Raw genomic sequence first — 72,089 nt, 5'->3', positions numbered from 1 at the left:
AATACCAAGATTAAAGAAACCATCTTTGGCATATAAAATCAACTCATGCTAGTATGTACTTAATCTCAAAAGACCTTGCCATTGGCTTACTTAGATTATCTTCTGAAAGGTCAAAGTTTGCTATGCATGCTAACTAAGGAAACAAACAAAAATCAATTTCTAAATTGTTGTTTCCATCACTAAGTTTTCAAAAGCTTACATTGGATTTGTTCTTGGCAAATAAAATTAAAATATTTTCTGTATTTGCTAAATCATGTAAAAATGTTTCAAATGATAAAGGTTTCCAAACTGTGAAGATAAAGAGTATCATGGCACAATGTTGAAAACCAAAATCCTGATAAAGTTTATACAGAAATTAATTATTTCAGCACCAAGGACACCTTAAGTAAAATAGGGTTAATAGAATTCTTGAAGAAATGAAAAAGACAATTGTGTATGATAGTCATCTACTTAAATAATTTTTAAAAAAAGCTATCATCACTGCTTGTCATACATATGATTTCTATTAGATCTATTTTTTGATGAAAACTCCTTTTGATCTTCTGAAAAAATGGAAAATGAACCATTGCATATCTTTCACATTTTTCAGTCGTACATGTTATGCTTAATATGCTCTTATGAAAATAATGCCAAATCTGATAGAGATATGTCTACCCTTGGATATCATTCATCAAGCAATGCATATAGAGTATTCAATGAAAAGTTTTTAGGTGCAAAAATATCAAGGTATCTTATTCTTTATGAGACTACTGATTTATTATCAAAATACTAAAATTAAATTATATATGTATATGGTTAATCTTTTACATATAACAATCTAAAAACTTGTTAATAATTATAACCAAATTGAGTTTTTCAGAAATACATTTAATGAAGAAAAATTGTTTGCTTAGAAGATGAAATAGATCTTGATTCTTGCATGATTAGAAGTAAAGATCACCATTATTATTTGCTTGCTTTATGAGCTTTATATTCTATCAAATGAGTGTGTAGAATGGACTCCTATATGCTTACTTTATTAAAGAAGATATATGTTAAATAACCACCATATTTGAAAACACTCATTATAAATATGATAAAGCAATATATAATTTGGAACAAGCATCAAAAGCATAATATAAAAGCTTAAGTAACCTTTTTGATAGAAAGTAATAGTGATAAATCTACACATCAAAAAGAAGAATTTGTGATATCTTATTTGCCCAAAATATGCATTGATGACATCATTTTTGGTTCTACTAATGAAGAGTTATATGAAGATTTTACTGAGCTCATGTAAGGTGAGTTTGAAATACGTATGATGAATGAATTAACATCTTCTCTCAAACTCCAAATTAAGACAAACAAGAAAGGGGATCTTCATTGACCAAAGTTAGTCCACAAGAAAACTCTTATAGAAGATTGGCATGAAGAAGGTATGTCTATAACCCCATCTTGTAGAATTTGAAAAGGATGAGCAAAGTAGATCTATTATTTTAAAGCTGTAGTGAAGCATGATAGAATAATTATTTTATCATACAGCTAGTAGACCAGATTGTATGCTCATTATGTGCACTTGTGCAAGCCTTCAATCTAAGTTTAATGAATCATATTTTATTGATAACAAATAAATCATAATCTGAATTTTGATAGAAACAACTGTTTAAGATAAGCTGATTAAAACTTAGCTAGCATGTCTTATTAATAATTATCTTAAGCAAATAAAATCTAAACTAAATCGTTTTTGAGAAATTGATTTGACCTTGATAAAACTTCCTATTGCCTCACATACTTGTCCTTGAACCATCTTGGTTAATGAAACTATCTCTTTAGTTCAAGTGATATGTGCTTGCTTATATTTAGGCAATCTCTGGCGTAAAGTGACTCAATATTCAACTATTGCCATATCTTATATTGAGTCATCTAGTTAAAAAAAAATATGTTGGATGAATGTTTTGTATCTTGAAGAAACCAATGACTTTCTTTCAAGAAAGAAAAGGAGTTTGTTAATAATGCAGGATCCTTGAGCAAGAAAATGAGAGATCTCAACTTGAAAGATATCTCCATGTAAGATACAATAAACATTCACTTGCAAACAAGAGAGAGGACCTTCTTCAGCCAAAGGTTCATACATAAGAAATCTAGTAGGTATTTGACTGAAGAATGCAGAATGGATTGGTAATTCTAGATACTTCTTGAGCAAAGTCAACAACTTAAGTCTTATTATGGCATGATTAAGTTCTTTAATTATTAACTTTTGATATCATGGCTCTATACATATTGATTGACTTATGCTCTTAGAAATTATTTCATGGTTTGCCTAAACTAAATGATTTCTTTGCCTATATCATAACCATGAAATACACAAGTATATGCTTAAAAGTTTGATGTAAAATAACTTGTGAGAAGTTATGAATCCATGAGCATAATAAAAATGTTGTTTGCATGATATACATATATATGATACACAAGATTAATTCTTTATTCTGCTCTTTCATGTAAATTACTTGAGAATAACAAAAAGAGAGAGAGATAAAGAAAAGAAAATGAATATTATTCAAGAGGTGTAGAATCTAAGCAAAGGCAAATACTCCAATCTTAAGGAAAAGTAAAACAAGCATAATATATTTGGCACATTTGGAAGGGATAAAATCCATAATTAATTACACTTAAACAGAGAGAATTCGAAGCAAACATTTTAATCCTTCTATATTGCTCATCATAGGGATGGTGCCAATGGGGAGGCTAGTGGTAGTACCCGGCACTATTTGACCCAACTATTCGGTGTAGGGCATATTAGGGACGGCACAAGAGGGAGGCTAGTGGTAGTACCTCGTGCCCCTTCCCAACTCCACCGGATAGGGAGCAAATAGAATATAAAGCATAAGAAAGTTGAAAATGAAAGACAAAGTAAATGAAAATATATAAGAAGAATCAAGTCTAATTATTAGTCACTTGGAAACACACCATAAGGATGAAGTCAATGCAAGATGATATTTAAATAGGGGGAGTGTATTTGAAAAGAATTGACTTTGATCCTTGACATGCTTGTTATTATTATTTTAATGCATGACTTAACACTTAATATATTTTGCATATAGTATGATGTCTTGATTTATGGGTTCTCAATATTTTGTAATGTTTCATACTTGGACAATTTGATTGAATGCATGAATTGCTACATAACATCTTTTGTTTAGTTTTATTGAAAAGAAATTTCAGATTTGTCATTCACAATCATTGTTAAAATCTGAAAGCTAAATAAAATTGTAGAAAGGAGAAGAGAAGAATATCTCTATTTAGGAAAAATAAATTGATTTTGATCTATCTTTCTACTCGCCTAACTTTGATACATAATGTCCTAATACTTGTTAAAATATCCTTTATTTTGTATCGAAACTCAAAATTAAACACAAAGATTCTGAAAGTGCTTTAATGGTATTGAAATATGTATTTTTCAATCATAATAATTTAAGATGAGCCACAATGTGAAAGATACATATCTCAAATTATGACTTAAAAGGCCTCTATTGAAAATCTTTATGAAATTCAGAATTTGATTTTGTATAAAAGCTTAAACTCCATATGATTACTAAATAAAATGTTAATGTAAGAAAAACAGAATTTATTTTGATTGCTCCGATACGCATCCGAAACATATCTTTTCTTATCATTAAAATGTACCAATATTGGTCTAAATGATGTGTCTTTCAATGATCTTGATTGCAAGTAAATATTTTTAAAATATATGACTTTATTTTAATATTTAAAAATTTATTGAGTTTCATGTATACATTGCTGAAAAATTGTGATTAAGAAATTGAGTTCTATAAATACATATACTTCCATGATCATCTATATGTTTTTTCTCTCCTATATCATTAAAGACTTTCATCAATAGAGTGAATGATCTAAAAGAAAGAAAATGTAAATGCTTTTGAAAGAAACTAAGCTTCAAATGAATTACTTTTGATTAATATTTTCATACATTTTCTCTAAGATTAGGAGAAAGCATAACTTGTTCTTAAAAGATTAAAAAGAGTGATTACTATAAATTGTGAATATTTCTAGATCACTCTACATTCTTGATATCATAAAGTTTCAGCTCTATTCACGTTTATCATTAAAATCTGAAATTCGACAAAAGAAAAGAAAGATTAAAGAAGAATGCATCTTTTAAGGGGGAGCTTTAGATATTCAGTATCTTATCCTAAAGTCACTTCAATTTGATGCATACCTTGCACTTTATGGATTGATTTTGATGAACCTCCTTATATTGCAAGACATGCTTTAATTACCTTGAGATGAGTTCTATAAAGGTTGTCTTATCTCAAACCTTGAGTCTTGTGAAAATAAGCTGAAACTTATAGAAAATATATTTTTGAGATTGACGATTTTATTGAACATTATCTTCAAATTTTAAAACTCTTAGATGGAATGATCAATTGAGGGGGAGAAAGAAAATTTCAGAAGGAGAGGTCTGATGGAACTTAATTGCATAAATTTATAAAGGAGAGAGAAAGAATACTAAATGAAAAGTGATCCTAATACTCTCCAATATGTATCATCTGAAATTTAAATCTGAAAACCTTTATGATACACCTTGAGGCGTGTTATTTGGTTAGTATATCTTATGCATAAATCATGAACCAAATTGCAAGTTGATCTTAAGAGCCTTTAACTTACTGACAAAGGGGGAGAATAACGTGTTGAATGGTCTTGAGTATCTCTTAGAAAATTTATTTTGAAATTCACTAATAAGTCTTAATTAGCTTGCTCTTTAGAACGTCAATTCTGTGCCAATTCATATTTTTATATATGTATCAAATTGTGCTTATTTTCTAAAGGAATAAAAGAACTTTGAAGACATTAAAAATTAATGATCCAACATGATAATATGTCTCTCAAATATATAAGTTTTGATCTTTTACTCTGAAAATTAACTAAAATTGCTCTCATGTTTGATAAAATACTTAATAGATTGGGCAAAAGGTCTTAAATGAACAAGCTTTCATACTTATTATTGAAGAGAGGTTAGATTTCCACTCGTGTTTTCTTTGAATATCATTTGTAGTACTTCTTGGATTAACCTAAGGAAGATTCCACCTACACTTGAATAGAAAACTATCTGTGGTATCAAATTAGAAAACTTCTTGAAATCACATTTAATGTGTTCTGTTCTGAAATTATCTTAATTGGCTCTGATCTGTGCTCATTAATCTGATTCCAATATTATTGCCTTGAGTTATATGATTCATATCCTTGCAATAATTTAACATTCAAATCAGAGTACAATAAGGAAAAGAAATATATGAGTATTCTGATCTTTGTGCTTAATGTTTCCCTATCTTTTTGATGTTGTCAAAAAGGGGGAGAAATATCTAAGTATATGCTCATAATGCTTTATGTTTTGAATTGAATACAAATCAGCTGGAATTGACATATATTGATTATCTTAAGTGAGCATAATGCTTTATGTTTTGAATTGAATACAAATCAGCTGGAATTGACATATATTGATTATCTTAAGTTGATTAAATCTAAAGCATTATCATGAAGTATGTTTTTTAAATATATATGTTTTCTACTTCATGCAACTTTGCTATGTATTACTTCTAGAAAATAATATCTTTTATATTGCATATACTCCAAGTTTTGTCATCATCAAAAAGGGGGAGACTGATGACCCAAAGATTGATTCAAAGATTGATTTTGATGATCACAAAACCTTGAAGTATAAATACTAATGTTTGTGTTGCAAGGAGAAAGATATTTATTTTGCAAGGAACATAGCAAGTTGGAAGAATACAAGAAGGCCTCCAAAGTTCTCAAGAAAAGTTGGAAGAAAGCTACAATTCATTGGCCCAAGCTTCAAGTTCAAAGAATTCAAGTTGAAGGAGCAAATTCAAAGAAAAATTCAAAAGAATAGTCCTCGAGTCGACTCCTGGAAGTTTCGAGTCGACTCTGGCACTCTAGAGTTTCAAGGAACAGTGCTCGAGTCGACTCCGGGACTCTACGAGTCGACTCCGACTGAGAACAAACAAAAAGACAGAGAGTTGATTTTCTGCGCTACAGTGATCTCGAGTCGACTCCCAACTTCAGGAGTCGACTCCCAACTTCAGGAGTCGACTCCCAGCTACAGTGCCGGCAGACTACTATTCACAGATCGAACCTGTTTCAGCCGAGTCGACTCCTACTTCAGCCGAGTCGACTCGAGCACGCTGGGAGGCATAACGGCTAGTTTTTTCTTGATTCCAACGGCTCTATTTTTGTCTCTAACGGCTAGATTTTTGTTGGGACTCCCTCTAAAGCTATAAAATCAAGAGAAGAGCTAGGGGAGAAGGTATGGAAGTGGGAGAAAACATTTAGGGAAGAGATTTGAAAGAGATTACAAGAAAAATCTTCCATAAGCACAAAAGGGCCATTCAAAGTAAAATAGAGAGAAGAAGAGCATCCAAGTGAATCCCAAAGCTTCCTCTCCATCCGTGTGCTGCCTCGGAGATCCTCTACTTCGTGCAAAATCAGAAGAGGGGGCAAGTGAAGAAGAAGCCGAGTTCCTCCATCTACAAATTAGTTTGAGGGCTTCTTCTCTTTTCTTTACTTATTTACATTTGCTATATTTGCTTATTTGAGAAGCTTGTATTTGATTTAAACTCTTGTTCTAATATCTTGTAACTTGATTCAATCAAGGGATTGAATCAAGGGGCTAAGGTTTGTTGGTGAGCCAAAGGGAAAAACCAACGTTGTAAGGTTGTGGTTGGTGAGCCTTTGGGGAAAACCAACCGGGTTGATTGTGAACCCGGAAAACAATCATTGTAAGGTTGTGGTTGGTGAGCCTTTGGGAAAACCAACTGGGTTGGATTGTGAGCCCGTGAAAACAATCGGTTGGTTCTAGTCGGTGAGCCTGTGAAAACCGACCGAGTTCGTTGTGATCTCGCAAAACAACAAGTTGGGTTGTGAGCTTGTAAAACAACCGACTGTAATTTAAGGGATTATAGTGAAATTCCCAAGAGGTCTTGGGGAGTGGATGTAGGTGCTGGGGTGCACCGAACCACTATACATCTTTGTGTTTGTGATGCTTTATCTCTTGTATTTCATGCCTTCCATTCATGCTTGATTGTGTAATATCTCTAGATTTGTTTCTATAGAGTTATAAGTGATTTGCTTAGCTTCCACTCCATTCTTACCATACACATAGATTAAAATTGATCATACAACTATAAGTTAATGTTAGATCAATTGCACCCTAAAGCCATAGTATAATTGCTCTAGCTTAATCTTCCACTGCTTTACTTGTAATTGCCTAGAGCTTAAGTAAATAACATCTTATTATTCCGCTGCATTCTATTCAAAGTAAAAATTAGGGAACATAATTTTTAGAAAACCCAATTCACCCCCCCTCTTGGGTTGTCACCTTGGGCAACAGTGAGTCTAGGTCCTATCCAAAATACTAGTCTAATGTGTTCCTTGCGCCAATCTATACAAGTCGATCCCTCTACTAAGGGTCTGATATTTACTTGCTCAAGAAGACTAAGCTTGAGTTTGGCAAGATATGAAGAGAGACCGACAAGGTCAAGGAAGGTGGACAAGTTTGGGACTCCGAGGTTAACTTTATTCACTAATATGCAATATCTCATATTATTGGATGAATGTGCACATCACAATAATGCAAGGTGGAGCAACCTCCATTTGCATAAAGAAATATATTATAGTAGAGTATGCCCTAAAAGCCATTTGGATGTAATTGTGAATATTTATTGGATTAATGCTGGATTTTTTTTCTTTACATGATCACAAGGTATGTGTCACACACAAACCATAGAACTAGCAAAGGGCCTAAAATACTATAGAGGTTTATTGAAGTGGATAGAATCCATGAGGAGGATTGGATAGATCCAGGTACTCAAAATTTGCTTAAATTTTTTGGTGAGGCTGGGATTACATCTATAAAGCTGCTGCAATGGATAGTGATAGCATAATTTTTCTCCTTCACTAAGATCATACCAGGCACTGACACTCGGTCTGCTATCACACCGAGAAGTTAACCTACTTCATAGAGCACTGCTAGGGATAGAGGAGCAAACCACGTACATGACCTCACAAGTGGTCTCTTGACTGGAAGGGTAGGATACTTGTTGTAATCCAGTTATTAGTAATTTTATGGCCAAAACTATGTTGACCATGACACCCTAGACTTTATCATTGATAGGGAACACTTTGTTTTACTGAATTCAAATATAAGTGAAGGTCAGGATATCAAACATGGAAACCATCATACAAGCTTAGAGCCTAGGCAATAACTAGAAAATTTTTTGAAAATACTAATTTTACAAATTAGAATAGAGGCATGGTCAGACATATAAGTTTATAGCCCAAGCAAAAACTTAAAAGGATTTTGAAAATACTTATTTTACAAATTATTATTATTTTTAAAAGAAGTTTCTCATCAAGAATTTTTATAAAAAGATGTCTAAGGTGATTCAAGGTTTAATGTGCATGATATAGTATGTTGAAAGTCCTAACAGTGCCATACTCAGTGGTCATATGAGGACACTGGAATGATTGAAATTGAAGTGTAGGACATGGCTTGGGCAAGAATAGATAGACCAACTAGTTTCATCTTACTCATTAAGAGGTCCAATAATATGCTATTGACTGCATATCTCCATGCTAGACCACATTGCTAATGTGTGACAAAAATGGACTTCAAGAAGTTGGTCTTTAGTGAGTGTCAACCTAATTTAATTTATCTTAGTAATGCATCTAGCATGTGCCATTTATCTTCAGATTAGTTAGAATAAGATTTCAGTTGAGGATTCCCTTACTAATTGGTTAAAAATATTCTAAAATGGATCGAAGAAAAGGTTGGGCTAGGAAATTAGCTTAGGTACTAGGATTGGGCTAGGGTAGGTCAAACAAGACCTGTCCCATGCTAATCAACACCATTTGGGTAGGACCCAAGTAGGAATTAGTCAACTAGGACTAACACCCTGCTTAATTAAGCATCCCTAGAGGTGCCTTTCTTTTAGGAGGCTTCTTCTAGAGAGGGGATGACCCATCGTAAACGGGTGGACACCTCCTTTTTCTTTCATAACTGGAAGTCTAGATATGACTCAGGAGTTGGGACAGACAAAATAAGGATGCCATCCCCTCATCCTTATCCTTCTCTTTATTAAGTCTGAGTAGGACTTTAAGAGGAGGACATTTCGCTCCTCTAATAATGGAGAGGGTGTCATTTTTTCCTTGGTTTGCACATCCCGCTCAGAAAGAGAGCCCATGCTAGTGAGAATAGAAAGAGAGTGGCATAGAAGCTGGGGATTCATTTCCAATGAGAAGAGAGAGATAGAGATAAAGATAGAGGAGGAAAGCTCGAGAGATAAGTTTTTTCTAGAAGTGCATCCTCTTGGCTATTGTTCTTGAAGACAAAGTCTAATAGAGCTCTGGAGGATAGGCATGTCAACTAAAGTGGTTATGCATGACAATTCTTAGAGTGTCATGTACTTTACCAGCCATATCATCTTCTAGGACCACAAAGATCAACTTGTAAATCACCATCATGGGAAAGCATAATTTGTTTTAACCCTTATGGATGCTTCTTTATGCGATAATATCTTGAATAACGGCTCTAATTTTTCACTACAAGTACTTTGATGTTCCTTAAGATTCCATCACTTTGGGAACCACACAAAGTATACCCACCTAGCAAACCATCCAAGAATTGTTTGGTAGTCTCCATCTTATCTAAATTATCCTCTTTTTTTGTGTCTCCCTATCTCTCTCTTTTTCTAGGAGGCACACTAGGATTACTATGCCTCTACTAGAGCTAGCTATGACTCTTTTTTCTCCACCCTGTTGACATCAAAAACCTTATGGGCACCTAGGGTTTTTAGAAGTAGTTGACCACCCTAGGTTTCCGGCCACCCAAGGGTTTCAAGAAGTAGTCGGCCACCTAGAGTTGCCACTAGGAGTCGGTTAGACTAGTACACCCTAATATAGGGTGAAAATCGAGGTCCTGGTCCAAAATACTAGCCCAATGTGCTTTTTATGCCAACATGTATGGACTAATCCATATTCTAAGGATTTAATTTTCACCTGCTCAATAAGACTAAGCCTAAGTTTATTAAGAATTCAATAGAGATCCAAGAAGGTCAAGGATGATGGACAAGTTTTGGACTTTGAGGTCAACTTGGCTTTCTAAACTATCATATCTCGGATAGGTATATCATAATCACAATAAAACAAGGTGGACCAACCTTCTTTTTACACCATATCTAGATTGATCGTGATTTATAGACCGATTATAGAAGGCCTCAGAAGGTCACCTACTATTGTAAATGGCATAATAGATGGATTTAGAATATGAATACTTGTTATTCTCTGCAATGCCATATAGAAAGCGATTATGGATGGGAGGCTCCAATTCTCAGAGAATGATAAAGGAGTAATGTTGGTCTATGGTGGTTCATTTCTTGAGATACACATCAACATGACTTCAATTGAATTGTCCAAAATTTCTCTGTTAGACCAAAAAGATGATTGGGAAGGTCCGCATGAGCAAGCTGATAAAAGAAAAGTTTTGGTGATGCTCATGCTAGGTTTGAGGCCTAGAGAGAAATTTAAGTTTGAAGATCTAAGAAACTAAAATCTTCTCCATGTCAAGACCACTTGTAACATTTGCCGGAAGATTGCATGGTTTGGTTTTGTTTACACCACATCATGATAATCTAGCTGGAGGCTAGATGTGTCACATGGACCAAGTTCAATAGAATCAAAGTAGGTAAGGATTACGGGACTCTTGCTGATATTGGGTATGTAGAAATCAGTTGTGAAGTCACACTAAGGGTGGAGACTCAAGATGAATAGATAGAATTCATCCATGATGTGGATAAGTAAACTAAAAGATTAAGTGTTGGTTGTGAAAGGCAGTAGAACATCGAGACAATTATATATAATATAGATTGAATGAGGGAAGACGACCAACACAAGCTACATTAGGATAAGTGAAAGGCCAATAAGGCATGCCTATCGATCTAGTAGTTACAAAATGATCATGCTTGCATACATAGTGGGGAAACGGTTGACAACAGTTACTAGGACCACTAAAAGTGGAGATCAAATGTGGAATCAACCATCGAAGTGGCTAGTTATAGTGTTTATTATGAACAATTGTTATATACTAGTATAAATAGTGAAATTATACTCTATATAAGGATCCTTCGATAATCTTCCAATCAATTTATCTTTATCTTTATATTTACCTTAGTCTTTTATTCTAGGAGTAGCCGTAACATACATTATCTATCGTAACTCAATGTTACACTCTTATAGTAACCTAGTGCTTTATCCCTCTATTATAGCCCAGCGCTACACTCTTCTATCGTAGCCTAGCGTAACACCCCTCTATCGTAGCCTAACGTAACACCCCTCTATCATAGCCTAGTGCTACATCCTTCTATCATAGCCTATTTCTACACCCCTATCCATATTTATCTCCATCGAATGATAGTATGATGGTGGCAAAAGCCTTCAAAGATTAAGGCATTTGGACTCATACTACTCTCTATCGTCCCTTTGACCCAGAATTTTCTGACTAGCCGTATGCTAGTGGCATGCCCACATCCAGGCCTCACCTAAGCAATATTAGTGGTGCACCCTTTGCCCTAACCAATTGAGACATCAAGGATCCCAAGTTTTCTGACTCACCTAGAACGGAATGGAAAGGGCAGCAACAGGTTTCACCATTGATAACCTAATTGAGTTCCAGGAATATTTTTAGAGAGAGTCTAGCAAGTGTTATTTTCAAGATGAGCCAAAGGAGGAAATTAATTTTCCCAAATTGATCTACTTGCGTAGATTGGGAGACCTATAAAATGTAGGAGAATGCAAGATGATAAATGCTGGCAAACAAGAGACAAGTTCTAGAGGTTGAGGATGATCTTTACTCTAGCAACTAAGAAAATGTTTTCGCCATCTTATGGTCATCATCCACCATCATCCTATTTCCTTTATCGTGCAATCTGAGATGTTCTCAAACGGCGAAGCCTTACATATAAATAAAGTCCTCCCAATCTCTTCCTTTGTTTCGATAATTATGGGAACAATAAATTGGAATCTTAGTTCTCTTTTCATTGACTAATCAATTGATTAAGTCACCTACATTATTCTTACAGATCTTAGGTATCTAATATCGAATACACGTCATATTCTATTAAAAACTACACATAAACATACATGAATAAAATAGAAGAATTTTATCAATACCTCAAAGGGATTGATAAGAGGGATTTCTTTTTCTTGATAAGAGGGGTAAACAATGGGTTGTGATTTTGGTAGTTATTTGCTTTTCAAAACCTAATTTCTTTGTTGCCTCTGCCTTAGCAGTGCATCATAGTTTAATAAGCCCTAAAATTCTAAACTCCTAATGATGCATTTAGTTGAAATTTAATGTACCTCGCATATGTTTCTCAAAAAAATTAAGAATAGGATGGAATAATCCCCAATTGATAATCTATACCCACCCCACCTGTTGAGGAATGATGCCAACCCCAGTGGAACCCAGTCTCCCTGCCGCTGGGACAAGTAGTGATGCCATCTGAGCAAGCTCTTGCATAGTTTTTTTTTTTCAATTCCCCAACAAAAGGAACTCATAGTTCAGCCTTCATGATAGAAACCTGAATTCTAGCTAGAATAAGGCCACAATAAGTGTTATTCCAGTCAAAAGTGCATGGTTCTGAGCTAATAATTTGAATATGGTTGAAGTGGCATTATACCAAGGATTCTCAATTTGGGGAAGAGTTCGATTTGAAATGACAGAAGGTGAAAACTTCCTCTTCTCCTTTTCTCTAAAAAGAGATCGAGGAAAATAAGATTACTAATTAGATCTAAAGATTAGAAGATAAAGTTAATGTACATAGTGCAGATAAAATTGCAAATATAGTGGATTATAAATAAAACCACTTTGAATGCACTCATAGTCATAGATAAAATTACTAGCAAATAAAAAGAAAGCCCTCTATACTGTCATTCAGTCCTAATGGGAAGAAATATGTTATGGATGCCTAACCAAAAGAATGATGAACCCATCAAGCCTTCATCTCATTGGACTATCTGTACTATGTTGAACAAGTGGTGGTCAACTATTGTTTTAATTTTTTTTTATATGGAATATTAATTGGTGTATGTATGGACAAATTGTAATTTTCTTTGGAATCTGGTGCTCCCTGTATCCCACTTTCCTTGGTTGTCTTTGGTGAGGACCACACTAGAAACTAGAGAGAATAATGTGAGAAAGATTAGGGGAGGATCTACACAATTGCTTACCTTTGCAGAACAATTGATTAACTAAGATTAACTAATGGGACAAGGCACTGATACCAACAAATTGAAGTTTTGGGAAGAGAACCGGCCTTGTGATTACCAGTCCATGGTCCAAAAGAATGGATGGTGTGCATGATTTACTATTCTTTTTGTTTTGTTGGAATGGCAGCCATCTCTTTGGCATTTGTACTTGTTAAAATGCTGACTAGAATCTAAGATAGACCGAGTAACCTAGGAAAAGTAGGCATTTTTATACTTTACACTCCTCCCTTGCCCACTCTGGCCTTTTTAAAATGCTCTCTTTGATTCTCCCTCAGAAAAAAAGAAAAAAAAAGTTCTCTTTGGTGGTTGTGGAAAGTATCCTTGTAAGCAGATGTGCATTATCTGAGCCAAGTGACGAGTTGAAAGATGCTGATCTTTGGACAGTTTATTGAGAGAAAGATTGCCATGTTGCAGTAATTTAGATGAACTATAGTGGGCACTTTAGCTCTTAATGAAGTTGGCAGAGCTAGACTCTTCATAAGGAACGGGAGAAAAAAAAGATGGACACTTCAATTCAGATAGGAAACTTCAAGGATTGTTTTGAAATATTATGGCTCATTTATTTCATCCTGGATGTTCTAATTGACCATAAAAATAAAAAAAAACAGTATAAAATTTTCGGATCGAGAAAACGACCACCATTTTATTGAACCAATAGTATGTGCTCTTGGCTTTCTACGTTTCCTTGGGAATATGTTGAGATAATCATCAAATATAGAAGATCAGCGAATATGTTAAACTGAAAACAAAGAAATTCCTTCAAACAATCTAATGGAAAAAAAATTGATTGGATAAACATCTCATCTTAGGCATTTTTAGCCATGTGCTTAAAACCTAGTTTCAAATAGGTTTGAAAAGCCTTGGAGAAAGGGTCCTCACTTAACTATGAGCAATGGTAACAAGTGGGCGACTCTCCAAACAGCCTAAAGAGATAAGGGTCTAGCCACCCTTGCCAAGGTCTAGCCTAAACAACCTAAACAAAACAAGAGTTTTGTTTCCAAAAATCCAAGATGAAAAGTGAAGTACACTGAACAAGATATATAATGAAACCTTTTTGTTTTCTAAACTGTATGTGAAATCCTTAGAGCTTTTGATATCAAAACTTTATTATTTTTTGAAAAAGAGTGAAAAAAAAGCAAGGAATAGTAGAAGTTCCAGGCAAATCCTATCTTTAGTCCAACCACCATGTGCTATTTCCCAAATTTGTAGAGAAACAAAAGCATAGATTAACGGTGCCAAACAAGCCCTTAATTTTTTCAGTATTATTCTTTTACCATTGGTTTGTTTGCCTCTCATAATCACCTCCATTCTCTAAGTGAATAAGGGGAGAGAGAGAGGGAGAGAATAATTTTGATGGGGGAGTTGTAGCTAGTTTACATATACACTCTGTAACAATCTAGGACCTCACATACTCTCCTCGTTCAAGCCCTGACGTTCTCATCAGGTTAAGGGTTCAAATCCATTTAAATTTAATCACAAATACCACGATCGGCCTCTGGTCAGTCCCAATGGATTCGTGCTGCAGTGTCCCATAATCCACATAGCTTATAGGCTGAATTTACTCTAATACCATTTGTAACAACCCAGGATCTTACCCAAAATGGCTAGCCAGAAGGTATTATTTGAGTTATTTGATCCTGTATAAGTACCCAAGATCTATCCAGCAAATAACTGATGTGGGACTAAACATACATCCGCACGGGTCCTCACACACTCATAGGCAAATAGATTGTCCTAAGGACTACAACGTCTATAACACTGCTTTTGCAAGCCACATGTGATGTATTTTAGGACACAAAGGAGTGTGACGCAGAACATTACTAATTGGATGTCTGAGGCCAATTCAAAGTACTTGAATTTCCAAGGGCCTGCGGGATGCTTGACTAAATACCCATGGGATACTTCTTCACAGGGTTAAAGGGATATAAGTTTTCTGAAAAAGAAGTTCTGAGAGAGTACAAAAGGTTTCCAATCAGCTTCATTCTAAAATATGAACATAATAAAAACCAAATGAGAGATGATGTAACTTATCCCTGAAGAATAGGATCCGCATCTCCACCGATTTATTATTTATTTATTTTTTACTATCATGATTTCTAAATGCCCTCACCATGCCACCATATATTATTTCTAAATTATGTGTTCAAGCATCCAAGAAGGCCCTTAATGTGATTGTCCTTCGTCATGCCCACTTCTAGCCTCTCATAGTATGTCTAGTTAAGAGAATGAACAATGCATCTGATTCAACGGTCAGAATCTAGCTTAATTAACTATTTCCCCCGATTTTTGTTACCAACACTTCCATAACATGAAGGTGATATAATAGGCCCCATTTACCTTTGTTCCATTACTTGTGGTTATATAACAAATAAAAGCTTGTTGTTTGTCTGATTCAACCTTTAACTATATTTTTCATATATCCATTGACAATTATAAGATACACAATGATGGAAAATAGTTGTAATTCAAACATATTTGACCATGTTCCTATTCATAGAATGTATTATTTATTAAATTGATATTAAGTTTATCATGCACCGAACCCAACATTTGGGTCAGACACATGACACGACCGTACACTCCTTAAGGCAAGGCCCTAGAGAATATGCTTGGCCTGAAAAATTCATCACAACCTCAAAATTTCTGAACAATAATAATCTAAATTCATAATGAACAACAAAACTAGTCGAATTACAAAATTTAATCATCCCACTAGTATGAGTGATGCCTATCTATTCATCCCTTTTCCATATGATCTCAACCATAGCCAAGCAACCATATCCAAATATTAAGCCACTTGCAACTTTGAAAAGAAAAAGAGAAAGGGAGCTGTGAGCTTTACAACCTAGTAAAAATATCAAACCGTTATACTATTAGTAATAAAAAATAATTAATTAGTAATACCAGATAAAAGGAATATCGGATCAATATTCGGAAAGCTCATACAAATAACATATATATATATATATATATATATATATATATATATATATATATATATATATATATATATATATATCAGATGTAACCAATTGTTCAACAATAATTTCTTATATCATTTCATCCGTTTCTCATTTACTTAATTTTCATATTTTTTATTGATTAACTTCCGGCTTTGGACTAACCTTGTCATGGGATAGTGCCCATGAGTTAACACATGGGGATAGCCTTCAACGGCTTAAGCATTGTATAGACCATGGGTTAACGCATGAGGATAGCTTCTACATGCTTATGCATAGGATAGCCTCCACGGGTTTAAACATGGCACAATGCCCATGGGCTAACGCATGGGATAACCTCCACAGGCTTACACGTAAAATTTTGTCAATCCCGAACCATGCATCATAAGTAATAAGAAAATAATTAATTAGCAATACTAGAAAAAATAAATATTATATCAATACTCGAAAAGCTCATACAAACAACATGTGCATAACTTCTCATTATCATCTTTTCAAATAAGCATATATATATATATATATATATATATATATATATATATATATATTGTATGAGTTTTCTGAGTATTGATATGATATTCATTTTGTTTTGTATTGCTAATTGATTTTTTTTATTACTTATGGTGTAGTGGTTCGAAATTCTTACTAAGCTGTAAAGCTCACAATCCTCTTTTTCTTTTTCTTTTTAGAGTTGCAGATTGTAAGTAGCTTAATACCTGGCTATGGTTGTTTGGCTATGATTAAGATCATATGGGAAAGGAATGAATAGATAGAGCATCACTAATACTGGTTGGATGATTTACTTTTGTAATTAGACTAGCTTTGTTATTTGGTATAAATATAATTGAGATCATCATTGTTTAGTGATATTGAGGTTGTGATAAATTTTCAAGCTTTGCATATTCTCTAGGGTTTTGCCCTAGGGAGTGTGCGGCTGTGCCACGTGGCCGACCCGAGTGATAGGTTTGGGGCATGACAAAATTTCTTTTTGATAACCAGTGAAAAGGTTCAATAACTGTCATAATATTGTTAAATAACAGCCAAACTATAGAATAACAACTGAACAAGAGTTCTCCAAACCATTAAAGACTATATTGCATTAAGAATACTGAATACCATTAATGTTTTGAACCCGCGCCCTCCCGGACCAGAGTAAAACTAGCATCTTAGATCACTAGGAACAAAAAAAAAAAAGAGTGCCAGATCTAATTGGTAGGTATATAGAAGAACGCAAAACTCATGCATTCCAACTAAACTTTCAGTGGGATCCAGTTGACAAGGTCTCATGCAGCACCTAACTCGCAGCTGAGGTGTCATGTCATCAATCTTCTACGTGCTCACATCCCTTAATTCACATCTCAATCACTACCTAACGAATCTTATTATAGATCTGGAATGGAATGGAAGATATGTATGAAATAAAAACTAACAATTATTTTGGTAGATGGATAGTCAATTCCATGGAGATTGATTGGCCGACAAACATAAATTTAGATCAATTCTTTGACTTTGTACAAGGAATTGTTCGGCAATAATGATGCAATTGAAGTTGAAGATTATCCCACCGTCATTTAGACTACATAGCCATTGGAAAGTCTAGTGGTAGGAAACTTATCCCACCAACGGTAGCTTTGTTTTTAAAATTCCACACACGGGTAAGCTTGTAAAGAAGGAAGCATTGGGCGTTGCGTTCGGCCAAACACATTTTCTCCGTTATTTGCCAGGTCTCAGGAGGGGAAGCTGACCTACTTTGTCCCACTTTGGCTAAGAAGCGTACGACGAGAGGCATGGTCCAGGTGTTCACCTATCTATGCAGCTAAAAATCTGGCTTAGGGACAGTGTGGCCGAGTTGGAGGCAGGCAAAGCCAGTTTGGCACGGACGGATGCAATTTTGTTATGGTCCAGGAGTTGTCCCACGGGAAACGAGGGAATTATCAGGGTGCTTAATTACTAAATTGGTCTCTAAGGTTTGGGCTAAAAGTTATTTGGGTCCTTGAACTTTCAAAAGTCGCAATGTGATCCCTGATGTTACAAGAATGATTCGTTGTTCATCAAATGAAACTGCACAGGTGGATTGTTTTTTATGATGTGGCAAGAAGTGGTGCCAGAGGGTTGTCGGGCAGAAGCCTGAGGAATTTAGGATTTTTAGGGTTCGTATGTATACATGGGCATCAGGCCGGGTTAGGATTTTTAGGGTTCGTATGTATACATGGGCATCGGGTCGTGCCGGGCCGGCCCGGCCCAGGTCCACCGGGCCACAGAATAAACGGGCCGTGCCTGGCCCGGCCCGCTTAGCCTAAAACCTAAGCCCGGCCCGGCCCTAGGCCCGTGGGGTGGCGGGCCGTGCCCGGCACGGCACGAGATGGGCCGTGCCAGGCACGGCCCATCACGGGCTGCCAGACGGGACGTGCCAGGCACGGCCCGTAACGGGTCCAAACGGGCCGTGCCTGGCACGGCCCGTCTGGCAGAAAAAATCTGCCCGTTACGGGCCGTGCCTGGCACGAGACGGGCTGTGCCTGGCATGGCCCGTTTGGACCTGTTACGGGCCGTGCCTGGCACGACCCGTCTGGCAGGGGGAAGAAAATAGCCGTTTCCAAATGGCTATTTTTTGGTTTTTTCCCAAAATACCCCTCCCAACAGTCCAAAAACGGCTAATTTGAGGGGTATTTTGGAAAAAAAAATATTTGGAGTCCTATAAATACCCCTTTCCTCCCTCATTCTCACCACACCAAACCAACTATTCTCTCCTTCTCTACTACTACTATTTCTCTCTTCTAAAGTGCTCTTCTAGCAATTTAATTTTTAGTTTGCATTTAGCAAGTGTTCAAGTGCTACACAAGAGGAGGTTCTTGTTGAGAATAGAATGTCACTCCTGTTGAGAGCACAAGAGGAAGCTCAGAAATCTCGGCTCTACCTCTGCCCTCTGACCCTCTACTCAATTCCTCCTTGTGGTTAGTTTTTATTTTTTGCATTCATCAATTTAGATATGTCATCCTTTGAGGAAAGTCATTTTGGCATTCCTCCTGTTTCTGAGGGAGAAGAAACTAATCCTCAACCCCATGTTCCTAGTTCCTCTAGAACTAGTGAACCGAGTGAAGATCAAACCTCTTCTCGTAAGAGGATTAGTGCTGTATGGAATGAATTTGATAGAATTATGGTTGATGGAGTCTGGAAAGCAAAATGTAAAAAATGTGCCAAACTTTATAGTTGTAGTAGTAGTGGAGGAACAGGCCATTTAAAAAGACATCAAGAGAGTCATAGGATACATGATTCTCATGCTCAAAGTACCCTTAATATACAAGGGGGATCACTTGTAGGTAATTTTGCATATAATCATGAAAATCAAAGAAAAGCACTTGTAAAATGGATAGTTAAGGATGAATTACCTTTTAGTTTATGTGAATCTTTTAATTTTGAAGAATATGTTCAATTAAACCTACAACCTGCTTACAAAAGAACTAGTAGGCGTACATTTAGAAGAGTAGCTATGACTAACTTTTTAGCAATGAGACAAAGTTTAATTGAAACACTCTCTACTTTAAATGTAAAAATTTCATTAACTTCTGATATTTGGTCAGCATCTGTAGGTAGTAATTATTTTATTGCCATTACTGCTCATTATATTGATAATGATTGGCAATTAAATAAACGTATTCTTGCTTTTCGTGCTTTTGATTTTCCACATTCTGGGCAACAAATTTCAAATGCCATTTATCAAACTGCATGTTCATATAATATTAATGATAAAATTATGTCTATTACTATTGATAATGCATCTAATAATAATTCTGCTGTTACATTATTAAAGGACTCATTGCATCCCATGTTAAATGAAAATTTATTGCATATTAGATGTGCATGTCATATCTTAAATCTTTCTGTTCAAGCTGGCATGGGCATGATTCAAGATGTGATTTCAAAAATTAGAAATGCAGTTTCTTTTATTCATGCTTCAAGATCAAGACTTCAAGAATTTAAGAAACTATGTATAAATCATGGTAAACGTTTTAAAAATTTTAAACTTGATGTAATTACTCGTTGGAACTCAACATATAGCATGATACATGATGCATACCCATATAAAAACTTATTAAGTGCATATATTAATGATCGTGGATTAGGCTTTACATTGACTGAAACTGATTGGAATAAAGGAAAAATTTTGGAAGATTTTTTGCTTAGTTTTTATAATGCTACTAATGTTCTTTCTGGTATTTATTATCCAACTTCATGTTCATTTTTACAACAAGCATATATAATTAGTCAAAAATTTGCAGAACATAGATTTGATGATGTTTTAATGCCTATTATTGAACAAATGAAATCTAAATGGAATGAGTATTGGGACAAGATATGTCCTATGCATAACTTAGCTGCTGTATTTGATTCAAGAGTTAAATTGAATGGCGTGCTAATTTTACTTGATGCATACTGTGAAAATATGATTCAAGATCCTGAACCTGCTAAAATTGAGGTAAAACAACTTCTTTATGATATTTATGCTATATATGATGAAAAAATTCGTGGATCTAGATTCTCCGTACAAAGCTCTATTTCTTCTTCTAGTAGTTCTCGTTCGTCATCTATTTTTTCATTCATTGCACAGAAAACACACATACATACTTCAAGTTCATCTTCATCTTCTTCATCTTTAAGTAGTGAACTAGAATTTTATTTACGAAATGATCTTCAGTCCGCATATGATGAAAATCAAATAGAGAGTCTCGATGTATTATCTTGGTGGAAGAGTGTTAAAAATCAATATCCTGTTATGTCTGCAATTGCACGCGATATTTTAGCTGTGCCGATGTCCACAGTAGCATCGAAATCCGCTTTTAGTGCAGATCGGCGTGTTCTTGACAAAAAGAGAAGTAGGATGACTGGCGAAACGGTTGAGATGCTTCTCTGCTTCAAAGATGGGTTGGATACTGAGGCGAGACTTCAAGATAAAGGTGGACATAATACAACATCCTCTGATGATGATGATACAAATACTACTGAATAGTGAATACTGAATCACTGATGATTAGTAAGATTTCTTAATTTTTTATAATTGTACATTTTTATTTTTTTAATTGTTAAAGTGAGTCATCTCTATTTTTTCTCCTTTCTTATTGTATTCTGGAGGTCAGACCAAGGTCCAAAGTCCAAACCTCCCTTCATGTACCATTTTGATTTAAATTAATAAACTGGTAGGGGTCTATGCCAAACCCCCCACCATTAAGGTGGCTTTATATTAATAAATCCTTAGTTTTCAATATATATTAATTTATTAAAAAATTTTATTTTTATTTATTTTAAGGGGGACGGGCCGTGCCTGGCCCGGCCCAGGCCCGGTTCAGGCCCTTATGGGCCGTTCCGGGCTGGCTCGCGTGCCGTGCCGGGCCCAGGCCTTTATGGGCCGTGCCGGGCTGGCCCGCGGGCCGTGCCGTGCTTGGCCCACGGGCCGTGCCAGCCCAGCCCCTTATGGGCCGTGCCGGGCTCGGCCCGCGGGCCAGAAAGTGGTAACCCAGCTCGGCCCCCTTTTATGGGCCGTGCTAGGCACGGCCCGTTACTGTAGCACTGGCATGACCCGCTTCGTGCCGGGCCATGGGCGGCCCGGCCCAGTGCCCATCTTTATTCGTATGTCAGCAAAAACAAAAGGAGAAATCGAAAGAAAAAGAGATTTGACCTTCAATTCCTCGTTCAATCCCTATAATTAAACATCAATTCAACCCTAGATTTATCGTTTCATTACTAATCGAGGAGCTGCGAAGGACTGGTATTTCATTAGGGTTCACGATGGAGTGTCGACAGTAGATTGTCTGGCTAGGACTCGAGATGTGGCCGAAAAGTAAACAAAGGAAGGGATGAGAGAAAGGAGGTTGTATTGCACGATTTCACATCCATGTTGTCAACCATATAGTAAGAGTGATGACTATATTTTATCTAGGGTTAATGCATTTGTGCATAGATTTTTTTTTATTTCTTTTGTTGTTACAATATATATGAAGATGATTACTTTAAACATGTTGATAATTCATACCTGCTTGTTATATTTACCATGTTGAAGATATTTATATTAAAACAAGTGCCCTATTTTATTTGATTCGTCCATCTAAAATGAGCTGGCCATGATTTTGTCATGTTTGCGTGTGGGGACATGTTTGTATTTAGGGACTCACCACAAGAATTATTGCCAATTTTAGTTTTAGAAAGAACAGACAAGTGAATCCATTTTCACTAAATAAAGCTGCTTTTGAGCTCCTCCGTCTATCCTTTATCTATCTTCCATCTGTTCTCTATATGACTTTATCGGCCTTGACCCATCGTTCATCTTTCTTCGGCCTATCCTAACATAGCTTATATGGACTATTTTTGATCGTATTGTAGTATAGTCATTGCATCTTGAAACACCTTTGAGACTGATTCATCTACCTTACATTGTGTTCAGTCATGGCTATCTTGGTCTTTCAGCTTGCTTATCAACATCATTGTGAAATCTCCTCCTTTAGCTTATCCTTCCATACTTGGTAGAATTTATCCCGGCCAAATTCCATCAAGCTAGGCAAGGATCATATGACTTTCACTTGTTCGACTTCATCCAACTTGGTCTAGGGGGGCCTGCTTATTGCTGCTTTTTAGGTTTTTGAATTATGATGTTAACACTTACAGCTCGTTGTCGGTATCCAAACATACCCTTAGAGATACACCACCCAAATTTTAAATCAGAACCTCTAATTTCCGGATAAAGGGAAGATGCCCACTAGGACAAATATCAATTCATTTATAGCATTGTAATGATTTTAGAGAGCCATATTCTTTTTTCATAGAGAGATCCACATAAATTTTAAAACAAATGAAATTCTAAAATCTTCTTAGATCCAAAAAAGGTTTTTTTAAAAAAAAGAAAAGGCAATATTTTGTATAATGCGCAGGCTTGGGATTATCTCCACTCACAGGCAACTCTATTATTTTTCACCAGTGAAAATCAGAAAAATATAAAATTAAGAAAGGCAGAGAATTAAAAACAAGAGCTAATAAATATCAGATTAGACAGGCAATGTCAGCTTAGATTATTTCTAATATAAGGATGACAAGTTGTTTACAGTCTTTATATGAAACTACAAAAAGTTTATCAGTGACTATATTCAATTTGTTTTGCTAACAGACTACATGCAATTAATTGTGTATATTTCTTACTTAAATGTATCACATGTTCGGTTTATATCTTGAATAAGTACTTTGATTACACATCAACGGCTAAATTAAGTTGGCTAGAAATACTTCTGAGTAATCAAAATGCGAATGAAAACAGTAGCTACATAATTTTTTGCCCCTAATAATAGATGGAAATATTGATCCCAATCAAAACCCTCACTTTGCCCCTAAGCTATTCTCTCCATTCTACCAGAGATGGGGTAACTCAGGTCAAGCAATTTCATAAAGTAGAATCTATTAGCCTGCTTGGTGTGGACTGTATGTAAGTTGATCTGGACTTTGGAGTACAAAGAACAACTCTTTGGATGGAAAGGGAGATTCCATTATGGAGTGCAGCTACAGCTCAAAGAGAGAACAAAAAGCATCCACTTAAAACCACCACTTTGATGTACCAAAAAAAAAAAAAAACACCACTTTTAAAAGCAAAAGGGAATTCCACCAATGGTTCCCTCTCAACCGTTATTGAAAAGCCAATATAGAATATCACTCTCAAATGCTAACGTCTGCTTTAACAAAGGCAGCCTCCACTCCTACAGGCCCCAGCAGCGAAGGCATCCTCTATAAAGTGTCAGATCCCCTCAAGCTTTGCCTTCGGCGCCTTTACAATGTGATAGGAGGTACCCTTCTCCTTTCTTGATAGGAACGACTTCTGGACGTAGTGAAATTTGAGGAATCCAGAAAAGAAGTGATCACGTCTCTTGCTCAGTGCTCGAGATGCCATCTTCAGTCCATGAGGGGCTTTTGAAAGCACAGATGCAAAGAGCTCAGCGAGTGAGCAAGTGAGCTTAGAGCAGCATGGAGTCATGGCCTCTTCATCTCCGCTATCATAGCAGGGTAGGGCCCGAGAGAGGACCCAAACCATCTTGTCTAGATGAGAAGTTGAAGCTAAATTTAGGATACATCAGTCATCTATCCATGGGACTTTCCAATAAAAAAATCTTGACACTATTTTCTGTGTCGCTTACCTGATTTTTTTTTCTATTTATTTATTGAATTTGCATGTATAACTATAATTTGAGGATCCATTTTTTTCCAGCTTATCTCTTTTGTATGCTTTTCTCTAAAAGTTAAGCTCCATGTTTGTCAAGAACATTCATGCGTTTGACTTTCACTACCACACAGACGAGACATTCATGCATTACACCGTCCATTCAGCCAGCTGGTGGAGTCACGCATCTATACGGGTGTTAGTGGGAATGGTTCTCAGGAATCAGGGTTGGGTTTCACACTTGTTTTTATGTTTCCTTTTTACCTTTCTCGTCTATTCTCTTGGGCTTCACACCTCTTTCTGCCTCTATGGGAGCTTGACATTGGTTGTTAGCCTCCTCAGAAGTACACTGCGATTTAGTTTGCAGTTTTACCACACATGAGCAAACCATTGGAACAGCTAAGGACCATGGCAATATGGGTAATCGGCTATGTTACAGTTATTTTGTTTCTCATAATAAATATTGGATTTGTATTCTATACGAGGGATCCTTCAACAATCCAAATCTATGAATCATATTTTATCTTAGATTTAACCTACTAATAGTTTCTACATTTAGAAGTAGTTGTAACTTAGACTTCTATAGTTAGGGCTACACCCCCACTATAATATAGTGCTACATCCCTTATCCTTATTCATATCTATCTCCTTTGAATGATGGTGTGATGGTAGTAAAAGTTCTTGAAGGTCAAGGCACCTAAACCCATGCTACTTTCTATCCTCTCTTCGATTCTTATCGTTCTTTTTTTAGTTGATCTAACACTGGTTGCATGCCTGCGCACATCTGACCCTTGAGTCAATTGGCTTGTCACCACTCTTTTTTGGTAATAACCTAGACGAGACTCTGCCAATATATTTCCCAACATGTCCAAATGGGATAGAAAGAGTGCCAACAAGCTTTGTGGCACTCCAGTGGACCTTACATAGTCATCATCACACTACAATCATATCATCCAAAAGGAGATCAAGGAAGTAGCTGCAAAGAAAGTAGCCATTGTGTTAAGGCAACCATTGGGGCAATATTTAGCATCCTCGATTTTGATGCTGGAATAAGTTAGTTGACTTGCTTCTTCCGTTGAAAGTCGATATTGTACACCACAATACATTCTGGTACATACTATGGTGAGATCAACTATCCCACCACTTTGTTTGGTGAAACAACTTATCAAGTTTCAAGGTATAAGGATACTAAGATCCTCAAGAGGCTTGACTCCCATTTTTTGGCCCTTTCGAAGGTTAAGGTTGAAGTTTGCTTTGTGGAGTTCTCGGAATCTACTGATCGAGGTCACGAGGAAGAGATCTTATGGGCAGACACGAGAGTATATAAGGCTAAATAGATGCTTAATGATGCTTTGGTTATTGGGCTGATATTCGAGCTCAATACGAGCCTCGGAGCTTCAAGCAACCGGATTACCTTTCCTTAATGAAGGCAGTGAGCTCAGTAGATTGTTGTTGGGAGAAATTTTGAAGAAATCATACTAACATATGGCCCTATTATTGAAGCTAGCAGTCAAACTGCCCGTAGTACTAACTGATCCTTACTTCTAGAACTATGGGGCAACCACCTTAGTGTATGCTACTACTCCTTTGTCCTCTTCATCAGCAGCTGCCATCTATGCCCGGTTCATGTGCCAGGGAGCATTATGACAACACAAGAGTCAATTCGGCTTGGTACTTCGCAGTACATTTAGTTGGAGACCCATATGTGGATTATGGATATGACAATTTATCGCTAGGCCAAATGGAAGTAGGATGAGTATTGGAGAGAAAAGTGCAAGGCTTATTTATAAAGAAGATGCGTGACTTACAAGTAGATAAAACAAATTCCCATTAATGTAGAAGATAAAGCAAGATTATTGAAGATCCATTGAGCAGTGCGCGAGCCAATCCAGAAGTCAATGAGGAAAGATATATGGCAGAAGTAAGTGACTTAAAAGGAGTCGAAAAGGATATAGCACATCACTAAGAATGGTAGAAACATTTTGGAAAAGGGTCGGCAATTGGCTAGTGAATCAAAACTGTGTGGAATTTTGACTTCACAGATATTAAGGGATGACATCAGACATCTCATCAAACTCTTGATTATTGGCAAACAAGAAGAGGGGGGTTTTGTTACATCCCATCTCAACGATCCAATGGGTGGCCAAGAGCAAGCGCCATGTGGATTAGGTTTGACAGAAATAGAGTAGGTGAGAGTCATGTGTCCTTATTGGACTAGGCAAAGTCCAGCCATAAAGAACCACACCAAGTGTAGAGGTGTAAGCCAAAGACATAGGATTCAGCTACATCATAGATAGGCAGGCTGAAAAAGTTGAAAGTTGATCGTGATTAACCATGATGCACTAGTATAAGTCACAGGCTGAAGGAAATCATGATCTGATTCATAGTTGCACTACACATGAGCAAACCATTGGGACCATTGAGGATCGTGGTGACATGGGTAGTTACAACGATCAATGATTATGCTATAGTTATTTTATTTCTTAGTATAAGTATTGGATTTGTATTCCGTATGAGGTGCTCTTCGACAATCCAAATCAATGCATGTTGTTTTATCTTAGACTTAATCTACAGGTAGTTTTTACTTTAAGAGTAGTTGTAACTAGATTTCTGTTATCATAGTCTAGGACTACATCCCTATGTAACCTAGTGCCACACCCTTTATCTTTATTCAGATCTATCACCTTTGAATGGTGGTGTGATTATGGTGAAAGTCTTTGAAGGTCAAAACACCTAGACCCATACTAATCTCTATCTTTCCTTCGATCCACATCATCATTTTTCTAACTGATTTAATGCTGGAGACATGCCGTGCACATCCAACCCTTGAGCAATTGGCTTATCACTACTCTTTTTTGGCACATCCAAATGGTACTCTATTAACGGATTCTATGAGATATCTGGATAGGATGGAAAGAGTGCCAACAAGCTTTGTAGCATGCTTGGTGAAACCTTACACAGTCATCATCACACTGGTTCTAATAGGAAAATTGTGTAGCTTCCATCATAGCATGCATAAAGAGATCAAGGAAGCAACTTAAAGGAAATTGGCTACTGTGCAAAGGCAAGTATTGGAGTGATATGCATCATTTTCGACTTTAATGCTGGAATAGGCTAGCAGACTTGCTTTTGTTATTGAAAGCTAGTATGGTGCGCTACAATATTTTATCATATACATGATAAAATCAGCTAGTCTCACCTCTTTGTTGGGTGAAACGACTTATCAAGTTTCACAATATAAGGATGTTGAGATCCTCAAGAAGCTTGACTTTTATTTTTTAGCATACTTGAAGGGTAAGGTCAAATTTTGCTCCATGGAGTCCTTGGAATCTACAGACTGAGGTCACGAAGAAGGGATCTTACTGGCGGATGCAGGAGTATATAAGACCAAATAGATGCTCAACGATGCTTCAGTCAACATTAAACCAATATTTAAGCCCAACACGAGTCTCGAGTCTCGACCATCCTAGTTTGCAAATGGTTTCTAAGGCAAATGTTGGTGGAATCATGCTGACATATGGCCCTATCATTGAAGCCAACCTTCCTCTTTGAATGATGGATGGGTAGCAGCAATTTAAACTCACCACAGTACAACCCATCCTGAGCTTAAGGGCTAGGGGGCGACCACCTTAGTGGATACTACCACCCCTTCGACCTCTTCATCAGCAGCAACCATCTATGCCCAATTGATATGCTAAGAGACATCATGACAACACAAGAATCGATTTGGCTTCGTACTTGGCAGCACGTTTAGTTAAGACCCACAAGTGAATTATGGATGAAGCAATTCATTGCGAAGTATTAATATTTAGGGATGGCTCGTTTGATCCAGAAGCAGAAATTATTAGTAGTAGTAGTATAATAAGTTCACATGATAGTTGCAATTTCACATTAAGAGCTACACAAGAAAATATAAAATTAAATAAAGATCATGCTGTTTTATTACTTTCGGCTAACACAATTATACAAGCATAAATACAAGGCCAAATATATTAATACTCTCAAGGTACTCACTACACTCCTGATTCTAGTTAAACTTGTTGAAATGCTAGATCTTCTGGATGATCTGGAACTCCACCTACTGCACTTCTTCATCAATTGCAATGGTAGTAGAGTGGGTGTAATGAGTTTAGAGATTCTATCCGGATGCAATCGCCATAAGTTAAAATGAAGATAGATCCGCCATGATTAGCACAAAGATGGTGAAGGCATAGAATTAGATGAGGGTTGGTTGAATGAGTAGGTTTGCTGATTTGAAATATTTGAACCAAATAGTATGATGGTTGTGATGATATTCCAATGTGATAATACAACCCGTTTGCAATGATATTCCTATTCCTATTGGTAGCTCGATTCGACAATCTAGTTGGAAATCGGTTGATCAAAACAAATGCATCGTTTTGGCCAATACTCAATATCACTTGCTATGCTAGCGGAAGGAGATCAAGCGGAGACATGATTATAGTCAGGAGGAAGGAGGATGACCACTTAAGAGAAAAATACAGGGTCTATTTATAAAGAAGAGGCATGCCTTACCTGAAGATAAATAAATTTCCATTAATGCAAAAGATATAGCAAAATTCCTGAAGATCCACTTTTAAAGCAAAATAGACTAGAGCTTCTTTTAAAACAAATTTTGTGGATTAAGCAAAAACTTGAGGATTATGACATAAAAATTAATAAAATTCTCATAACATGGGATAACACAAGTGCAATAAACTAGACTAAAAATTCTATATAAGACTTAAGAACTAAACACATCGAGATAAGACATCATTTTATAAGAGATCATGTTCAAAACAATAATGTGATGCTTGATTTTATTTGTACTAAAAAATAATTAGCTGACATCTTTTTAGTGTACCCATTAAAATTAGTTGCTTTCCCTTGGGGCGCTTGTGCTCAATGACTCACTTTGTGGCTCCTGTTGTTTGTCAGTGACATTACTGCTAGGCTAATTGATTTAAGCAAAGGTAGATGGCGGCACGCCATTCCCCTTCTTTATTGGCATCTGAGTAGTTAATTGTGTTCCACGAGGCATGCCGAAATTTATTTCCCTCAGGGATGAGGAAAGTAACAGTGCTCAATGAATGCATGGGCATTCCATTGGTTTCTCATAGGAAAAGATAGAGATTTGATATATGAGCATGGAGAAATATGGGTTATATTACATCGAACCTTCAACGACTTTCACTACTAGGCTGCCACAACTAGAAGGTAGAATGACAAGGAAATTAATAAAAAATAGACATAAAAACTTGCTAAAAGATAAGCTACAATTAGTATAAAAGAAAATACAAGTTTTTGATTTTAGTTATACCGAAATAACCCCTGAACTACTATTACAATTTGATATCTATTAATCATTAGGATAGCATCACTTTTTAGTTTTGACTTTTGTCTTTGTTGGTTTGTAGCACATGGGCCACCATATTGTTATGCATGATAATTACTATTTCTTTCTCCACTCCTATATTCGAGGTAGTGCTCCCACTCCTTCCATGTTATGTGTTAACTATTGACTAACCATCCCCATGGATTTTTCTCCACTAAGCTTCTCATCCTAGATTGGTAGCTCTCATCCCCTCGGCCGATACTTCGATATCCCCTACCTGCATCCTAGTACTTAGTTTGCACCTTGACAATCTCCTTCGGGATCGGCATGCATCTTCATACCTGGTCTGCCACCTTGGTACTTTGGTCCACACCCTATTTCTTGGATTGCATCTTGATGCTCAGTATGTACCTCTAGTTTACACCTCCGGTACTCCAATCTACACCCTTGTACTTAGTTTGCACCTTGGTACTCGGTCTTTGCAACCTAGTACTTAGTTTGCATACTGGTACTTGTTTATGGGTGACATGCTTATGGAATATTTTAATACTCAACTTGCATAAGATGTTCCTTCTATAGACCTGCTACTACTTGGTTATACCTGGTAACCTTCCTAGGTCTCCTACTAATCGATTTATGGATTGCAGTCCTTGGTCTAGAGGTGATGTAAATAAGAGTAAGTGTCGTGCCCCCGATTCGACATCGTAAGTTGGGATCATGGCAACTGTTGAATGCTTATAGGAAATGTTTCCCACAAGTATGCAATGCATGTCATCACGATATTATAAAGAAAATAGTGGAATAATTAATTAATTAATTAAATCTAAAATTTAAATAACTAAGATCCAAACTTTAATGTCTTACAGAAGCAATAATATTCAGTTCCATCAAACTCTAGTAAAATCTTGATCTAGAATAAAGGTGTTCAATTCTACCTCTAGCCACTCTTCCGAACATACCCTCAAGCTATCTTAGTTCTCAAGATCTATAAAAATAGTGAGGTATCGAATATGACCTAGACAACTCAGTAAGCAATAAATACTTTAACTAGACAAATCAAGTAATTAAATAAATAATAATTTATAGAAAATAAGCATATAGAATTCATCAGTTTAAAACTAAATCCAGATATATAGCAATATCAAAATATTATGCATGCCAAATTTAATCTTTCTCAAAATTCATTTTTGTTCGTAAATTTATATTCTTTCAAATCAACAATTTCATCTTATCAGCCATGGGCTATGGCCATATTATTTCTATGGCATGATCATGATACCTTGCATCTTTTTGTAGTGTGCCGCATATTGTCTTGTAGTAAAATTCTTCAAAACCGTGTATCTGCTTAAGATATTGCCACACATCTTCTTGCGGTGTGAGAATCCAAAACAATCATACAGTTTCACATTCAGTTCGACAAAAATATATAAAATCATATCGTATTGAAATCAATCGAACCAGATCAATACTTTTCGATCATGAATCATCATAATATTTTAAAATAAAATATATTTAATAAAAAAATATTGTTCATCAAATTCATGCATGATGAATAATATGATTCAAAATTTATTAATACAATAGTTTTATAATTTGCTGATACATCTAGAAAAAATAGACCATTACTTACTTTGCAAGTGAAATCAATCGATAAATCTAATTAACTCTATAAATCTCTCTAAGAGCCAAGGATTCAAAAATTATATTTTTATTAGAATTTAGCCTGAAAATAACTCTAATTAGAGAAATTTGTGATGGTAATTGGGGTCGACTTGGTGATAGCATTCAATGGCACGGGTCAACTTGTTCTGGTAATCTAATCGATCCAATCACAAATATGAATCAAATCAAGGTACAAATAACACTAGAGAGATTAGTGATGGTGGAGTCTAGCGGTGCCCGACATCGGCCAAGGGTCGGGGGCGGCATGCTACTCGACAGCCAGAGGGTTGAGACACCCTTACTGTGGTCAATCAAGGTCATTGAGGAGTGGCCCTTTTTTAGGATCCAACAACATCCTAGAGAGATAGGAGAAAGAGAGAAGCTACGTAGAGAGAAAAACAAAAGAGAGTGGGAAGAGAGGAGAGAAAAAGGGAGAGAAGAAGAGGGATAAAGGCCATGGGAGAAGAGATAACAAGGGATCCCTTCTAACTTGAAATAGAGAAAAAATTTATAAGGGATGGCTAATTGCAGTCTTTCATGATGGGAGGTTTGTCGTTCGGCGATAGCAAAACTGGCGCAGCTGACTCAGCGGTGCTTGAATATGGAGAAAAAATCATGGCTGAAATTGGTTACTTAAGACATCTAAAGAAAGGATAGCTTCAATGCCGACCATAGCTAGCGGTCGGCTTGAGACAATCATTGGTGCAAGGGCTTGGCGTGGCCATAGAACGACAACCAGTAGCAGACTAGCAGTAGGCGAAACAGGAAAAGACAAAAAATAGGGATGGAAAAATAGAGTAAAAAATAGTGGAGTGTTTTCATCGGAATCCGACGATCTCATCATGGGATGTCAACTGACGATGGCTTTCCGACGAAGGGTGAGGTCGGGGAATCAAACAAGAGAGACATTAGGATGGTAGAAACCTTCTAATTTTTTGTCGGAATTTTGTCGTGATGGCGCGATGGATGTCTCGAACAAGGCCGAGGATTCATCTGCTTGGATCGGACTGCCGACAAGGTCGTGAACGGCTGCTAGGAGGGCTCGATGGGGACTTATAGCCGATAACCCCCTGCCCCAGTAAAGTTTGAGGAGGAGGTGGAGTCACCTCCTTCTCCACTTAGGAATAGAGCCCCGATGGGTGCCGGTCGGAATTGGGCCTAGGAGCCACAAAGTTTGCACTGATCTGGGCCAAAAGGCTGGTCCAAATGCAAAAAAAATAATCCAGGCTGGCCAAATGGACCAGGCCTGGTTCAAAATTAGGTTGGGTATTACAGTAAGGAAGAGAGAGGGCCAGAAGGCAAGCCTGTTTTGTCTCTATGATGGCTGGTGGCTGGTGGCTGCTGGTTGATCAATGATCATCTGTCATCCTAGCTGTGGGAGTAGGAGAGGAACAATTGAGGTGGTAGTGATGAAGAAGGAATTAAAAAATGTAACATATTTGATCCCTAATCCCCGTCCCCAGAATCCTGGACCGAATTTTTATGCATCATAAGAACCGACTTGTTTTTCCTGAGCTAGAATGGTTCAAACGAGCCACTGGTTTAACCATGGTTCATAGGAGTTCACAGGTTTAAGATGGTTTGTGAGCCAGTCTGGTTCTGGGGGTCTATCTAGACCGGAAGCCTAACTAGTTGATAATTCTTTCAGTTCAAATTGCTGCTCCAATAAGGTTTATAAAACATCTCTTGCAATACTAGCTGACAATTCTTTTGGTTCAAATTGCTAGTCCAGCAAGGCTTTTAAAACATTTCTTGCACTATAGTACAAAACACTTATTATTCATTTCTAATCTCAAAATTTTATAAAGCATTGTAAGATCGCAATCCACCCAGCATAGGTAGACTAAATAACGATACGGATGACTCAGTTGTCTTTCCAGTATACAGCCATCGAGTTTGGATCCTTTCTGCTTTAGAGTTGAATTGGAAAGATCCAATAGCTCAATAATCACCATGTGGTGATATATATATATTTGGTATGGGGATGGGGGTTGCATCTTTCGCGTGAAAGAAGAATTCACCTTCATTCATACGAATCTACCATTGGATCATGCAATAGCCATTTTGAAATTTATGCAAATGGATGAATAGATATCCAATGATTAACATCACGATCAATTCTTTTTTTTGCGCGAAAGATACAACCCAAACTCACAGACCTAGCGCGATTCAGTTCAACCTTGAACCAAAGTGAATCCCGGCTCTGAGTTATTTGACAGGTTTATCATGGTTAACCTGCCTCTCTCTGCATTGACAGGTGTAGATGACCGGCGGTTGAGATACCTACGGATGGTCTCCTCTCATCTACCATTCTCATCACTAGCGCGCGAGATTGATGGTTTTTTTTTTTTTCCGATAGCAAGAGAAAGTTTGTGTTTTTGTTTTTTAAGAGATTGTTAGAGCTTAGCATCCGCGCCCTACGAGGCCCATGTACCATTTCTCAGCCCATCTAGTGGAGCCTTTTGCTATTCCGTCGTAACTTTTGATGACCTGGACCGCCCCTACGTCGCCCTTCCCGTCCCTTCGCGTCGGGGCCCAACTCATCATCACAGCCTCGTGACAGCTACTCCCATAGAACTTCCGCTCTATTCTATTTCATTTTCCTAAAATACTCTCCCTCAGGCCGAGATTTAGCAATCATTGCGACTTCCCTTCCTCCCTTCTCCCCTTCTCTCTCTCTCTTTGGCTGGCCTCTTGTCTTCCTTCGATGGCTCAGAAATTAATCGGGCGTTGGTCTTGAATTATAATTGTTGCGGGAGAATCTGTTCGAAAACGCAAGCGAGCGATGAAAGGCCTCTCGTCGGCGCCGGGAGATTACGTCCACTTCAAGTCGCAGGTCCCACTCCACAAGATCTCCGTATGAGCTCTCCTCTCTTCCCCTCAAACTTTCTAGTTTAGAATTGGCTGGCTATGAATTTTTGCCCCTGCTATTTAATTTCGTTTAGTAAAAACATCACTTTTGGTCTTCTAACTTCTAATCGATTCGGACCTTAATTTGATAAGTCATACGAGACGCACTCCAAGTTTACCAAGGCATGCAAATAAAAATAGCTTGTACAAGATTCGCTCCCCAATTTTTCCAAGGCATGTATATAAAAATGGGTAAACAGGTCTATTGGATTGCTATCATGATTTCGCCTGATACTTGGTTCTTTTTTCTTTCTAAATTAGTGAAATGTTTCGATTGGATTTTAGAGAAAATCGGTTTATTTATTTATTAATTTATTTATGTTTTAAATTAAACTCGCTGATTGTAATTCTTGTGTTGTATTTTGCAAGATTGGGTGCTTTTGGGTGTTCCACTTAGAAGTTTGTGAGGGCTATCATCTTGTTTGATCAAATTTTCTTGATTCATATTATTAGTACAGGAGTTCTTGTTATTATAACAACATTAAGAAGCGCCAATATTGTATAATTTGGCATTTTGAGAACAAAATATGATATTTAACAGTTATAGATAACTGAAAACCTGGTTTCATAGTGGGAAGTGAATGATTTCGTCGCTTAGATCGTGTTTGAAGAACTGATGATGCATAGGTTGTGGACTCACGTACATGTTGGCTTACTCCAAAAACTGTATACAACGTTTACTCTCAAGACTGAAGCAATATATGGTACTAGATAATATATAGATTACTATAGTATTTATAGATGTTAACCATGCCATCACAATAAAACAACTTGCTTCTGCTTATATATCATGGTATTTAATTTCTTTTCTTCCTGTTTTGTTTAGTTTACTGTAGTACCTAAATATATATCAAACTTGTACTTGCCTTGCTGAGTCCTGCAAAATATCTTAATGTTCAGATTGGATCTAAACAATGGAGGTACTATGATTTTGGTCCCAAGTCTGTGCCTCCACTCATCTGCATCCCTGGAATTGCAGGAACTGCTGATGTCTACTACAAGCAGATCATGTCCCTGTCCTTGAAGGTACTACTATCAGAAAATGGAAAACTTTATTCCATTCAATTCTATTACTTTCTATTTCCATACAACTGCCTTGTAGAGATGCTATCTGTATGGAACTAAAACCTATCAAGGCCTTTTTTGTTTTAACTGTTATCATGATTGCACTATGTATGTAAAATCTAGAACCAGATTTTCAGTGTTTGAAAATTCATTTATGTTCTTTTTTCTCCTGCACTGGTTGGTAATAATATTAGGATTGTTCATAAAATAAATCTGTGTGATATGAAGGGATCTATGAATTGTAGATACAACAAAGAAGACAAACTATAAGGAAATCAGGGTTTCTTAGTGTTTCAACAGAAATCCTTAGTTCCTAGGTCAATCAAGGTATTGTTTGAACAAAGAAGCTTGAATTTAGCTTCTTAATACCTCCAATTTCTCCTTAAAGATTTCAAGTTTTATGCAGAACTGCTGAGCAACACACATTATATAGAATCAATAACATTACTATATATGCCAAAGATGAACTCTTTTATATCTTGGAGAGCAAATTTGTTCAAAAAGGCTTCTCTCCTAGAAATGTATCATAAACTAATATTTGTTTTTTGTAATATCCCTACAAATAGACACAGATAAGAAAGAATACCTTTTTTCCTCATTTAATCATGTCTGAAAGCCTTTTCATTTCTGTCCAGGTTATAGCTTGAACAAAGATAAGATGATACAAAAAAAATAAGTTGATTGAATCTGCAATTTTGTATGGTTCATGTAATATTCCAAATGCACCTCCCCACTTCATCCAATCAGCTCTACCATTTATCCAATTTAGTGAAGGAGATAGGCAAGGTTCACAATCTCAGTATCGGATACCGTATTGGTACTTAATCGGTTCGGTATGGTATGGTATAGCTCTATGCCAAAATAGGTCTATTACTTATTTTCTCAATTTCATCTCGGTACGCCTTGGTACGGACCGATACTCATCCTGGTACGCCTTGGTACAGGTTGGTACGCCTCGGTACGGAGCTTGTACAGACTTGAACGAGTTTTTTGTATTGGTTTTCTCCTAGTATACTACGGTACATCCTGTACCGGGTGGTACGAAGCTGTACGACAGACCTTGGAGATAGAGCTAGTTAGGATGGTGGGACCAGCTGAGCCACCTCATAGAGCCAGGAAGATTGGGGTATCCAGAAAAAGAAAACAATTTTTTAGATCAACAAGAAAAGGAACGGAAAGTGAACTATGTTCACTCTGATTCTAAGACTAAGGAGCCCTTGGATGACTAGTTGCTTACATTATCTCTTGGATCACTAGTTGCTCAGATCTTCTCTCGCATGATTGGTTGCCTAGATCATCTCTCAGATGACTGATTGCGTAGATCATCTCGCGATATGAACGATAATGATAATGATAGTTTGAACAATGATGCATCTGGTGATCAGAAAAGTAGCAATAGACATGGTACATGTGCATACGACTTAGTCCTATTGCATAGTCGGTTCACATGTAAGTCATAGTTCACTCATGCTATACAGGATATGGTTTCCACAACCTAGAGTCCGCGAGAATATGATTGCGTACAAGAGATGGGCCTCTCGAGGTGGTTTAGGACACGAGACTGATGCTTAAATGACCTAGCACATGGACTAGAGCTCCTGGACGTATCCGGATCCAAATCATATACTAGATTCTATTCCACAGCCAAGTTCTGACCTGCATGAATATCCTTCGCCCAAGGCATTATATTTATGTGGTACTATCCTCCACAGTCTCGTGCAAATTACGGGTTGGATTTAGTTGTCTTGATCTTCCCTTAGATGAGATGGCCATCCCAACATCAGACATCGAATTAGTATCAGGATGGCTATCCAAGAGGCTTAGACTATATGATGCAAGGATGGGTAGATTATCTAGGTTGGAGTTATATCTCAGGCCTAGACGATGACCAAAATCCTGATGTCTACAAGTCACATAGACACTCAATAAGATATTAGACGTAGGTACATATTTTGTACTTCAAATCGATTTGATATATATATATATATATATTCAATTATATGTACTTGCATATTCAATAATATTATATTTTCATTCATTAATTGATCATATCATAAGGGACTAATATGGCATGAGAAAGCATCAAAGTAGCATTATAATTGTAATTCAAAAAAGCACAATCCTTGAAATAATCCCTCAAGACAAAAAAATAAAAAAAATAAAAAAAATAAAAAAAATAAAAATGGCATATCGGTACAGAATTGATATGGTAGAATATCATGCAGTCCAATCGTAACTCAATTGGTACAGAATCGGTACAAAATACCGAGTACTAATACAATCTAAACCGGTACTGTATCCTACCGATCGTTGATCATTGCGACACCTGGTACTAGTTTGGCTGACCTTGATAACTAGTCTAGTCCGCAGCTCACACCCATCCATCTAGTCATATCATTACAATTCTAGTTTATGTTAGTTGAAAACAAACCATTAGTCTCCATATTACCAGGATAAAACACCACCATTTTCTGTGTACAACACAATCACATTCAAGGTTTCCAAAATATAATTTCCAACCTAAAAGATTTTCATCCCACCAGAACATCTCAATTTATGACTACTCACAAGCATTCACAATGATGACCAAATCATAAGTATTCACAATCATCACCACTCAAAGCATTCACAATCTAAATGAAGATAGAAGCGTTCACATTCAAGACCAATTCGGAAGTCATTCATAGTCAAGGCCTTTCAATATTATAATATACATGTACATTTCACGAGTTTGTGATATCCATATCGAAAACAAAACATATTCTTACATTTACCAGGCTGCAATACCCAATCAAGATGTGTCGACCAGTCCACATTACATCTAACACATTTAATTGAATTGATATTAATATTTATTATTATTATATAATTTCATTACTCTCATGAAATTGGAGGACCAACTTGCTTAGAAGTCAATATAATTAGTCACCTTGGAAGCATAAATAATTACTAATTTTTTCCAAATTTTCTAATCTCATTTTTTTTTGTGTTTAAAACAAACCCTAGCCCGAAACAAACCCTAGCCCCAAGGTTTCCCTAATTTAAGTCTATTCCGTGCTATTTACTTAATTAAAGGAATGAGTACCTGGGGGTTTTATCTCAATTAGGGGCTAGTGTGTAAAACCCTATGCTAACCTTCTTGCCTATATGGTCACTCTCCTTCACAAAATTAAGCCAACAAAATTAGAGAAAAATAATGAATATGGTTAGAGAGGTGTTGCCCAAGGTGACAACCCAAGAGGGGGGGGGGTGAATTGGGTCTTTTAAAACCTTTTAAACTACTTCTAATCTTTTAGATTAATTATGCTAAGTTGTATGGATGCTTAGTGAAGCTTAACCTTAGCAAGAGTATGATTCTAATCTAATCAACTATTAAGCAGTGGGTTCAATAAAAGATTAGTCTAATTTTGCCCTAGTATGCTATTCAATTTAATGATTGAGTAAATTGATTATGCTTGCAACTAAAGGATGCACGAAGAAGAGTTAAGCAAGCTTAATATCTAAGTAAGTGAGTGAGGAGGTCAGTCAACAAAGAGCATCACAAACACAACAAAAATATAGTGGTTCGGTGCACCCCAGCACCTACATCCACTCCCCAAGACCTCTTGGGAATTTCACTATAATCCTACCGATTACAGCCGGTTGTTTTACAAGCTCACAACCCAACTTGTTGTTTTACGAGCGCACAACGAACTCGGTCGGTTTTCCCAGGCTCACCGACTAGAACCACTCCGATTGTTTTCCCGGGCTCACAATCAAACCCTTACACGTTGGTTTTACCCTCGGCTCACCAACAAACCTAAACCCCGTTGGTTTTCCCTTTGGCTCACCAACAAACCTTACACCGTTGGTTTTCCCTTTGGCTCACCAACAAACCTTTACCCCTTGATTCAATCCCGTGATTGAATCAAGTTACAAGATATTATAACAAAGTTTAAGATAAATCAAAGCTTCTTAAACAAGCAAATATAACACTATAAGCAAATAGAGTAAAGTGAAGTCCTCAAACGAGTTTGGAAGATGAAGGAGCTCGACTTCTTCTTTACTTGACCCTCTTCTGATTTGGCACGAAGTGGAGGATCACTGAGGCAGCACACGGATGGAGAGGAAGCTTTGGGATTCACTTGGATGCTCTTCTTCCCTCTATTTCACTTTGAATGGCCCTTTTGTGCTTTTGGGAGATTTCCCTTGTAATCTGTTTGGAATCTCTTCCCTAAAAGTTCTCTCCCACTTCCATGCCTTCTCCCCTAGCTCTCTTCTTGTTTTTATAGCTTTAGATGGCGTGGAAACAAGAATATAGCCGTTAGAGACAAGAAAAAGAGCCGTTGGACACAGTCTGCATTTCCTGACAATGTTACCGTTGGGATCGGAGTCGACTCGCGCGATCAGGAGTCGACTCGCCTGTTGCAGGAGTCGGCTCGTGCTTTACTGGAGACGACTCGGCTACTGTTCCAAATTTGAATTAAAGTGCATGCCTTGACTGGGAGTCGACTCGACTTAACCCGGAGTCGACTCGCCAACATCTGGAGCTGACTTGGCATCTTCGGAGTCGGCTCATCCCATGAATCCAGAGGACATACTTTCTGATTTTCTTCCTCGAGTCGACTCGGATTCTCTTGGAGTCGACTCGGCTCTCAGAGCCCGAAAACTGATCCTCTGCATTTTTGGGGTCGCGCTGCCTTGGAGTCGACTCGACTTGTCTTGGAGTCGACTCGCCTCTCAGAGACGAAAATACCGTCTTCTGTCTTGGGGTTGCGCTGTCTTTGGAGTCGACTCGGACTTTGTGGGAGTCGACTCGAATCTCAGTGTCCAAAAACTGCTTCTCTGAGTTTTCCCTTGTGTACCACTGAGAGTCGACTCTCGCTTTCTTTGGAGTCGACCCGACAACCATTGGAGTCGACTCGCATTCCTCAGGAGTCGACTCGAATCTCAGGGTCGAAAATCCCTCTCTGACTTTTCTGCCTTTTACACCCTGGAGTCGACTCGTTCTACTCTCGAGTTGACTCGCCAAGCATTGGAGTCGACTCGAATTCCTCAGGAGTCGACTCGAAGACTATTCTTTTAAATTTTCCTTGAATTTGCTCCTCCAATTTGAATCTTTTGAACTTGAGACTTGGGCCAATAACTTGTAGCTTTCTTCCAACTTTTCTTGAGTGCTTTTAGAGGCCTTCTTGTGTTCTTCCAACTTGCTATGTTCCTTGCAACATAAATATCTTTCTCCTTGCAACATAAACATTAGTATCTATACTTCAAGGTTTTGTGATCATCAAAATCAATCTATGAATCAATCTTTGGGTCATCAATCTCCCCCTTTTTGATGATGACAAAACTTGGAGTATATGCAATATAAAAGATATTGTTTTCTAGAAGTAATACATAGCTAAGTTGCATGAAGTAGAAAACATATATATTTGAAACATACTTCATGATACTGCTTTAGATTCAATCAGCTTAACACAATCAATTTAAGCTGATTTGTACTCAATACAAAAAGCATTATAAGCATATACTTAAATATTTCTCCCCCTTTTTGACAACATCAAAAAAAAATAGGGAAACATTAAGCACAAATATTTCTTTTCCTTATTGTACTCTGATTTGAATGTTGAATTATTGCAAGAATATGAATCATATAACTCAAGGCAATAATATTGGAATCAGATTAGTGAGCACAGATCAGAGCCAATTAAGATAATTTCAGAGCAGAACACATTGAATGTGATTTCAAGAAGTTTTCTAATTTGATACCACAGATAGTTTTCTAATCAAGTGTGGGTGGAATCTCTCTTAGGTTAATTCAAGAAGTACCACAAATGATATTCAAGGAAAAATATGAGTGGAAATCTAACCTCTCTTCACTAAGTATGAAAGCTTGTTCATTTAAGACCTTTTGCCCAATCTATTAAGTATTTTATCAACATGAGAGCAATTTAATTAATTTTCAGAGTAAAAGATCAAAACTTATATATTTGGAAAAACATATCATCATGTTGGATCATTAATTCTTAATGACTTCAAAGTTCTTTTATGATAATAAGAGCATTGGGGGCACAAATACTAAAATATGAGTTTATGCAATTTTTGATACATCTTTGAGCTCTTTTAAAGACTTTCTTTTATTCCTTTAGAAAATAAGCACAATTTGATACATAAAATAATGAATTGGCACAAAATAGAAGTTCTAAAGAGCAAGCCAATTAAAACTCATTAGTGAGGTTCAAAATAGATTTTCTAAGAGATACTCAAGAAAATTTAATACATTGTTCTCCCCCTGTTTTATTAAATTAGAGGCTCTTAAGATTTGTAATTTGGTTCATGAGTGATGCATAAGATATACTAACCAAATAACACGCCTCAAGGTGTATCATAAAGATTTTCAGATTTAAATTTCAGATGATACATATTGGAGAGTATTAGGATCACTTTTCATTTAGTATTCTTTCCCTCTCCTATAGATTCATGTAATTAAGTTCCATAAGACCTCTCCTTCTGAAATTTTCTTTCTCCCCCTCAATTGATCATTCCATTTAAGAGTTTAGAATCCTAAGATAATGTTCAACAAAATTGTCAATCTCAAAAATATATTTTCTATAAGTTTCAGCTTATTTTCATAAGACTCAAGGTTTGAGATAAGACAACCTTTATAGAACTCATCTTAAGGTAATTAAAGCATGTCTTGCAATATAAGGAGGTTCATCAAAATCAATCCATAAAATTCAAAGCATGCATCAAAATAAAGTGTCTTTGGGATAGGATACTGAATATCTAAAGCTCCCCCTCAAAAGATGCATTCTTCTTTAATCATTTTAAATTGTTGAATTTCAGATTATAGTGATAAACATGAATAACACTGAAATCCTGTAATATCGAGAATGTAGAGTAATCTAGTATTATTCCAAAATTTGTAGTAATTACTCTTTCTAATCCTTTACGAACAAGTTATGCTTTCTCTTAATCTTAGTGAAAATGTATAGAAATATCAATCAGAAAATGATTCATTAGAAGCTTAGTTTCTTTCAACCGCATTTACATTTTCTTTCTTTTAGAATCATTTGAGTGAGCTGAAATATTTCTAGTTTTAAGATCATTCACTCTATTGATGGAAGTTTTTTAATAATGTAGGGGAGAAAAACATATAGATGATCATTGAGGTATATATATTTATAGAACTCAATTTCTTAATCATAGTTTTTCAGCAATGTATACATGAGACACAATAAATCCTTTTAATATCAAAATAAAATCATATATTTAGAAATTTTTGTTTGCAATCAAGATCATCGAAAAACACATCATTTGGATCAAAATTAGTATACTTTGAAGATAAGAAATGATATGTTTCGGATGCGTATCGGAGCAATCAAAATAAATTCTGTTTTTCTTACATTAACATTTTATTTAGTAATCATATGGAGTTTAAGCTTTTATACAAAATCAAATTCTGAATTTCATAAAGATTTTCAATAGAGCCCTTTTAAGTCATAATTTGAGATATGTATCTTTCACATTGTGGCTCATCTTAAATTATTATGATTGAAAAATACATATTTCAATAACATTAAAGCACTTTCAGAATCTTTGTGTTTAATTTTGAGTTTTGATACAAAATAAAGGATATTTTAACAAGTATTAGGACATTATGTATCAAGGTTAGGCGAGTAGAAAGATAGATCAAAATCAATTTATTTTTCCTAAATAGAGATATTCTTCTCTTCTCCTTTCTACAATGATTGTGAATGAATCTATTTTATTTAGCTTTCAGATTTTAACAATGATTGTGAATGACAAATCTGAAATTTCTTTTCAATAGGATCAAACAAAAGATGTTATGTAGCAATTCAAACATTCAATCAAGTTGTCCAAGTATGAAGCATTACAAAATATTGAGAACCCATAAATCAAGACATCATACCATATGCAAAACATCTCATGTGTTAAATCATGCATTAAAATATTAAGAACAAGCATGTCAAGGATCCAAGTCAATACTTTTCAAATAAACTCCCCCTATTTAAATATAATCTTGCAATGATTTCATCCTTAAAGTGTGTTTTCAAGTGATTAAGAGATTTGACTTAATTCTACTTTCATTTTCTTTGTTTTTCATTTATAACTTTCTTATGCTCTATACTCTATTTGCTCCCTATCCGGTGGAGTTGGGAAGGGGCACGAGGTACTACCACTAGCCTCCCTCTTGTGCCGTCCCTAATATGCCCTACACCGAATAGTTGGGTCAAATAGTGCCGGATACTACCACTAGCCTCCCCATTGGCACCATCCCTATGATGAGCAATATAGAAAGGTTAAAATGTTCACTTCATACTCTCCCTGTTTAAGTGTAATTAATTATGGATTTTATCACTTCCAAATATGCCGAATATATTATGCTTGTTTTGCTTTTCCTTAAGATTGGAGTACTTGCTTTTGCTTAGATTTTTCATCTCTTGAGTAATATCCATTTTCTTTTCTTTATCTCTCTCTCTTCATTATTCTCAAGTAATTTACATGAAAGAACAGAATAATGAAATAATCTTATGTATCATATAGATGTATATCATGCAAACAATATTTTCATTGTGCTCAAGGATTCATAACTTCTCACAAGTTATTTTAAATCAAAATTTTATGCATAAACTTGTGTATTTCATGATTATGACATAGGCAAAGATATATTATAGTTTTGGCAAACCATGAAACAATTTCTAAAAGTATAAGTCAATCAATATATGTATATATAGACATGATATCAAAAATTAATAATTAAAGACCTTAATCATGCCATAATAAGATTTAAGTTATTGACTTTGCTCAATTAATTTGTGAGAAAGGTATCTAAAATTACCTATTCATTATATGTTCTTCAAGCCAAACTCGATTTCTTATGTGTGAACTTTTGGCTGAAGAAGATCCTCTCTCTTGTTTGCATGTGAATGTTTAGTGTATCTTACATGAAGATATCCTTCAAGTTGAAATTTCTCATTTTTCTTTCTTGAAGGAAGGTCATTAGTTTCTTTAAGATACAAAGCATTCATCCAACATATATATTTTTTTTAACTAGATGACTCAATATAAGATATGACAATAGTTGCATGTTGAGTCACTTTACTCAAGAGATTCCCTAAATATAAGCAAGCACATATCACTTGAACTAAAGAGATAGTTTCATTAAATCAGATGGTTCAAGGACAAGCATGTGAGGCAATAGGTAGATTTATCAAGGTCAAATCAATTTCTTATTTTCAAAATCAATTTAGTTTAGATTTTATTCAATAAGGCACGCTAGCTAAGTTTTAATCAACTTATCTTAAACAGTTATTTCTATCACAATTCAGATTATGATTTATTTGTTTATCAATAAAATATGATTCATTAAAGTTAGATTGATGTCTTGCACAAGGTCACATAATGAGCATACAACCTGGTCTACTAGCTGTATGATAAAATAATTATTCTATCATGCTTCAATACAGCTTTAAACAGTAGATCTATTTTGCTCATTCTTTTCAAATTCTACAAGATGGGGTCATAGACATACCTTCTTCATGCCAATCTTCTATGAGAGTTTTCTTGTGGACTAACATTGGTCAATGAAGATCCCCTTTCCTGTTTGTCTTAATTTGGAGTTTGAGAGAAGATGTTAATTCATTCATCATACATATTTCAAACTCACCTTGCAATATAACTCTTCATTAGTAGAACCAGAAATGATGTCATTAATGTATACTTTGAGCAAGTGAGGTGTCACACATTTTTTGATGCAAAGAATTATCACTATTACCTTCTATCAAAAAGGTTATTTAAGCTTTTATATCATGCTCTTGATGCTTGTATCAAATCATATATTGCTTTATCATATTTGTAATGAGTGTTTTCAAATATGGTGGTTATTTAACATATATCTTCTTTAATAAAGTAAGCACATAGGAGTCCATTCTACACACTCATTTGATGGACTATAAAGCTCATAAAGCAAGCAAATGATGATGGTGATCTTTACTTCTAATCATGCAAAAATTTCATCAAGATCTATTTCATCTTTTCTTAATTTAGTCTTTTAGTAGTCATCACTTTTTCTTCATTAAGAGCATATCTGAAAATCCAAGTTGGTTCTAATTATTAACAAGTTTTTCAGATTGTTATATGTAAAAGATTAACCATATACATACATAATTTAATTTTAGTATCTTGATAATAAATCATTAGTCTCATAAAGAATAAAATACCTTGATATTTTTGCAACTAAAAACTTTTCATTGAATACTCTATATGCATTGCTTGATGAATGATATCCAAGGATAGACATATCTCTATCAGATTTGGCATTATTTTCATAAGAGCATATCAAGCATAACATGTACGACTGAAAAATATGAAAGATATGCAATGGTTCATTTTTCATTTTTTTCAGAAGATCAAAATTTTCATCAGAAATAGATCTAATAGAAATCATATGTATGACAAGCAGTGATGATAGTCTTTTAAAAATTATTTAAGTAGATGACTATCATACATAATTGTCTTTTTCATTTCTTCAAGAATTCTATTAACCCCTTTTTACTTATGATGTCCATGGAGCTGAAATAATTGAATTTAATACTATTTTCTGTATAACCTTAATCTGGATTTTGGTTTTCAACACTGTGCCATGATCTTCACAGTTTGGAAACCTTTTTCATTTGAAACGCTTCTACAAGATTTAGTAAATACAGAAAAATACTTCAGTTTTATTCTCCAAGAACAAGTCCAATGTAAGCTTTTGAAGACTTAGAGATGGAAACAACATCTTTAGATTTAGAAATGATTTTTGTTTGTTTCCTTAGTTAGCATGCATAGCAAAACTTTGACCTTTAAGTAGATAATCTAAACAAGCCTATGGCAAGGTCTTTTGATATTAAGTACATACTAGCATGAGTTGATTCTATGTGCCAAGGATGGTTTCTTTAATCTTGGTATTCAAAAGCATACCAAGTACACATTATCATATTGATGATCAATAAAAATAATGCCATAGACAAAAATTCTTAATCAAGCATATAGAGGGTTCATAGAGTTATTTTTAATGAATTAATTAATCATTTAGCAACTTATCCAATAGTGAGTGGAGCATACAAAAAAAATGAAGTGATTTGAATATATTTTCTTTTCATACCCAAAAAGACAAATATCACTTATATCACAAAAATGATTAATACTTTCAAGTTATGTTTTAATCAACTAATAAAGTAATTTCAATACGAGAAGATGTAAGAATTACTTATTTCATCCTTTCTTTCATTTAAATCATTCTTTTTAATTACATTTTAAATTCAATTCTTTAACACATGTCTAGAGCACCCATTGTTTAGATAACATCTTTCATTAGAACCTTGGATAGCTAGACATGCTTGCTGAAAGAATAATCATATTTTCAACTTAGGAACCCAAGCTCTTTTGGGTCCTTGTAGGTTAGCTATAATTGTTCCTTTTGGAACCCATATTCTCTTAATAGCTATTTTGTCCATGAATTTACAGATTTTAGGATTACAAGGGATGTATTTCTGTATCCTCTTGTTGAATTTAACAAACTTAGATCGAACATGAGTAGTAGGAAAACTTTTAATTTTCTGTTTCTCCCTTTTTGGTTCATTAAATTTGTAATGTATAGATTTAGGGACAACAGAAGAGATTTTACTTAGCTTTTGTTTATGAGAATCTGTTTTAGAGTAATTAAAAACTGTTTTAACAAACATATTCTTAAAAGGTTTTTGGGTGTACCAAGGTTGATATCCTAATGTAACTTTATCAAATTCAGCTCCTTGATCATTTATCATTAGGTTCAATTTTTCAGAGCTGAGGGTAAATCTTTCAACAACAGGTTTTAATCTGTCAACTTCTTTAGTTAATCTTCTGTTATCTTCTGAAAGTAACTCATTGTTTTTCTTAAGTTTATCATGACTTTCAGTGAGAAGTTGATCTCTTTGATTTAGTTCTTGATTTTCTTTAATTAAGATTTCAGTTTTACTGGTTAGTTTCAGTTTTTCATCTATTAGAATTTGATTTTCAATCTTCAAGTTTTTGTTCTTACAAATAAGTTTCTTATATTCTAAATACAAATCAGAAAAGGCATCATGGAGTTCATCAAATGTAAAATTGCTTTCAGTTTCAGCATGTACCTCTTGTGCCACCAAGCATAGATTTTCAATATGATACTGCTCTCCTTCTACACATGATATTTCAGATTTGTTAGTGCATTCATATTTGTCTTCAAGCATATTCCATATTTCTTTAGCAGTCATGCAAGAAGATATGCAATTAAACTCATTCCTATCTAATGCACAATATAAAAGGTTCATGGCATCAGCATTCAATTGTGCTAAATCCTTTTCATTAAAAGTTTGAGAGAGTGTGTGAAGATCATTTATTATGATTTTCCATAAATAATAGTTTTGTGATTGAATAAAGATGCGCATGCGTATTTTCCAATGTGTATAGTTTATGCCATTAAATAGTGGTGGTGTATCAATTGATTGTCCTTCTCCTAGAAAACTATCTATTTGAGTTGTCATGATCTTTGGCTCTAGTCGGTTAAGACTACAAATAATATTTGAGCACCTGCTCTGATACCACTTGTTGCCCAAGGTGACAACCCAAGAGGGGGGGGGGTGAATTGGGTCTTTTAAAACCTTTTAAACTACTTCTAATCTTTTAGATTAATTATGCTAAGTTGTATGGATGCTTAGTGAAGCTTAACCTTAGCAAGAGTATGATTCTAATCTAATCAACTATTAAGCAGTGGGTTCAATAAAAGATTAGTCTAATTTTGCCCTAGTATGCTATTCAATTTAATGATTGAGTAAATTGATTATGCTTGCAACTAAAGGATGCACGAAGAAGAGTTAAGCAAGCTTAATATCTAAGTAAGTGAGTGAGGAGGTCAGTCAACAAAGAGCATCACAAACACAACAAAAATATAGTGGTTCGGTGCACCCCAGCACCTACATCCACTCCCCAAGACCTCTTGGGAATTTCACTATAATCCTACCGATTACAGCCGGTTGTTTTACAAGCTCACAACCCAACTTGTTGTTTTACGAGCGCACAACGAACTCGGTCGGTTTTCCCAGGCTCACCGACTAGAACCACTCCGATTGTTTTCCCGGGCTCACAATCAAACCCTTACACGTTGGTTTTACCCTCGGCTCACCAACAAACCTAAACCCCGTTGGTTTTCCCTTTGGCTCACCAACAAACCTTACACCGTTGGTTTTCCCTTTGGCTCACCAACAAACCTTTACCCCTTGATTCAATCCCGTGATTGAATCAAGTTACAAGATATTATAACAAAGTTTAAGATAAATCAAAGCTTCTTAAACAAGCAAATATAACACTATAAGCAAATAGAGTAAAGTGAAGTCCTCAAACGAGTTTGGAAGATGAAGGAGCTCGACTTCTTCTTTACTTGACCCTCTTCTGATTTGGCACGAAGTGGAGGATCACTGAGGCAGCACACGGATGGAGAGGAAGCTTTGGGATTCACTTGGATGCTCTTCTTCCCTCTATTTCACTTTGAATGGCCCTTTTGTGCTTTTGGGAGATTTCCCTTGTAATCTGTTTGGAATCTCTTCCCTAAAAGTTCTCTCCCACTTCCATGCCTTCTCCCCTAGCTCTCTTCTTGTTTTTATAGCTTTAGATGGCGTGGAAACAAGAATATAGCCGTTAGAGACAAGAAAAAGAGCCGTTGGACACAGTCTGCATTTCCTGACAATGTTACCGTTGGGATCGGAGTCGACTCGCGCGATCAGGAGTCGACTCGCCTGTTGCAGGAGTCGGCTCGTGCTTTACTGGAGACGACTCGGCTACTGTTCCAAATTTGAATTAAAGTGCATGCCTTGACTGGGAGTCGACTCGACTTAACCCGGAGTCGACTCGCCAACATCTGGAGCTGACTTGGCATCTTCGGAGTCGGCTCATCCCATGAATCCAGAGGACATACTTTCTGATTTTCTTCCTCGAGTCGACTCGGATTCTCTTGGAGTCGACTCGGCTCTCAGAGCCCGAAAACTGATCCTCTGCATTTTTGGGGTCGCGCTGCCTTGGAGTCGACTCGACTTGTCTTGGAGTCGACTCGCCTCTCAGAGACGAAAATACCGTCTTCTGTCTTGGGGTTGCGCTGTCTTTGGAGTCGACTCGGACTTTGTGGGAGTCGACTCGAATCTCAGTGTCCAAAAACTGCTTCTCTGAGTTTTCCCTTGTGTACCACTGAGAGTCGACTCTCGCTTTCTTTGGAGTCGACCCGACAACCATTGGAGTCGACTCGCATTCCTCAGGAGTCGACTCGAATCTCAGGGTCGAAAATCCCTCTCTGACTTTTCTGCCTTTTACACCCTGGAGTCGACTCGTTCTACTCTCGAGTTGACTCGCCAAGCATTGGAGTCGACTCGAATTCCTCAGGAGTCGACTCGAAGACTATTCTTTTAAATTTTCCTTGAATTTGCTCCTCCAATTTGAATCTTTTGAACTTGAGACTTGGGCCAATAACTTGTAGCTTTCTTCCAACTTTTCTTGAGTGCTTTTAGAGGCCTTCTTGTGTTCTTCCAACTTGCTATGTTCCTTGCAACATAAATATCTTTCTCCTTGCAACATAAACATTAGTATCTATACTTCAAGGTTTTGTGATCATCAAAATCAATCTATGAATCAATCTTTGGGTCATCAAGAGGAGTAGAGGGTGCTAATTTGGGATTAAGGGTGGAAGATTACCTTAGAGAAATAGAGAGTTAGAGAGTCAAAGTAGGGGATTTAGGAGGAGGAGGGTAAGGGAAAGGTTGATGGGAAACTAGTGTTGGGAGGGGAAGAGAGAGGGAGATTGGCCAGTGGTGGAATAGGAGTGACAGACGATGATGAGGTGCTGGTGGAGGTCGAGAAGGGAGCCATGAGGCTCATTGCACAAGGGAGAGCACTAGGGGGTGAATCACAAGGGGAGAAAAAAAAGGGCGCAATTCCGGTCAAGGTTTTAAATTCCGTGGGATGAGGGTGTCTTGGTTTCTCTATAGAACAAGATGCCCCACTATCCTGCCTCGTCCTCGTCTTGGTGGCAGTCCCGGTCGAGTGTCCCCTGTAGGTACCTTCCATTTCTCTTTCCTTCTTCTTTCCTTTTCTTTCTTTTTCTTTCTTCTTTCCTTTCTTCCTTCTCTCCTCCTTTTTTCCCTACCTTCCTTTCTTTCTTTTCTTCTTTCTTTTCTTATCCCTTCCTTTGCTTCTTTCTCTCTTTCCTTTTTCTTCTTCTTTCTATTTCTTTCTTCCTTCTTTCCATTCTTTCATTCTTTTTCTTCTCCCTTCCTTTTTCTTCTTTTTTCCTTTCACATTTCCGTTTCATCATCTTTCCTTCCTCTCTTTCTTTCCATTTTTTTACTTCTTTCCTTGCATGGATGGGTTTTGGGGATCTAACCCCATTCTGGTCTTGTTTACTCACAGGAATAGGATAGGATGGCCGAAACGCCCTTGTCCCACTAAGATTTAAAATCTTGATGCCGGCAGATGGCAATGCATAGTGGCCTAGGTGGGGTTGGCACCAATGCCGCTAAGGAAGCTCATGGAAGGTGGTTGCAAATGGTGGTGAGATCCAGTAAGGATGGTGAGATCCAATGAGGGCAATGATGGCTTAATCTGGTGAGGAGAGGTGAAGATTGGCTGGATCGAGCAATCGCATGGACTTAAGGGGCAGAGGAAATTGGGGAGGAGAAGAGATTGGGTAAGAAGAAAAGAAAGTGGAACAGGGGGTGGGTTTGGGTGTCCAATTGAGTAGCGAGAATTGAAGAGGGGAGAGGAAGGCTGGCCAAGGTGCAGAAATGGGGAGGTTAAAAGGGGTGTGTGGGAGGCGGAGAGAAGAGAAAGATGAGGAGGGTTTGAGGAGCCAAGATGAAGGGAGGGTAGCCAAGGTCTAAGTGAGGGCTATCAAGCCCTTAGCTTGTGCTCCCAGCCCCTTCAAGCTGGGTTTAGGCCAACCTAATTGGGCCGGGTTAATTCATTCATTTCTTCCCAAAATTTTTTTTTAAACCTCTCCTGTGAACCTACTTGTGGTGTCTAAGCACTAATTACATCAATAATTTCCTTGCCTAAAACTAATTATGTAGCTACCAATCTGGCACTTATCCTATTTACATGTACAATTTTTTTCTATCATTTCTGTACTCACTACTATTCCTACTCCATTTCTATTATCAACCTTACCAACATAAAATAGTTTATACCATTCCCAATCTTCTGATGTTTACTACCTCTCTATTTAGTTTCTTGTAAGCAAGGAATATTGGTTCTCTTACATATCATCGTATTTATTAGTTCTCTGCTTTTTCGATTTAAAGATCCAATATTTCCAGCAACAAATTTAATTTTCTTCTTTTGTATAGTTATCTTCTTCATATGATGTAATTTCTCTTATCCCCTTACTACTCCATCTGGCCACCACTATACTAGTTTATTACTAGAAGACTTCCTTATCCTTAATAACCCTCACTCATTTGTCACTACAATTGGATTATGTTGTAGCGCATTGCTTATGGACAATGACCTAGCCAACCCTTGCCTTATTACCCATTATTAGGCCAAGCTGTGGCACGTTAAATATAATATGGGATGCCCTAGTATTTATCATGCATATCAAATTTGGATTTTTTTCATAGTTTTGACATATTTTTACAATCGGCTCTCCGAGATTAACCATCTGCCATTTCATTTGGGCTGGGGATTGATAATGTAGTGTTAACTCTAAGAAATAGGTACTTATTCAAAATTATTTATTTGATTAAATTAATCTTAACTAGGAAACTAGACTCATGATAGAAGAAAGCAAAAAAATTTGATATTTGTATCCCTAATCTTGTCATCATGCCTTTGTACCATGTTTGGTGCAAGCAACACATCCACTCTCATAGTGGCACCTCAAAATCATATAAATTTATCTAAAAAGGACTCCTAAGTCTTTGATTGAAGTGCCAAATCTTAGGACCTTGAAATAAAAAATTTAATCTTAAATTAGGTTTTAATTTAAAGATTCATATAATCCTAATATACTAAGTAGTCACTATATCAGGCTAAAGATGGATTAGATATGGATCGGGTTTTGGTACATCTTTATCCATTTCTATTTAGTCAATATAGATGCAAACATGGATATCGAATGGATGCTAAAGTTGTTACTTGTATATATTCTAATGCATCCATATTTGTTCTAAATGGATACAAAAACAACTATCAACTTAACTAAGCCTTAATCCCAAACTAGATGGGGTCGGCTATAAAATAGATACAAATACACGTCAGATATTAGTTAATCCATATTCTTTTTGAAGGAGTCTGGATATTAGTTGACTTAGGTTACAAATCAATTATTTTGACTAAAGATTAATTGCAAGAACTAGTATTTGTGTTGTACATTCATGATAGTTGAGAAAAATAAATGTGTTGAAGTGTAATTATTTGGATATAATTTCAGCATTTATGCATGTTAATATATAAAATTGATTTTAAACTCTAGACATGCAGCAAATCTATAAAAATAGAGGAAAAGCAGATGTAATTTGAATAATAATTTACTTAGATTAATCCTAAACGTAGGCTAAATTTATGCTGAAAGAAAACTAAAAAATAAGGATGATGGATGGGTTTACTTGTTATTGATTTGAACTGCTATTTGTACCACATTTTTCCCTTTGCTCTCTAGTTTGTTCATTTCTTCACATATCCAACACCATTTCTCCCTTCTTCTTGTATACTATCTTTCCTAGATGCACCATGAGTTTGAAAGGATTAGAAATGTTAATGCATTTCATGCATATTTTGATTATAGTATCATTGTTAATCTTGTTCTTTAAATAATAATAATTGTGGAACTAACACCTATTGGTTTTCGTAAAAATTAACACGTATTTGCGCTCTTAGCCCCCAACCCTAAAAAAAAAGAAAAGACAACATAAAAGAAGATCTCTATCGAACATTCTATTGTCTATGTATTTGCAAACTAAACAGCTCTTCACTTTGATGCTAGCACATTATTTCCTCTGCTCTTTTCATATAGTGCATTATAAAGTTCATAGTTCTCACACTCGTGGAAATAATAGTTGTGATATTTATTAATAATGTCTTTTAAATAGCTTGTATCATGGTCGGCAGAACCATTCTGAACTGTCCGATTCGAAGCATATCGAGCCGTACCGGTGGCGGACCTGGACAGTTCTGGCAACCAAAACAAAAAATCAGCAATGTAGAGGAAGAAGAGAAAGGAAAGAGAGGAAAAGAGAGAGAGAGCGGGGGAGGGAGGGAGAGGGAGAGGAAGGAAGAAAGAGGGAGGGTGGCGACCGGCCGGCGGAGGGCTGGAGAGCCACACGGAGGGGTGGAGGAGGGGCTCCGCCAGCCTCTGCTAGCCTCCGCTTGATGTCCGCCACCCTCCTCTCTCTCTCTCCCTCTCTCCTCCTTCTCTCTCTCTTTTCCTCTCTCCCATTCTCCCTCTCTCCACCTCCTCTACTGTGTCGGTACGGGCCTAGCATGGAACGGCGCAGGGGCGTACCGACCCGTGCTACCGAGCAACCAGTCCAGGCTCCGATTCCAGTACATCAATCCTTGGCTAGTATCATGAAGCATTAGTTTTAACTTTTAAGTATGTTCACATCATGAATCTTTTAATGCACTGGTTCGTATACAAGTTATTAGAGCCACTAACATTATCTATTTTACCTCCAAAGATAAGTGCCCATCATACAACTGTTTCTTGTTTCACAAGGCACTTCATGAATCTCCCCTATGCTCATGTAGATAAGTAAAAGGGTGTTGTTGGGCCAAGCATTAAAATATTCTGAATATTGTGTACTTCTCCTCTGTGGCACTATGCCTACCTAATATTGACCTTAATGAATTTTAGAGACCTTTACAATATGCAATTTGTTTTCTATAAAATCATTGAATCAATATCTCCATTACACATATCTTTTATTAAAAGAAATGAGCCTTTTCTATTTTATAGCCTTCCATCATAATTGGAACAATGGCGTCCCAATGCACAATTCTCCTACCACTTGGAAGGGTCAAATATATGTAGCGTTATTCTTGCATGCAGAGGGGCTATTGTCATGTTTCGGACCTATAACACCTAGGTCATATGTAGCGCTACCTCTCATCCAACACGATTGATGGTACCAAATTCAGAATTAATAAAGAGAAGAAGAGTTATGCACAAGGTAGCATGCTAGTGGCTCATTGCGTTTTATCCCTATCATCTTGAACTTTTCTTAAGGTTGGCCAATCTTTCTTTGCAATTTCAGTGTAGTGTTGCACCTATAGGTTATTGTAGTTCAGTTATATGCTTTTCTTATTTGACATGTTTAGCAGTTATCATTCATTTCTCGGATGATAATAATTATTTGAAGCATTGGCTATCTTTCTAGTTATTTAATTGTCAGTGACCTTGAAATTGTTTTTCAGGGTTATCGAGTGATTTCTATTGATATACCTCAGGTATGGAATCACCACGAGTGGATTCATGCTTTCGAGAAATTCTTGGATACAATCAATGTTCATCATGTAAGGAAGTTCTATTCTTTCAATTATCATCCTTTATTGCTGAGTTTCAAGCGATTGCCAATTATTTATATGAGATTTTACCATTTGAAATTTAATGTCTTGTATGCTTTATTATGAAGGTTCTTATGTCATTTCCAAAACATTAGGTTGGGTAGTTTATTATGTTTAAAATACTAGAATGTCGCTATGTTATGTGTGCTTACTAACGTAATTTGGATCCATCTTATCACACCAAACCTTGCCAATGCTGATTTCAAGCCTGGAAGAAGGGGTAGAGGTTTGATGCTATGTACAACAAAAGCAGTTCAAGCTTGTGCATAGCCTAATGCAGATCAGCCTCTCACTTTTAAATATCATAACTCAATGATTAGCTACATAGCTCAACAAGTATCCAAACATAGCATCAAATTAAAACATAGCTCAACAAGTATCCAAGAGTAATCTAAATGGGTTATTATTGAAACTCAAGTAACTACCAACTATACTTATCGAAGTTGATACACTTTTTAGAATTTCAAAATACTAAAGTACACTTGGAAACACTTGAATACGTTGGAATTCACTTGAAAACACTTGAGCACAGAAAAGTTGAAAACCCTTGGTAGTTGGTACAATTAATTCAACACCGACCAGATAGCAACCAATTATTATACTTGTTGGTGAAGGGTTCACTTATCAATAGGATCATTAGCTAAGGGTTCGCTAGGACTATTGTACTTTCTGGTCAAGGGTCTATCAATGTATAGGGTCGGAACAAGGCTGGGCTAGTCAGGTTTGATGAAATGGTCCGATCAAATGATTTTTTTTGGCTTCGAGTTAGGCCTGGGTTAGAAATTTTCTTGCAGAGTCAAGCTCGCAGCCCACTTGAGCCCGAATTGAAGCTCATATAGGCTCAACCCAAATTAAGCTCAAGCAATCCCAATCCGATCCATACAAAATATCTTTTTATGGCACAGTTTTAAATTTCCACTGAAACTAGTTCATTTTAGTTGAAGCGGATTATTTTTGGGTTGAGACCAAACTGAAACTGATGGCAAATTTTGGGTTTCAATTAGCATTAGGAATTTTGGTCATTGTTTGCTAGAACTAGCCAATTTTGTCCCAATTTTGGTGTTTGTAGCCTTTCTCAACCAAATTGACCAAAACTAGCCATAGATGGTTTTTATATAATATTTTAATATTTAAAATCATGCTAGGCTCATTTTTTATTTATTAATATAGATTATCAATTTTCATTACTTTTTCTTTTCCTTTTTATTTTTTGTGAGTTAAATTTAATATCTCAAGTAAAGAAGGCTATTATGGGATCCCTATGGAGGTTTCGAAGTGCTTAGGTGACATGGGGTGGTGGGAGTAACTTAATTGACCAATTTGCTTAATAAGATTTTGAAGGACAAAAAGATGCCCGATGAATGGAGGAAAAGCACCATAATACTGATTTATAAAAATAAAGGTGATATTCTAAATTGTTTTATCGTGGTATTAAATTCATGAGTCGTATTGAGATTGAGGTGAAACACAAAATTCTCAGAGAACCAATTAGGTTTTATGCTAGGAAGGTGGTCTATGGAGGTTATTTTTCTTTTTCGAAGGGTAATGGAAGAATACAAAGAAGAGACAAGGTCTTCATATGGTTTATTGATATAGAGAAACATATGTTGAGTCCCTAAAGATATCTTATGATAGGTGTTAGAAAAAAAAGAATTCTGTTACTTATCTTAATGTGATTAAAGACATGTATAATAGAATAATGACTAGAGTGAGAACTACTGCTAGTAATACTAGCGAGTTTCCGATCATAATAGGCTTACACCAAGGATCTTCTCCAAGTCTTTATCTTCCTGCGCTAGTTATGGATGAGCTTACTAGATATTTAGGACGATAATCCTTAGTATATGCTATCCCTGGATGATATAATCTTCGTGGATGAAATTAGAGTTAATCATAAGTTGGAATCATAGAGGATTGCATTAGAATGTAAAGATTTAAAGTTAAGTAGGACCAAGTTGGAATACATGGAATGTAGTTTTAGTAAAATTAGAAACTGAAATGAAACTGGAGTGAAAATTGAGGATCATAAAGTTCGTAATAGTGATCATTTTTTGTGTCTCTGATCGATTGTTCCTAAGGAATGGAAGATTGAAGAGGATATTATTCATAGCAAGGTCCGCGAAATTGGTACCGAAATCCATACCGATGGGCAGGCAGGACGGTAATGTACAAGTCTATGGCGTACCATTCCAGTCCATTTCAGATTTTTTATTTTTAAATTTTGAACTAAATTCGGCATATGGTTTGCCAACTTCAATTCAAAATTCTTTTTTTTTTTTAATAAGTGGGGACTAGTTCATTTCCTTTCTTAGAGAGAGGGAGAGGGAGGGGCAGATGGAGAAAAGGAGAGAGGGAGGGTGGGAGGGCTGCCTCAGCAAACCCTAGCCCTAAGCCGAGTGCGTGCATCAAAGAGAGAGAGAAAGGGAGGGAGGGAGGAAGGGGAGGGCCGCCTTGGCAAACCCTAACCCGAAGCGTGTGTGAGAGAGGGGAAGGGAAGGACAGGGAGAGGGAGGGACCTACCATTGGTGGGAGGCTAAGGGGGGCATGGTGCTTGCAAGCGGGGAGCTCTCTCTTGTGCTCTCTCGATTTTTCCCTATCGGTGAGAGGGGGACTCTTTCACGCTCTCTCAATGTTTCTAAGCTGGAGAAGAGAGCGAACATAATATATAGCTCAAACCGTGTTGGTCTTCGACTAATCTAGTTTGGTACACCCTGAACCGGCCGGTTCAACATTTCTTGATCTATAGGTTTAAAAAAGGATGGTTAAATGGGGAAGTATAATTGGGATATTATGCAATTTTAGGATACCTACTAAGTTAAAGAAAAATTTTAAAGGACAGTCATACAACCAGCTATACTTTAGGCTATATAATGTTGGACGATTAGAGAACTACACATGCAATAGGATGAGTATGGCATAAATAAGAATGTAGAGATGGATATGTGGCAATGCAAGATAGAATAAGAAATAAAGTCATTGTTAAAAGTTAGAGGTATTATCAATTGTGAAGAAGTTGAAGGATGACTTAGATAGTTTGGTACAACATAGGCCAAAGGATGTACTAGTATGAGGGAGTGATTTGTTACATGAGAAAGAATGAGAGGCAGAGATATAGTGAAAATCTCATAGGATGAAATAGTAAGGAAGGACTTAATATCACTACATATTTTATAAAGTGAAGGATTCATGTAGCCGAGCCAACTAGCTTGGGATTAAGGCTTAGTTAGTTGAGTTGAGTTGTATGAAAAGAAAAATTGAAAGATACTTATGCTTTAGGGATAGAGGTTTAATACCATCTTGAGATTTTGAGGGTCAACCAGGTGACATAACCACATAAACCCTAGTGCGGTGCACTAAAGATAATGCAAGGTCTAAGATAAACAAATTTTTAATAACTCCAGAAATTTAAATTAACAGATAATAGCCAAATAATCTAACTAAATAAGTCCATTATAATCAAATAATCAAACTTGCTCAATTACAAAATTTTCAAATGTTCTTTGGTATCAAAAAATAAACTAACTAATAACCTTGCCTTACATCTTTGCATTTTAACATTGCATTAGACAGTGAGCTCTGTTCTGTTTTGTTTGCTGCATCTGATATGCATGTCAGCTGGTAAATATTAGCATCAGAACTTGTGGAGTTGGTTTCTCTTCTGTCATTTTGAGTCGTGTCTTTAACACATTCCTATCTTCATTTTGTGCATATTACCATCTCTCACATAAAAGTTAGCGTTCATGAGTAAATTGACCAGTCTCAGTTAGCAGGTTCATCTCTATGGAACATCTCTTGGGGGATTTCTTGCACAAATTTTTGCTCAACACCGTCCAAGGCGTGTTAAATCATTGGTCCTCTCAAATACTTTTCTAGAGACACACAAGTTTGCGGCTGCTATGCCATGGTCTCCATTGTAAGTGTTCTTATCTTCTCTGCATGTTCTATAAGGTTTCAAGTATACACATTGTATGACAATTGCAGTACTTGTGCTATAATTATGATCAACAAAATTATGCTTTGCTCTAGTATGACTATTAGTGACATATCTTATATTGTCAACGACATACACTTCTATCCCTTGGTTATGATAATTTTCTGTAATGGGAGCTGGTAACTTGAATTTTCTTGATCCATTTTTTATTTTGAATTCTAAATTGTTGCATGGAAAGTTCAATTTCATACATGATGTATTGATTGTTAATTTTAGTCAGGTCCATCCTTTCACTTGAAATGCAAATGACTTGAAGTTGAGACAAGTCTTAGGAGGTCTGGATTCAAGGTCAGTTTTGTGTGGATCCCATGTATCAGGAGGTCATTGTATTGAACAAGTAAAAAATATTTGTAACATGTACTGCAGAAGAGAAATGATAATTACAGTGATTAATGGACCTACTGGTACTTCTAGGACTTATTTAATATTATAATGGTACTTCTTGGACTTATTCTTCTGGGAGTAATATGATTAAATGCTTTCAGTAAAGTCTGCCAAACCGGTACTAGAACTCATACCGATTGGCGACCGGGTCGATATGGTATCGGTTCGGTACCATACTAACACATAGAACCGGCACGCCTTTTTTTAAAAATTTTTTTTCAAGTTTGATTAATTGGTAATCAATTTTTTCAACTTTATTAATAATTTTAAGTACAATTTGATGTTTTTTTTTTATGTTTTTATAATTCCGATGTAACCTAAATGATACATCTTGTTGTTTTAAAGTGATGAAACCCAAGATATTCCTAGGGCGAGTATAGATATTATTGAGTTTTTCATCTGATTGTCTTTTCTTTTTTAATGTTGCAGAGTTAGTTGGACTCCTTCATTTTTGCTGAAGAGACACATCTTAACAGGAATCCATGATGGTCCACATGAACCATTTATAGCTGATTCTGTGGACTTTGTTGTTGGCCAGGTATGCATAGATAGAATTTGTTGCTGATATGTTGTTGAATAGGTTATCATATTTTCTCCTTTTCTCCCACTGATGACATCAATAAATTCTTGGTGCTCTGCCTTGTTAAAGCTGACTTTCAAGTCATATAATCTTTTTTTCCTAGGCATGCTCACCTTGTGTCCTTGTCATTATGATACTCTCACAATCTTGTATACGACTAAGGCTACAAAAGCATTACAACATGCTATTTGAAGTTCTACTTTATCTAGTTGAGCATAGAATATATTGATGCTTGACATGGATTCATTTGATCATTGAATTGCATTAGTTGAATTTGGTTCACACTCTACTCGTTCCAAGTTGCTGACCACACACATATGTTTGTGTTTCCATCTGTTGGATGTGTTTGTGTCCATGTGTCCCATGAGTTCTTGGTTTTTGGTATGAGACATAGGGATTCACCCTTTGTTTTGGCCCGGGGGGGGGGGGGGGGGGGGGGGTGGAGGTGTAAGGTAGGCTTAACTACATGTTTCTCAAGTAGTAATGTCATTCTAGTAGTTTATGACATCAAATATGGATGGAAACTGTGGTATCATCCATACCAAACCATACTGCTGCATCGTTACATCTGCCAAATTATTCTCTCTGATACACCTACTTACGATGTAATGTAATTCTTTCTTTTATTTTTCTTATTTTGGTTTTTTAATTTCCTAAGAATTAATGTCATTTTAAATTGGATGCATTAGAGATTCAAGATCAATATTTATACATGGAATCGATGGCTAGAAATCAAGCTGACCCATTTTTTCTTTATTTGTGAAAGCATTTTTTTGGAAAAATAATTAAATAATATTTTACTTGCTGTAAAATTGAATCTAGTAATTATAATCGAAGAAGGTATACTATAATAGATGCCAGAATCATAGGCCTATATGTTCCTGAGAGACAACACCGCAAGGGCATGGATGCTGTGAGGTGTAAGCTTGAAGAAATTAAATGAGAAAGAGGTAGTGTCTCAATAGAGATACATGGTTGGAAGACCTGTCTTATCTATTCTCAAGCAGTGCATTACAAGATAGTCTAGATTGTGTCACATGTTTGTGAGGTTAAACTCATTTATATGTTCTATGGGTGAAAAGTTTGCTACTCCTAATCTTGGATACATGGTGCATTCTTTCTTTTCATCATTTTCCCACTATGCTTTAAATCCTAACTAGTGCTGAGCAAGGTCGGCGGAATCGTCCCGAACCGCCCAGTTCGGAGGCTGGCGCTGGTGCAGATGGCGGAGGCCGCAGCCGGACCCCTGTTCCGCCGGCCTCCCTCTCTCTCCCTCCCTCTCCAGCTCTCTCTCTCTCTCTCTCTCTCTCTCTCTCTCTTTTCCTCTATCTCACGGTCTCCTGTGTCGGTATAGGCCCAGCCCGGCAGGGCCCATACCGACTCGTGCTGCCGGGCAACCAGTACGGTGCCTGGTACCAGCACAACAGACTCTGGTGCTAAGAATGTTTTCTTTGTCTCTTTCTCTCTACTTACTAGTCAAACCTTTTCTGGCAAGAACCTTCATATTTGTCCATGAAACTGAGGGTAGTAAAGTACTAGATGGTGTAGTAGTAGTGCTGAAGGCTAGCTTTATTTATTCTAGATGCTAGATGTGCTGCAGCACCAGAGTCTCATGTGCTGCCTCTTGCAACTCTATATATAGGACAATAACAAGCTTGAATTGATCTGTCTTTGAACTTTAATAATTCCTGTAGTAATTTAAATTTTATTACATATTTGTGAGCTCTTAATTTAAGTCTTGCATGCATTGGAAGTTGCAATGCTTGTTTTTTCCTTTTTCCTGAATATAATTTAAAGGTCTATTAAAAACAAATGTTATTTTCCTTTCTATCATAACATTAGCGATATTTTGAAATTTTCAGGTTGAGAAATTGTCGAGAGAGGACATTTCATCAAGGTTATCATTGAATGTGAATGTCACGTCAGTTGGTCCTCTCTTACTACCAGATTCCCTTATCACTATAATGGATGTGAGTCATCCATATTTGCAATCTTTAATAAATTCTTGCCTCTTATCATGAGTTATTTCTTATATCATGTTTGCAAAGAAATCTATGAAAAATGGCTTTGAGAATTTATTTTTTCATGTGTATGATTTAATGTTTCCATTGATAGTTTAACATTCTGTCAGAAGGGAGGCTTTCTAGAGCAACCTTTGCATGTATCTCCATCATACCCACATACACCTTCACTCAATTTTGTTAAGAAGCCCTACCTTTCACATATGCATATGCATATGGATGGTAAGTTTCTCTTTTAGCAAGTCGACGAAAATGAAGAAACATGATAAGATGACTAGCATAATGTTAGATAGGAGTGAGAAGATTTCTTGCTGAGATAGCCAGCATAATAACAAAGGACCTTAGCTACTGAGGAAGGTTTATGGTTAAATAAATCAGACTTAGGATGGGAAATGAATTTTGGAAAGAGGGAAAAAATCCTCAAGGTATTAGCATTTTTGCACATAGTGATCTTCATTAGGATGAGCAAAGGGAAGAGGAACATGAGGATTGTTCTATATTTTTTTTTTTTATGTGTGTGTTGTTTTTTTTTTGTTGGGGGGGGGGGGGGGGGGGGAGTGGGGGCAGGGGGATTTGTTTAGAATTTTTCTGACAGTAGTTGTTTCTGCTGTTATTCTTACTGCTACATGTTATTTTCAGTTATAGAGTCTAATAGAACTTAAGGGTACAATTGTTAGGTGACAAGAGATAAGTCACGAACATTTGGATTTGTAATTTTCTGTATTTTGAAATTGTTGTGAAGGTTATTTCCAAAAAGTGTTAAGGAACCAGATAAGTTGCTTAAGGAATAAGTTATATGATTTGGGTATTATTTAGGAACAGAATATACTACTGTATTTTATTCTCATTCCTTTTTACCTTTTCGTAGATTTATTAGTCTTCTACAATGTTTGAAATAGAACAAATACCTTCCCCAATATGCATAGAATAGCGGTCATTAATTGCTCATGAGGCTTTGATACAAGGCATATTGCATTTTATTTGGGTTTATAAGAAAAACTGCAGCAACTTAGTCAACTTTTATCATTCTTCTCCATAGATGGTGCCATTACAACTTTATATTCTCTCTCTACCTAATCTCTCTCTTGGACACAAATACAGACACAGAGTGAGAGGAGAGAAGGAGAGGGAGCCTGCTTTAGAATCAAATTTCATTGCGAAAATGGTTGATTTAAAAAAAAATAGTGTGACACCATTCAATGTCAAAGTTAACTAATTCAACACTGGAGGCTTGTTTTAAGTTATCAAGTTTTTGAAAGAACAGTAGACCATGTTAGATCAGTTAAAGAAGATGAATAATGGTTTGAGGATCGCTAATGATAGCAATGTTGAAAGGGCAACCATTTAATATGGTGGAACAAAGTTTTGAGAAAGCTGATCCAATTAAATAAAGATCAGTTAATGTGATCCGACCTCTATTAATCTGCCAGAGAAGCAGAAAAATTTAAAAATGATGATCAAGGATCATGAGGTCCCCATGGTCTAAATTGATGAGATTATTGAAGAAAGCGACTACAAACTTAATTGTAGTCAAGGTATGCGGTACCGACTGTACCGACGTACCGGTGGGCATCGATACCGGTACGGTACCGAACCAAACCGAGCCGAACCGGTACTATACCGATGGGGCTAAAAGCCAAAAAAAATTGGAGCCGGTATGGACTGGTCGGTTCGGGTCAGTACCGGTTCGGTACGGGCCGGTACGAGTCGGTACGGGCCAGAACGCATCGGTACCGATCGGTACGGTTCGGTACCGAAATATGTAGCTGTACCGTACCGGTAGGATCCGGTACCGGTATGTACCGGCCGGTACCGGCCCGTACCGACCGGTACGGCAGACCATGATTGTAGTAGCTGTAGGATGACCATTCACTATATTGTCCCAGCTATTCCATGATCGTTTTAATTATTATGAGTTGGCTCTAACTTCGTGGTAGCGCACCCTAATCAATGATCACGATCAACTACTTTTAATTATTTAAAGAGACAACATTAATCTCCATCATAAGAGTTGATATGTGAAGATAGCATTTGCTGACATGACCTTTGGGAAAGATGCATTCAGTGACAATAAGTTGATGTAAAATAGAAGCTAGTCTCAGAAACTGCATTAGTTTTGGATTTATCATACTAGATGAGTTTTGGTTTTTCGTGTGACTGATTTTTATCTTACTCTTAACAATTCTTTTCTGAAAAACTAAAAGAGGCTCAGAAAAATATGTTGAATTTAAAAAAACGTAAAGAAATTGAGATAAGAAATAATTGCAAATTTATTTTAAAGTATATAATACTTTTGGAATGGATCTAGATGAAATCGAAGAAGAAGAAAGAGATTCAAGAAGACAGAGAGAAAGAAAAGCACAGCAAACACAAATTTACATGGTTTGGCTACAAGCATACATCCACAGGCAAGGATGAAGTAGAGATTCCACTATAATCAAAAGGGGGAAGCATAGAGCTACCTCTCAGCAAACCCTAATCCCATTACACCCAGTTTCACCTGCCTTACCAAAACGAGGCAAAAGAAGATAGATATCAAAAATCCTAAGCCCTTCGCTACCACCACTGACCTCACAAAATGTGCTCAATCAGTTTTCTTCTCAAATTTATCAAACTGAATCATTGGGCCGGTGGATCAAGGAAACTGTTTGAGGCATTCTTTTTTGAGGGGATATACCACTTTTGGCCTTGGATGTACCATTTGGAGTTTGATATGTTTTTCAGTTCTTGTCTTGGTTGCTGCCAATTGGACATGACAATGGATATATTGATGAAATTTGAGCTTGGGGATACCCAAGTTTATGATATATTTAATATGCTAAACTTGGAATATTAAAATGGTTTCAAATCTTCTCAAAATTTGCAAGGTTAAAGTTTAATCTAGAGAAAATGATTTCCCAATTTTTCAAATATGAGAAGTTATGAAAAATTATCATCAACAACCTATATGTACAATATATTTGGCCACAAATATATTCTGTCCTGCAACCCTAAAATGGTCTCCAGTTTTGGATTGGTTCCCCTTAAAATTGCAACTTTTGTGTTTCATAATTTCCTGTGAAACTTCAATCATGGATAGTGCATCAAGTCGGAGTTTTTATGAGCTTTTCTTATTGATGCTTTAATGATGAACTAAAAGCCATTCTCAACCATGTCATTTAAATATTACATCTTGATTCTTGCAGACAAACGACTATTGTGCTGTTCCACAAGAACTGAAAGATCAAGTGAGTGAAAGATACCCTGGAGCAAGGCGAGCAGTATTAAAGACTGGCGGTGATTTTCCATTTCTTTCTCGCCCGGATGAAGTTAACTTATACCTTCAGGTACTTTAGCACCCTGCATTTTTTTATTTCATCTTGCACATTTATTTTGGCTTGCTGTCTGCTCATGACCAAAATCTCACAGCTTCATCTGAGACGCGTAGGAGTCGAAGCAAAACCAGATCTCCTGCAAGGCATTTCAAGAGACGGTGGTTCCGGGGGTTCTAGTGATGAGAAAAAAGGTGGAGGGAACTTGGATAAGCCCCCAGAAGACCATGGTAGCCCTGGGGCACATGATGGTGGTGGTCATCAGCCTCAAGCTTCGGGATCTGAAGTCCATGGTTTGGATGATCAGATCTTAACTAATAGAGAGATTACCAGCATGACCCTTGGGACTTTATCCTTTCTCATGCAAGCACCATATATCCCATATCTACTGCAATTCTTCATGGGTGCATTATACATTACTTGGAAACGGTTGCCGAACATTCAGAATTTGCATAAAATATGAAAGTCATTTGCTGAATGTTACTGTTCTCCAGCTCCTGTGAAAAATATACCATCTCGTTAGGGTGGTTGGAATGTTATTCTTCCAGAATGGCTTAACATATAGGCTCCCTTTTGTCCTTTCCATTTGCCTTTGGAGATTACCTTGGTCGTTGATGCCATGAGTGCATGAATTGCTCATTTCTCTTATCTAGGAAAACCACTTATATTATGAAATATTAATTTCTTTTTTTTCTTGTATTCAATTTTGTAAAAGAGCTACTTGATGAGAATCCTGTAGTGGGGGTGTTGAATGTATGATTATGTTATGATCATCAACTCTGGACATGTAGCAATGTGCGCAAATTACAGCCAAAGTCCAAGGACTACGACAGTTATGTGGACATTAATGGCCTATTTGACAAATGCAAAAGGATTGGGCTGGATTTTTTACAGGATCATGGACCAGAGTTTATTGAAGGTCTGTATCACCCCAATCCTTTTCCGTCCAAATCCTATGGGAGAAAAAAAAAAAGGATCTCCATAATTTTTTTTTTAATTCTGCAGTTCAACAAACTCGTACCGGATTTAGGCCAAAACTATGATGCATAGGTCTTTAGAAAAAATTGCTAGGCTGGCTAACAGGTTCGATTTTTATAAGAAATTCAGCTACTGAATTTTCCAAATAGGCTCTAGTAGAGAACTGTTGTTATAAAGTATTGTGATATTAAGATGATTGATAACCAGATATTTCAAATAATCTTGCTACAGACTTTTGTAAAACTGCATGAAATGTTAATGCACATCCAGTAGCTTCAATAAAGGATGGTAGGTGAAATCTTTTCTTTTTCTTTTTTTTTTTTTTTTTTTTACGGATGCTTCATACAGTACGTATACGAATACATCCAATAAAGTCAAAATACAACAGCTCGCGGAGTGCCAATAGCAACTCCCCTCTCCGAACCAAAGGGTATACCCTGAGTGGTAGGCCGTGTAGGCAGCCACCCAGTCAGCCGCCCTGTTGGTGTCTTTGAATATATGCTTGATCTGAAGGGCTCCTCCATCTCTCATCATCATCCCTATGTCTCAGATCAGGAGGTGGTTTGTGCTCTCACCCCTCGACCCTCTCCGAATCCATCCGATAACTATGGCTGAGTTGCCCTCCAAAATGATCGATCGGGCCTGCAGCACCACCCGCGCGTGTCAAAGGCCCGCCTAGGCTGCTCACAACTCTGCCTCTGGAACCGACGTGTCAAACAGCTGGCAGCTGCCTGCTGCCACCACCCTGGAATGCGGGTCCTGTATCACAAAGCATGCACCGCCCCGCATACCGCCATCCAGCACCGACCCATCGAAGTTGACCTTGAGGAAGCTCGGGGGTGGGGACTCCCAGGTTAAAAACACCGTCTGAGGAGTTGCCAAAGCAGAGGGTGAACCCCAGGTATCCCAAGCTAACAAAGGTCTATCTGAAGGGTGGGTGGGCTTGATCTCTATGGCCTATGCCCGAGCAAACTCCGCAACAAACTTCGGTGACACCCTACGCTCATCGAAGACGCGAACGTTCCTTGCCAACCAGATCTGATGTGTCATGCAAGTCGCTCTAATAGCCTCCTGACAAGTCCGCGAACTGGCCAGCCACTGTCTCATCATCTGTAGAAACTGTGTCCTTGCACTTCAAACCTCCTGCAAGATCTCTGACCACTGCCATGTCGACCTCGCCCATGTACATTAGAACCTTTGACTCTCTTATAATGGTTATTAAATGAACGAAACTCTCGAAAGGCCTACTTGGAGTTAGCCAATGGGTCTTCTAAATCCAGGTTCAAGAAGAAGGGGCCTTGGGCTTATAGAGCGCGCTCCAAACTTCAAGACCTGACTAGATGTCGGGCTGGCCATTAGTTGACTTGGACAACGTGAGAGCTCAGGATGGAGGGCACATTCAAATTCCAATCGCATTGAGCCCTTGATGTAAGCATTATTAGGCAAGCTCTGTGCATTCCAAAGTGAGACCACAACATTGGTCACAATTTGCATTAACTGAAAATATTTTAACATAAAAAATTATGAATTTTGCAAGAAAGTACATCAACTTTTTCAATGTTCAAATTCAATGTCATTTTCTTATCTTTGCATATATGGAAAGATTTTGGGGATTGGGAGAAGGGCACCCTTGCCTTTCTAACTTAAAATTTCACACCGGCAAGTTTAAGCAGAGCAAATCTTGCACAGAACCTGCACACGAGCAGAATTTGCAGAAATTTTCGTAAAACGATTCAAAGCATGTCCCTTAGTGTTAAAAATCTTTATTATCTAATCAACTGCTTTAAGGATGTAGACACCCCATTCTTTGGCCCTCTGCGCACCCTTTGGAGGTGTCATCTTATAAAACGCCCTAAAAGCATATACCCAGGCACCGTGCATCCATCCTAGTTTGTCCTGGCCCTGGGTGTTTCAACAGCAAGGTTCTGCCTTCAAAACTATCATGGGGGTAAGAATTTGTCACCAGAACCTTTTGATGGGAAAATCCTGCCATCAGAAGCTATTTTTAAGTTTTCCACCTTTTGGGGTCCTACCTATAGTGTTCTAATCTCAGGACATTCTGATAGCAAGCCTTTGCCATCAAATCTAAATTTCGAATTTTGGCACCCTCAGAACAACCTGCAACATTGCAGAATGGCTTAATAACTTTCTACTATCCTAAAAAAAAAAAATTAATAGGTTAGAGTGTTTTGATAGCAAATTCTTCCAATAGATCGTTCCGACAGCAGGTCTCTACTATTAGAACCTCTTTTCTACCATATGATTATGGATTTATGGTGTGCTAGAACTTTGAATTTGAACACCGGATAAGCCAACCTTATTTATCCCTAGGGCCATATAAATAGCCTCCTATCTATAGTCATCGATTCTCTACCGCTAGAACAGCAATCAGATTGGATACTAGCATATCTATATCCATATTTTTTTTTTAATCATATACAAAAATTTATATCTATATTTATTTTAAAAAAATACAAATATAAATTGAATATAGAAAAGTATGAATATAGACATGAAAATAAATCAAATAATTAAACTTTATAACTTCAAAATTAAAGATATTATTAAGTAGATTATAAATCAAGTTAATAGCATATTAATATAGTCATTTATTTTTCTTAAAAGTTCATGATTATAATATAAAATTAAATAGGATTATAATTGAAGTCGGATATTCGGATAAAGAATATCGGATAGTTGTCATCTATATACATATCTATTTTTCTTTGACAGATATGGATATGAATGTAGATATTAGTTAGATGCTCAAATTTTGATCTGTATCTGGATAGATTCGGATAGAAAAACGGATCCGGACATATATTGTTCAATCTACTTTCATCCCTATCTCCTGCAATTCTTGAGTGATGAGAGGTTCTAAGAGGAGGTCTAGCTTGAATGCCCAGAGAGCATAGCCGAGCGAAGCTATCTTCTACAGAGATGCTGAGGGATTGTGGCCTCCATCTCCTTCTAAGTATGCTTCCTTCTCTTTCTCACCCTTCTGTATCTGATTATTTTCTTGTATGCATTCATCATTATGTCTCCTTTGCATGCATTAGTATAAGGCATAACCTACCTACTAGTTTCTTATTCAGGAGTTTGTAATTAAGTGGAGGAGCAAGTGTCTCGTACTCCTTTAGTCCCTCACATTCCACTGAATACGTGTGGATTTATGGTAGTATTACTTCTAATATACATTGATCTAATAACGATACCCTTGAAGCATCCTCCTTGTAGTCGTCTACCATGAAAATCCCTGAGTTGTATCCCCTTCTTGCAGTACATGCATGAGTATTGCAATTTTAGTTTATTTGGGGTTAGGCTTTGGTCAGTAATCTGATTAGAAACCTAGAAGGAGACACAAGAAAAATTAGGTGTTATTTGCATGACCAACTCTCGAGTTATATGGTAGTAGCGTGACAATCTCAAGTCCCCTTGGTCTCTACTTGGGTCGAAGTCTTCTTGCTGATAAGTGGTACTCCACCGCATGTAGGTCTCTACTATCAGTTACATATCTCTCACCAGGTTGGAGTGAAATTCGCCCCCTATTTGGGTGAGATTATGTTACACTCTAAGAGATTCTAAGGGTAAGGAAAAGCAGATAGGGTAACTCAAGTTCGGGGTAATTGATGAGAGGCTTTTTCTATCCCATTAGTACCTTGTAATTAAATTTATAATTGTCTCTTTATTCACATGCCTTCTTTAAGACTCTACGGGCAAGCTGCAAGGTAGAAAGTCTCAAGGGGCAAGATTGACCAGTGCTTGGGCTAATAGAGAGTTACCATAGTTGACCTGAAAAAGTTAGCCTTACCCTAGAAGTTCACATATCTATGAGGAAACATCCTTAAGTGAAAGACATCAAAATAACAAGAGAAACAAACTAAGGCTCATGATGTCTACGAACAAGAATGATCAAAATGCTTGCATGCATGAAAATGATAATTCTGACCATTGTCAATAAGATGAATATGATGGAAACCAAGTAAAACCATCAACCACCTCTACCTCCACAACCACAACCATAGCCTCTGCCACAACCAAACCCTTTTGCCTACCCTCTGGCCTCAACCTCCAACATTATAACCAAAGGAGTCACAACCTTTGAGATTGTAGGAGCCATATTGCCCAACTATGCAACCCAAGAGGAGGGAGGGAGTGAATTGATTTAACAAAATTTTAATTAAAGATATACAATTTAAAGAATTCAATTTTCAATGTGTGAATGAAGTGAGAATGCAAGCATATAAAGTAGGAAATATAAAGAATAGGAAACAAGCAAGACACAAATTTTATAGTGGTTCAATGCCAAACTTAGCACTTACGTCCACTCTCCAAAAATTTTATATGAGCTCACAATCAACTCAGTTGAACTTCAAAAGTCATCAACCACTACCACTCCTTTTCCAAGCCTTTCCTTGGCTTGATAAGGAAACAACAGAGAATACCTAAGTTTCAACCCCCGAAACTTATTATAATCAACAAGAAGAATGGCTCTCTTAGGAGCAGTAGATCAGTTGTTGAAGTTCATGAGGAAGCACTTGCTGATTTTTGATGTGGGCTTGAATGCTCTGTAATTGATTCTCTTAGGAGTAGTGGTTGTAATCTTTAATGCTCACACTAAATGCTTTCTTTTCTTTTTGTTTTTCGCTTGCTCCCACTTTCTTCTTTCTTCTTGTTGTCTTTCTTGGGTGTTCCCATACATTTATATCTTGAAAAATAGTTGGAAGACCATTTTTAGCTGTTAGACAAGCTAAAATAGCCAGTAGGAGTGCAAATAGCCATTCTAATTTTGCAGAAAATTTAGTTGTTACTGTTGTCAGGTGAAGACGGATTGACTCAACTTCTTCAAGGGTCGACTTGTGATCTTAAGGGGTTGACTTGAGAAAGTGCTTATTTTTGTTACACTGTCTTTAGCCTTTATTCACTATAGAGTTGACTCATCTAACCTATTGTCGACTTATCCTAGATTGGGGTTGATTCATGATCCTCTAGAGCCGACTCATGAAAGAGCATGTTTTTATTGCTCTCTATTTTCTGTCTCGGACCATTCTAAGATCGACTCGATATATGCTATGATCAACTCTTATTCTGTAGGAGCCGACTCATGATACTTCAGGGTCAACTTGTAAATGTGCAATTTTTCATGCCCTTCTGTTTTTCACTTGTGGCTATTCTAGGGTTGACTATGTTGATCCAGGGGTCGACTCATGAAAGCATGCCAGTCTTCTTTATTATGCTAGGGTCGACTTATGTTCTCTTGAGGTTGACTCCTAAAATTGTCCAAAATTGAGGCCTTCTATTTAAGCCTATGGACGTTCAAGGATCAACAACTAATGTTCTTGGGGTCGACACTTTTGACACAATACTTTATAATCTTGACTTACATCTTTTCTTCTTGAGTATTTTGAGTTGATATTAACTTGACTTCTTGTGAACATTCTTGTACACTCTAAACATATGATTAGTGAACTTTTTACTCAAATAGTTTGTATCACCAAAATTAAACCTTTTGGGTCATTGGGTCCGACCTCAAGTTATCTGTGCTCATCTCCTTTTGGCTCATATTCTCTCCCACCACCTCTTCTCACCCCATGATCGTCAATATTAGTATATCTCATCCGATGTAGTGAGCGGTCATTATAGATGTCGATGTGCATCAATGCTCTAGAGGTCTTCCCCTCAATCTCAACATCATGATCTCAAAATACCAAGATCAGGATCATGCCATAAAAGATAAGCATACCTTCGACCTGCTTGCTTC

At 36.7% G+C, this 72,089-nt stretch overlaps 1 protein-coding gene and 1 long non-coding RNA gene across 5 annotated transcripts; both read left to right on the top strand.

The window, feature by feature from the left end:
• The first annotated feature begins 34,013 nt into the window (after positions 1–34,013).
• LOC103710545 (alpha/beta-Hydrolases superfamily protein) lies at positions 34,014–66,127 on the top strand. 4 transcript variants are annotated; one of them, XM_008796311.5, is made up of 8 exons: positions 34,014–34,340; positions 35,294–35,419; positions 54,914–55,012; positions 58,834–58,976; positions 59,868–59,976; positions 61,881–61,988; positions 65,225–65,365; positions 65,448–66,127. In XM_008796311.5, the coding sequence occupies exons 1-8, from the start codon at positions 34,269–34,271 to the stop codon at positions 65,811–65,813; spliced, it is 1,164 nt and encodes a 387-aa protein (XP_008794533.3). In that variant the 5' UTR covers positions 34,014–34,268; the 3' UTR covers positions 65,814–66,127. The 4 variants fall into 4 exon arrangements, with proteins under 4 accessions (XP_008794533.3, XP_017699133.3, XP_026661790.3 ...); XM_017843644.4 differs by having other exon boundaries at positions 34,055–34,340; positions 54,947–55,012; XM_026805989.3 differs by having other exon boundaries at positions 34,055–34,340; positions 54,914–54,946.
• On the top strand, positions 37,744–53,402 carry LOC148714222 (uncharacterized). The gene is made up of 2 exons (XR_015976100.1): positions 37,744–38,672; positions 50,157–53,402. It is a non-coding gene; the product is annotated as an uncharacterized LOC148714222 (long non-coding RNA).
• Positions 66,128–72,089: the final 5,962 nt, after the last annotated feature.

This window comes from Phoenix dactylifera, chromosome 3 (genome assembly GCF_051530095.1).
Source record: "Phoenix dactylifera cultivar Ajwa chromosome 3, Ajwa_hap1_PhDact_Kaust_v1.1, whole genome shotgun sequence".
Lineage (NCBI taxonomy): Eukaryota > Viridiplantae > Streptophyta > Magnoliopsida > Arecales > Arecaceae > Phoenix > Phoenix dactylifera.
Note: the sequence above shows the minus strand (reverse complement) of the source record. Positions and strands in the feature narration are given on the sequence as shown.

Bases quoted from the DNA above. Each gene is read 5' to 3' on its own strand.
- LOC103710545 (XM_008796311.5), top strand. From the start codon at position 34,269: ATGAAAGGCCTCTCGTCGGCGCCGGGAGATTACGTCCACTTCAAGTCG. The intron at 55,013-58,833 runs GTAAGGAAGTTC...CTCAGTTAGCAG, and splicing joins ATACAATCAATGTTCATCAT to GTTCATCTCTATGGAACATC. The intron at 61,989-65,224 runs GTGAGTCATCCA...TGATTCTTGCAG, and splicing joins CCCTTATCACTATAATGGAT to ACAAACGACTATTGTGCTGT.